Source organism: Vitis vinifera, chromosome 17, assembly GCF_030704535.1.
Source record: "Vitis vinifera cultivar Pinot Noir 40024 chromosome 17, ASM3070453v1".
In the NCBI taxonomy this organism is placed as follows: Eukaryota; Viridiplantae; Streptophyta; class Magnoliopsida; order Vitales; family Vitaceae; genus Vitis; species Vitis vinifera.
This window is the reverse complement of record NC_081821.1, coordinates 16870580-16942668: the sequence shown is the minus strand read 5'-3', so window position 1 is coordinate 16942668 and position 72089 is coordinate 16870580. Positions and strand designations below refer to the sequence as shown.

General features: G+C 42.6%; 8 non-coding genes and 4 pseudogenes across 8 annotated transcripts in view; all 12 read left to right on the top strand.

Annotated features, from left to right (window-relative positions):
* Positions 1-19, top strand: part of LOC132252986 (5S ribosomal RNA) — a 119-nt gene extending 100 nt beyond the window's left edge. The window contains exon 1 of the ribosomal RNA XR_009464797.1: positions 1-19. This exon is cut by the window's left edge and continues 100 nt beyond it. This is a non-coding gene — a ribosomal RNA (5S ribosomal RNA).
* Positions 20-680: 661 nt separating this feature from the next.
* On the top strand, positions 681-798 carry LOC132252988 (5S ribosomal RNA). The gene has a single exon (XR_009464799.1). It is a non-coding gene; the product is annotated as a 5S ribosomal RNA (ribosomal RNA).
* A 663-nt stretch (positions 799-1461) lies between these two features.
* Positions 1462-1580, top strand: LOC132252973 (5S ribosomal RNA). The gene has a single exon (XR_009464783.1). It is a non-coding gene; the product is annotated as a 5S ribosomal RNA (ribosomal RNA).
* A 660-nt stretch (positions 1581-2240) lies between these two features.
* On the top strand, positions 2241-2359 carry LOC132252947 (5S ribosomal RNA). Its single transcript, XR_009464757.1, has one exon. It is a non-coding gene; the product is annotated as a 5S ribosomal RNA (ribosomal RNA).
* Positions 2360-3015: 656 nt separating this feature from the next.
* LOC132252971 (5S ribosomal RNA) lies at positions 3016-3134 on the top strand. Its single transcript, XR_009464781.1, has one exon. It is a non-coding gene; the product is annotated as a 5S ribosomal RNA (ribosomal RNA).
* Positions 3135-3795: 661 nt separating this feature from the next.
* Positions 3796-3914, top strand: LOC132252954 (5S ribosomal RNA). The gene has a single exon (XR_009464764.1). It is a non-coding gene; the product is annotated as a 5S ribosomal RNA (ribosomal RNA).
* A 1347-nt stretch (positions 3915-5261) lies between these two features.
* Positions 5262-5379, top strand: LOC132252995 (5S ribosomal RNA; annotated as a pseudogene).
* Positions 5380-6041: 662 nt separating this feature from the next.
* On the top strand, positions 6042-6160 carry LOC132252979 (5S ribosomal RNA). Its single transcript, XR_009464789.1, has one exon. It is a non-coding gene; the product is annotated as a 5S ribosomal RNA (ribosomal RNA).
* A 1256-nt stretch (positions 6161-7416) lies between these two features.
* Positions 7417-7535, top strand: LOC132252982 (5S ribosomal RNA). The gene has a single exon (XR_009464792.1). It is a non-coding gene; the product is annotated as a 5S ribosomal RNA (ribosomal RNA).
* Positions 7536-8190: 655 nt separating this feature from the next.
* LOC132253000 (5S ribosomal RNA) lies at positions 8191-8309 on the top strand (annotated as a pseudogene).
* A 16943-nt stretch (positions 8310-25252) lies between these two features.
* On the top strand, positions 25253-25919 carry LOC100263982 (18S rRNA (guanine-N(7))-methyltransferase RID2-like; annotated as a pseudogene).
* Positions 25920-44690: 18771 nt separating this feature from the next.
* LOC100262191 (18S rRNA (guanine-N(7))-methyltransferase RID2-like) lies at positions 44691-45420 on the top strand (annotated as a pseudogene).
* Positions 45421-72089: the final 26669 nt, after the last annotated feature.

The window sequence follows — 72089 nt, the reverse complement described above, 5'->3', positions numbered from 1 at the left end:
AGTCCTCGTGTGGCACCCCTTTTCCCCTTTTGCGACGGGATTTCTATGATTTATGTCCGCACTTGTCGTGCGAATAGGTTCCGCCCTTCCCATTTCCATCCGGACCAGCCGATCGTCGATCGGATCCCTCGGTCGTGAGCTATCAGCCGTCGAAATCGACTGTCGCCGATTTTTCCCGTTTTCTCCCACGTGAAAGTTTCCCCTATTTTAAGACGATCCACGCAGACGCTAACCTTTTCCGAGCTCCGAGGCCCAAGTTATAGCGAAAAACGTCTTTCCTCCCTAGTCTCCCCATCCGTCAGTCGAAAGGATGATTCGAGCCCACCATTGCGATCCTCGCGTTGAGACTCGCGGTTTGAAAAAAAAAAAGGGTCCCCAAACTCTACCCGAAGGGCCCAAAAACCACCTGGCAAACTCTCGTTTCCAAACTTCCCCTATCCACCCTTTAAAGTGGCGATCAAACCCCAATTCGTGCACCAAAACGCGAATCCAACCGTACGGATCGAAAGAATGTGCAAATTTTAAGAGGGGCACACCGTCCGATCTGGACGAACATCCCCGGATACTCGCATAACAATACATCTGTCAAAAAGAGTTTTCCCCCTATTTCGTTCTATCCAACACACTAGAAGTTGCACCTCAATCATACCACATAAGGGGACTCGGTGCAATAGCATAGCGGGTGCGATCATACCAGCACTAATGCACCGGATCCCATCAGAACTCGCAATTAAGCGTGCTTGGGCGAGAATAGTACTAGGTTGGGTGACCTCCTCGGAAGTCCTAGTTTTGCACCCCTTTTCCCTTTTTACGACGGGATTTCTATGATTTATGTCCGGCACTTGTCGTGCCAATAGGTTCCGCCCTTCCCATTTCAATCTGGACCGGTCGATCGTCGATCGGATTCCCTGATCGTGAGCTATCAGCCATCGAAATCGATCGTCTCCGATTTTTCCCGTTTTCTCACACGTGAAAGTTTCCCCCATTTTAAGACGATCAGCGCAGACGCTAACTTTTTCCGAGCTCCGAGGCCCACGTTATAGCGAAAAACGCCTTTCCTCCCTAGTCTCCCCATCCGTCCGTCAAAAGGATGATCCGAGCCCACCATTGCGATCCTCGCGTTGAGACTCGCGGTTTCAAAAAAAAAAAAGGTCCCCAAACTCTACCCGAAGGGCCCAAAAAACACCTCGCAAACTCTCGTTTCCACACTTCCCCCATCCACCCTTTAAAGTGGCGATCAAACCTCGATTCGTGCACCACAACGGGAATCCAACCATACGGATCGAAAGAATGTGCAAATTTTAAGAGGGGCACACCGTCCGATCTGGACGAACATCCCCGGATACTCGCATAACAATACATCTGTCAAAACGAGTTTTCCCCCTATTTCCTTCTATCAGACACACTAGAAGTTGCACCTCAATCATACCATATAAGGAGACTTGGTGGCAATAACATAGCGGGTGCGATCATACCAGCTCTAATGCATCGGATCCCATCAGCACTCCCCAGCTAAGCGTGCTTGGGCGAGAGTAGTACTAGGATGGGTGACCTCCTGGGAAGTCCTCGTGTTGCACCCCTTTTTCCCTTTTTACAACGGGATTTCTATGATTTATGTCCGCACTTGTCGTGCCAATAGGTTGCGCCCCTCCCATTTCCATCCGGATCGGCCGATCGTCGATCGGATCCCTCGATCATGAGCTATCAGCCGTCGAAATTGATTGTCGCCGATATTTCTTGTTTTCTCACACGTGAAAGTTTCCCTCATTTTAAGACGATCGGCGTAGGTTAGCCTTTTCCCAACTCTGAGGCCCAAGTTATAGCCAAAAAAGCCTTTCCTCCCTAGTCTCCCCATTCGTCCGTCGAAAGGATGATCTGAGCCCACCATTGCGATCCTCGCGTCGAGACTCGCGGTTTGAAAAAAAAAAGGGCCCCCAAACTCTACCTGAAGGGCCAAAAAACCACCTGGCAAACTCTCGTTTCCACACTTCCCCCATCCACCCTTTAAAGTGGCGATCAAACCCCGATTCGTGCACCACAACGGGAATCCAACCATACGGATTGGAAGAATGTGCAAATTTTAAGAGGGGCACACCGTCCGATCTGGACGAACATCCCCGGATACTCGCATAACAATACATCTGTCAAAATGAGTTTTCCCCCTATTTCCTTTTATCCAACACACTAGAAGTTGCACGTCAATCATACCACATAAGGGGACTTGGTGGCAATAACATAGCGGGTGCGATCATACCAACACTAATGCACCGGATCCCATCAGAACTCCGCAGTAAAGCGTGGTTGGGCGAGAGTAGTACTAGGATGGGTGACCTCCTGGGAAGTCCTCGTGTTGCACCCCTTTTCCCTATTTACGACGGGCTTTCTATGATTTATGTCCGCACTTGTCGTGCCAATTGGTTCCGCCCTTCCCATTTCCATCCGGATTGGCCGATTGTTGATCGGATCCGCCGATCATGAGCTATCAGCCGTCGAAATCTATCGTTGCCGATTTTCCCCGTTTTGTAACACGTGAAAGTTTCCCCCATTTTAAGACGATCGGCGCAGACACTAACCTTTTCCGAGCTCCGAGGCCCAAGTTATAGCCAAAAACGCCTTTCCTCCCTAGTTTCGAGTCCGTCGAAAGGATTATCTGAGCCCACCATTGCGATCCTCGCGTCGAGACTCACGGTTTGAAGAAAAAAAGGGTCCCCAAACTCTACCCGAAGGGCCCAAAAACCACCTGGCAAACTCTCGTTTCCACACTTTCCCCATCTACCCTTTATAGTGGCGATGAAACCCCAATCCGTGCACCAAAACACGAATCCAACCGTACGGATCGAAAGAATGTGCAAATTTTAAGAGGGGCACACCGTCCGATCTGGACGAACATCCCCGGATACTCGCATAACAATACATCTGTCAAAACGAGTTTTCCCCCTATTTCCTTCTATCCAACACACTAGAAGTTGCACCTCAATCATACCACATAAGGGGACTCGGTGCCAATAACATAGTGGGTGCGATTATACCAGCACTAATGCACCGGATCCGATCAGAACTCCATAGTTAAGCGTGCCTGGGCGAGAGTTGTACTAGGATGGGTGACCTCTTGGGAAGTCCTTGTGTTGCACCCTTTTTCCCTTTTTACGACGGGATTTCTATGATTTATGTCCGCACTTGTCGTACAGATAGGTTCCGCCCTTCCCATTTCCATCCGGATCGGCCGATCGTCGATCGGATCCCCCGATCGTGAGCTATCAGCCGTCAAAATCGATCGTCGCCGATTTTTCCCGTTTTCTCACACGTGAAAGTTTCCCCCATTTTAAGACGATCGGCGCAGACGCTAACCTTTTCTGAGCTTCGAGGCCCAAGTTATAGCCAAAAACGCCTTTCCTCCCTAGTCTCCCCATTCGTCCGTCGAAAGGATGATCCGAGCCCACCATTGTGCTGCTCGCGTCGAGACTCGCGGTTTGAAAAAAGAAAGCGTCCCCAAACTCTACCCGAAGGGCCCAAAAACCACCTAGCAAACTCTCGTTTCCACACTTCCCCCATCCACCCTTTAAAGTGGCGATCAAATCCCAATCCGTGCACCAAAACGCGAATCCAACCGTACGGATCGAAAGAATGTGCAAATTTTAAGAGGGGCACACTGTCCAATCTGGACGAACATCCCCGGACACTCGCATAACAATACATCTATCAAAACGAGTTTTCCCCCTATTTCCTTCTATCCAACACACTAGAAGTTGCACCTCAATCATACCACGTAAGGGGACTCGGTGGCAATAACATAGCGGGTGCGATCATACCAGCACTAATGCACCGGATCCCATCAGAACTCCGCAGTAAAGCGTGGTTGGGCGAGAGTAGTACTAGGATGGGTGACCTCCTGGGAAGTCCTCGTGTTGCACCCCTTTTCCCTTTTTACGACGGGATTTCTAACATTTATGTCCGGTACTTGTCGTGCCAATAGGTTCCGCCCTTCCCATTTCCATCCGGACGGGCCGATCGTCGATCGGATCCCCCCGATCGTGAGCTATCAGCCGTCGAAATCGATCGTTGTCGATTTTTCCCGTTTTCTCACACGTGAAAGTTTCCCCCATTTTAAGACGATCGGCGCAGAAGCTAACCTTTTCTGAGCTTCGAGGCCCAAGTTATAGCCAAAAACGCCTTTCCTCCCTAGTCTCCCCATTCGTCCGTCGAAAGGATGATCCGAGCCCACCATTGCGATGCTCGCGTCGAGACTTGCGGTTTGAAAAAAGAAAGCGTCCCTAAACTCTACCCGAAGGGCCCAAAAACCACCTAGAAAACTCTCGTTTCCACACTTCCCCCATCCACCCTTTAAAGTGGCGATCAAATCCCAATCCGTGCACCAAACGCGAATCCAACCGTACGGATCGAAAGAATTTGCAAATTTTAAGAGGGGCACACCGTCCGATCTGGACGAACATCCCCGGATACTCGCATTACAATACATATGTCAAAACGAGTTTTCCCCTGATTTCCTTCTATCCAACACACTAGAAGTTGCACCTCAATCATACCACGTAAGGGGACTCGGTGGCAATAACATAGCGGGTGCGATCATACCAGCACTAATACACCGGATCCCATCTGAACTCTGCAGTTAAGCGTGCTTTACTTGTCGTGCCAATAGGTTCCGCCCTTCCCATTTCCATCCGGACCGGCCGATCGTCGATCGGATCCCCCCGATCGTGAGCTATCAGCCGTCGAAATCGATCGTCGTCGATTTTTCCCGTTTTCTCACACGTGAAAGTTTCCCCCATTTTAAGACGATCGGCGCAGACGCTAACCCTTTCTGAGCTTCGAGGCCCAAGTTATAGCCAAAAACGCCTTTCCTCCCTAGTCTCCCCATTCGTCCGTCGAAAGGATGATCCGAGCCCACCATTGCGATGCTCGCGTCGAGACTTGCGGTTTGAAAAAAGAAAGCGTCCCCAAACTCTACCCGAAGGGCCCAAAAACCACCTAGCAAACTCTCGTTTCCACACTTCCCCCATCCACCCTTTAAAGTGGCGATCAAATCCCAATCCGTGCACCAAAATGCGAATCCAACCGTACGGATCGAAAGAATGTGCAAATTTTAAGAGGGGCACACCGTCCGATCTGGACGAACATCCCTGGATACTCACATTACAATACATATGTCAAAACGAGTTTTCCCTTGATTTCCTTCTATCCAACACACTAGAAGATGCTCCTCAATCATACCACATAAGGGGACTAGATGCCAAAAACATAGCGGGTGCGATCATACCAGCACTAATGTTCGGATCCCATCAGAACTCTGTAGTTAAGTGTGCTTGGGCGAGAGTATTACTAGGACGGGTGACTTCCTGGGAAGTCCTCGTGTCCCACCTCTTTTTCCTTTTTACGACGGGATATCTATGATTTATGTCCGCTACTTGTCGTGCCAATAGGTTCCGCCCTTCCCATTTCCATCTGGACCGGCCGATCGTCGATCGGATCCCTCGATCGTGAGCTATCAGCCATCGAAATCGATCGTCGCCGATTTTTCCTGTTTTCTCACACGTGAGAGTTTCCCCTATTTTAAGACGATTGGCGCAGACGCTAACCTTTTCTGAGCTTCGAGGCCCAAGTTATAGCCAAAAACACCTTTCCTCCCTAGTCTCCCCATCCGTCCGTCGAAAGGATGATCCGAGCCCACCATTGCGATCCTCGCGTCGAGACTCGCAGTTTGAAAAAAAAAAGGGTCCCCAAACTCTACCCGAAGGGCCCAAAAACCACCTGGCAAACTCTCGTTTCCACACTTCCCCCATCCACCCTTTAAAGTGGCGATCAAACCCCAATCCATGCACCAAAACGTGAATCCAACCGTATGGATCGAAAGAATGTGCAAATTTTAAGAGGGGCACACTGTCCAATCTGGACGAACATCCCCGGACACTCGCATAACAATACATCTATCAAAACGAGTTTTCCCCCTATTTCCTTCTATCCAACACACTAGAAGTTGCACCTCAATCATACCACGTAAGGGGACTCGATGGCAATAACATAGCGGGTGCGATCATACCAGCACTAATGCACTGGATCCCATCAGAACTCCGCAGTTAAGCGTGCATGGGCGCAAGTAGTACTAGGATGGGTGACCTCCTAGGAAGTCCTCCTGTTGCACACCTTTTCCCTTTTTACGACGTGATTTCTAGCATTTATCTCCGCACTTGTCGTGCCAACAGGTTGCGCGCTTCCCATTTCCATCCGGACCGGCCGATCGTCGATCAGATCCCCCGATCGTGACCTATAAGCCGTCTAAATTGATCATCGCCGATTTTTCCCGTTTTCTCACACGTGAAAGTTTCCCCCATTTTAAGACGATCGGCGCAGACGCTAACCTTTTCCGAGCTCCGAGGCCCAAGTTATAGCCAAAAACGCCTTTCCTCCCTAGTCTCCCCATCCGTCCGTCGAAAGGATGATCCGAGCCCACCATTGCGATCCTCGCGTCGAGACTCACGGTTTGAAAAAAAAAAGGGTCCCCAAACTCTACTCGAAGGGCCTAAAAACCACCTGGCAAACTCTCGTTTCCACACTTTCCCCATCCACCCTTTAAAGTGGCGATCAAACCCCAATCCATGCACCAAAACGCGAATCCAACCGTACGGATCGTAAGATTGTGCAAATTTTAAGAGGGGCACACCGTCCGATCTAGACGAACATCCCCGGATACTCGCATAACAATACATCTGTCAGAACGAGTTTTCCCCCTATTTCCTTCTATCCAACACACTAGAAGCTGCACCTCAATCATACCACATAAGGGGACTCGGTGGCAATAACATAGCGGGTGCGATCATACCAGCACTAATGCATCGGATCCCATCAGAACTCCGCAGTTAAGCGCGCTTGGGCGATAATAGTATTAGGATTTTTCCCGTTTTCTCACATGTGAAACTTTCCCCCATTTTTGGATGATCGGTGCAGATGCTAACCTTTTCCGAGCTCCGAGGCCCAAGTTATGGCCTAAAACACCTTTCCTCCCTAGTCTTCTCATTCGTCCATCGAAAGGATGATCCGAGCCCACCATTGTGATCCTCGCGTTGAGACTTGCGATTGGAGAAAAAAAAAGGGTCCTTAGACTCTATCTGAAGGGCCTAAAAACCACCTGGCAAACTCTCGCTTCCACATTTCCCCATCCACCCTTTAAAGTGACGATCAAACCCCAATCCATGCACCAAAACGCGAATCCAACTTTGTGGATCGAAAGAATGTGCAAATTTTAAGAGGGGCACACCGTCCGATCTGGACGAACATCCCTAGATACTCGCATAATAATACATCTATCAAAACAAACTTTTCCCCCTATTTCCTTCTATCGAACACACTAGAAGTTTCACCTCAATCATACCACATAAGGGCATTCGGTGGCAATAACATAGCGGTTGCGATCATACCAGCACTAATGCACTTGATCTCATTAGAACTCTGCAGTGAAGCGTGCTTAGGCGAGAGTAGTACTAGGAAGGGTGACCTCCTGGGAAGTCCTCGTGTTGCGCCCCTTCTCCCTTTTTACGACGAAATTTCTATGATTTATGTCCGCACTTGTCGTGCCAATAGGTTCTGCCCTTCCCATTTCCATCCGGACTGGCCGATCGTCAATCGGATCCCCTGATCGTCAGCTATTAACCGTTGAAATCGATTGTCGACGATTTTCCCCGTTTTCTCACATGTGAAAGTTCCCCCAATTTTAGGACGATCAACGCAGACGCTAACCTTTTTCGAGCTCCAAGGCCCAAGTTATGGCCGAAAAAGCCTTTCCTCCTTAGTCTCTCCATCCGTTCGTCAAAAAGATGATCCGAGCCCATCATTGCGATCCTCGTGTCAATACTCGCGGTTTGAAAAAAAAAAAAAGTGTCCCCAAACTCTACCTAAAGGGCCCAAACACCACATGGCAAACTCTCGCTTCCACATTTCCCCCATCCACCCTTTAAAGTGATGATCAAACCCCAATCCATGCACCAAAACGTGAAACCCTTTAAAGAATGTGCAAATTTTAAGAGGTGCACACCGTCCGATCTGGACGAACATCCCCAGATACTCGCATAATAATATATCTGTCAAAATAAACTTTTCCCCCTATTTCTTTATATCCAACACACTAGAAGTTGCACCTCCATCATACCACATAAGGGGATGCGGTGGCCATAACATAGCGGGTGCGATCATACGAGCACTAATGCACCGGATCCCATCAGAACTCCACAATTAAGCGTGGTTGAGTGAGAGTAGTACTAGGATGGGTCACCTCTTGGGATGTCCTCGTGTTGCACCCCTCTCCCTTTTTATGACTAAATTTCTATGATTTATGTCTGCACTTGTCCTGCCAATAGGTTTCGCCCTGCCCATTTCCATCCGGACCGACCAATCGTCGATCAAATGTTTCGAAAAGTCTGGATTTATTTTTTTTAGTGTCAATTTCCAAAAATTTCCAAAAGTTTTAAAAATTCTGGATTTATTTTTTAGTGTCAATTTCCAATAATTTATAAAAGTTTCAAAAATTCTGGGTTTAGTTTTTTAGCATCAATTTCCAAATGTTTCGAAAATTCTGGATTTAGTTTTAGCGTCAATTTCCAAAAATTTCCAAAAGTTTCAAAAAGTTCGAGTTTATTTTTTTAGTGTCAATTTCCAATAATTCCCAAAAGTTTCAAAAAGTCTGGATTTATTTTTTTAGTGTCAATTTTAAAAAATTTCCAAAAGTTTCAAAAATTCCGGATTTATTGTTTTAGTGTCAATTTCCAAAAATTTCCAAAACTTTCGAAAATTCTGGATTTTTTTTAGTGCCAGTATGGACCCCGTATTTCGGCTCATGTGCTTCCGCTCGATGGCGAGCTCAATTTTTTTATTTGAAAATGATTTTATTTATTAAAAGAATGACTTGGAGTCGCCACTTATTTTTGTTTTATTTTTAAAGGGTAAAAAAAATAAGAAAGAAAACCCTAAGTGTGACTCCTTATTTTGGAAAAGGTGGTCTGCGAAAAACCGGATCGGGTTCGGGGGTCAGGTTACTTATCAGGAAGGTACGGTAAAAATCATAGCACCCTTCTAAGTCCCTAAAAACGGGTCTCTACTAACAAAATGGAGCAATCATGGCAATTAATTAATCGAGCATGGATACTGAATGAATATCACTCAAAACAAAATAATTGAATGAATAGGAGAGACAAATAATGTACCTGAGTGATGAACTGGTTTAGTTCAATGAAAACAAATGTTAGCAATTAAATACAAAATAATCGTGTGTGTATCATAGAATAGTGTAAATCAATCACATATCGCAATCAAATCAATCAATCCACCAATCGATCATAAAATCACGCGTGTGGGGCCCCCACCAAAGCCCAATCTATCTTGCACGAATTAATCCCACAAATTCCATTAATCTAGAATTATGAAAATTACATTCATGCTTATCTAAAATCAAGAGAAATAGAAGATTATTTGAAACCCAAAGGGAATTAAAACTGTTGGAAAGAAAACTAGATTTTCTTGAAATTTATTTGAAAATTGGAGTCTTGGGAATTGAATTTAAGAATTGGAATTTTGGAAATTAAATTTGAAAGAAATTAGTAAATTGTTTGAGAATTGGAGTTTTGAAAATTAAATTTAGGAATTGGAATTTTGGGAATTAAATTTGAAAGCAATTAGTAAATTATTTAAGGATTGGAGTTTTGAAAATTTAAATTTAAGAATTGAGATTTTAGGGATTAGATTCAAAAGAGAGCATAATTTTGAAAATTATTTAGGAAGTAGAAACTATGAAAGTTAAATTATAAAAAAATTGAAATATTGGAAATTATTTGAATGTGGAATGTTTAAAAATAAATAGATAAAATGATAATAATAATAATAAATAAATAAATAAATAAATAAGTGGAATAATAATAATAATAATAATAATAATAATAATAATAATAATAATAATAATAATGAAAACAATAATTAAATAGATGAATGTAAATAGTGGAATTTTTGAAATTGGAAATTAAATTTGGAAATCGGAATTTTTAAAGGATTATTTAAAGATGAAAATTTGTAAGATTGAATTATTTGGGTGTTAGATTTCCATAAATCAACTTTTAAAATTTGAGGGCTTTGGAAATGGGCCAAGGGTGATGGCCATGCAAATTGGAGCATTTAGGAATGGGCCAAGGTGGAAAGAAATTTTGAAAGGATGCTCATGGGCCAAGGGTTTTGGATTTTCATAAATCAATTTTTAAAGTTTGTGGGCTTTGGAAATGGACCAAGGGTGACGACCATGCAAATGGGAGCATTTAGGAATGGGCCAAGGTGGAGAGAAAATTTAAAATCATGCTCATGGGCCTGGGCTTCAAAATGCACTTTGAGATGACCCTAAAATGGAGAAAGGCCTTCAAAATGCACTCACGGGCCTTGGGCTTCTCCAATCCATTGTGCAAGAAAATAAGTTTAGTGGGCTTCGGAAATGGGCTAAGAAATGTGGCCATGCAAAGGTGGAGGAAATAGGGTTGATGGGTATTTGGAAAATGGGTATATGGTGGGCTTTGGAAGTGGACCAAGAAAGGTGGCCATGCAAAGGTGGGTTGATGGGTATTTGGAAAATGGGTATGTGGTGTAGAGAGATAACCGGGTAGGGAGTAGAAAGTGAGTGAGTTAGTGAGAAAATGAGGGTTTGGTGGTAGTGGTGGTGTAGAGAGAGAAAATAGTGCATGAAGGGTATGTGGTGTAGAGAGAGAAAGGTGGTAAGAAGAAGAAAAATGGGTAAGTGGAGGATAGTTATGCATGAAAGGGTGGTGATATACATGAGGGCATGGAGGATACGGGTATGGAGGTTAGCATAGGGAGAAATAGGCATAACGTGGCCATGCGTGGCCATGCAAGAGTGGGAAAAAAATGGGTTTGGCGGGAATGAATAATGGGAATGCATGAGGGGGGTATGGAGAGTGGAATGGGTACGTGATGGGTGTGAGGAAATGGGCAGTGGGCATTGAGGATGTAGAGAGAGAAAACGGGCATGAAAGGTGATCATGCATGCGTGAGGATAGATGGGTATAAAAGATGAGTATGCGGGGCTTGAAAATGACATGAGGTGAAGGTGGCCATGCACATAGGGTTCCATGTATGTGGATAGGAAGAGATAAACAGGTTTGATGGATATTTGAGGAGTGTTGTAAAGGGGATGTGGTGTGGTGTGGTGTAGAGGGAGAAAAGGTGGTGATGGGTATGTGAAGGTTTAGAGAGAGAAACGGGTTTGGTATTATGGTTAAATGGGTGTACACATGGGTATGGTAGAACATGGTTATGAGTAGCATGAAGGATGGATATGGGTTGCACGGATATGGAGGCTTGGGTGAGTGGTTTTAATGGGTATGTGAAGGAGTGAAGGATAGCATGCACCCGTGAGACTCCATGTAAGTGAGGGAGTGGGATGGAGAATGAATGAGAGGAAAATAGGTGTGGTGGAGGATGCTTGATTCCTGCAAGCTTAAGTGAGGAAATGGGTATGGCTGACGCGAACAGTGAAGAAGGCGTAGGCATGTGGTAACCGTGTTATTCATCATGAGAACATGAAGCCTTTGCTTGGACAAGTTAAACTTTTCTCCATGCATAGGGGCCATTCACAAGGGAAAAAAAACGAGAGCATCAAAGAGGACCAAAACAGAGCATATATGGGCAGATAATCACATTCCACCAAAACCATCTTGTGGCCCTTGATGTCCACAACAAACCAACAAATAAAACCCAAAAACTATTAAGAAATAGGATAGAACTCTTGAGAATGTACAAGATAGTGCGGAAATCATACCTGGATTGAACTAACAAGCTCTTTCCCTGCTCTCCGCGACTCCGCTTGGGCCTCCTCTCTACTAGTCTAGCTTCCTCCCTTTTCGATCAAAACCACCCCCGCAAGTCATGGACCTACTCCTTTCCTCCTTACTCAGCTGGTCGCCATCTCAACTAACACCATGGCTACAATCAGCTGCTCTGCCTCGTGTTTCATGTAGCTCGCTTGAAGAAGTCGGCCCCCCTCTCCTCCTCTACAAGAAGCTGTCATCTATCCCGGGTGCAGCATGAGGGGTCTACAGCCAGTTTCCAAAAATTTCCAGAATTTTAGAAAATTCCGGATTTATTTTTTTTAACATCAACTTCCAAAAATTTCCAAAAGTTTCAAAAAGTCCGGATTTATATTTTTTAGTGTCAATTTCTAATAATTTCCAAAAGTTTCGAAAATTCTAGATTTAGTTTTAGCATCAATTTCCAAAAATTTCCAAAAGTTTCAAAGATTTCAGATCTAAATTTTTTTTTAGTGTCAATTTCCAAAAAGTTCCAAAAGTTTCGAAAATTCCAGATTTATTTTTTTAGCGTCAATTTCCAATAATTTCCAATAGTTTCAAAAGGTTTGGATTTTTTTTTTAGTGTCATTTTCAAAAATTTCCAAAGTTTTAAAAAATCCGATTATTAGGGGATGAAGTTCAAACGGGAAAGATGTTAGTCCTCAACTGAAAATTAGTGGAATGGGAGTAACTAAATTTTAGCCATGTAGTGTAGAGTCACGGCTACGCTGGGCGGCTATTGGGTAGAGCCTAGAGATTACATATATATGGTTTGGTCAAGGTTGGAACTTTTAGTCAATTTGGAATTTGCATATATTGTGTGCTTGTTCTTATTGACTAACCCTTTCTCGTAGCGCACGACTAGGGACCTCAGGTACGCAACTTTTTACTGGTTATTAATTTCCTGTGTGTGCCAAATACCAACTAGGATTGTATGAGTCTTGTCGTTTATGTGACCCAGGGGAATCGATTGATCTTTGAACCATATGCTCTGATGCACCTAATCCACCAGTAGAGACCGAATCTCGGGCTTAGAGGGGTGCTACCTCGCATGAGGTACCTTCCTAATAGGTAACCTGATCCTTGGACCTAGAAATCTAGTTTCATGGACCGTTTTTTTCTAACTGGAGTCATTGAGGGGTTTTTGTTCTTACTTAATTTTCCCCGTTTCAAAAATAAAAATAAAAATTAAGTGGCGACTCCAAGTGAAAACCGTCCCTCGTTGGGATGGATTTTCCAAAACTCGAAAACCACTTTTTCTCCACATTCACATCATTTGTTTTAATTCGTGAGTCGCATCGATTAGTGGATCAAGGGAGGACCCACAAATTGGCGACTTCGCTGGGGATCGAACCCAAAATATTTGGTTTCATAAGAGGATCATCCACTATTGGTAGTGCTCGATCTTGTGATCCATGATAAGCATAGATGATTAGTTTGTGTAGATTTTGTGATAGGCCAGCTCTTTGCGCACGACTATTTGTTGCATGACTCACTATCTCTTGCATGATTGCCTACTGCTTGTCTTTGTGGGGCGCACATGTATCCCCTTATATCCGGGTTCCTAGTCTTAGTCGACTGTTCCTCATTGGTTTCTTGAGTTGTATGGGAACCATTCCCAATTGTTTGCCTTCGACTAAGATAGGGGCTTTGAGTAGGGTCTAGAGTAAGGGTTATATCGATGTTTAGGAGCATTATAGAGATGACAGATATCCAAGCAATGAAGACCTGTATAGCCTTGAGCTAGATTTCTTCGATGCATGTATGGCCATTGTGTCACTTTGTTCGTTAGTTATGATCCTATGTTGCGTACCCCTTGTGGGTACGGTCGTCTGGTCCTTGGGTCATGTTTTCATCTATCATTAGTTATAAAGTTACTTTACCCCTAGGGTATTACCATGTCAGAATTCCATCTTCGCACATAAGGTCATGTATTAGTTAGCTGTTGGCACCACATGACAATTCATTCCCTCGGAGAATTTAGTTGTGGGATTACATTAGCGGTTTGATTTTAAGTTTGATAGTCACAGGAGCTGATACCCTCCCTTTCATCATAGGATTGTTGATTAAGAGTACGACCTGGGTTCTGGAGCTTGGATCAAGGTTGGAGGGAGACTTGTGAGAGGCTCAGATCAGTATAGTCAGATAGGACAACCATCAGTTCGTAGAGATATGGACCCCTAGTATGCTACTGTTGACTAGCTAGCCGAGATCAGAGATACCATGGCATCTCTCAGGGACGTTATTTTAGGATTGGGACAGAGGATTGATAGGCACCAGGCCCAGCCAGTACCGCTTCAGGGGAGCACCCCACATGAATTTGCTATACCACCACTGCCACCATCTAGCCATACCATACACCAGGACCACGTGGTTCCTTAGCCTCCACCACCACTAGTTTAGCCAGCTCCAAAGGTTGGGGCATTCGTTTTGCATGGGTAGACTGAGACTACACCACATTCTGTTATGGCATTGATGCAGGTTACAGATGATACTCAGGCTAGCATCGATAGGATTGAGCAGAGGATGAGGTTGTTGCATGTTTCAAATGGAGTTATGAGTTGGGATGGGTATGATGATTTTCCAGTTGCAGCATTGCCTACTGAGTTTCGCATGCCGGATGTTGAGAGATACACTAGAATTGGGTGCCCCCATTCCACCTGTAGTTATACAACACTGTTATGCGCGGACACAGACTAGATGAGGCACATATGATTATGTTGTTTCCCCTATCACTGAGTGGGGCAGCACAACGTTGGTTTGCTTTACTAGACCCCTCACGGCACAGGACCTGGAGTGATTTAGCACAAGAGTTCCTCAGACAATATTCTTTTGACACAGTAATGGACGTATCCCGGAGAGGGTTGGAGGCCCTTAGACAGAGGCCAGATGAGTCAGTTACCTCATTCATATCCCATTGGAGAGAGAAGGTATCACAGATTATTGATAGACCTTTGGAGCGAGATCAGATTAGTATGATTATGTGCGACCTTCAACCCCGATTTTCCAGACATCTCATGGGTTTTCCTCAGATTGATTTTGGCTCATTGGTATAGGCTCTCTATGGCATCGAGGACGGTATAGCCAGGGGATTATGGGCAGACTCTTCCCCTTCTGACTCAAAGGGGAAGAAACCCGGGTTAGGCTCTAGACCATCAGATGTTGGCACTATTGGCATGATGAGCCATAGATCTTCACGATGCCCTCAGACTCCGAGGTAGTTTTTAGATACTCCTTACCCGATAGTACAACATGATTAGTACAGACTAGTTGTCCCTAGTAGGCCAGCAGGGCTTGCTTATCTGCACCCACTGCCGCAACCAGTATACACCACTCAGGCGGCTCAGAGGCCACCTATGCAGTTCCATCATCAGTATAGAGCATCGCCTCCATCGAGGTCCATTAGACAGTTCTCACAGCTCGGGATGCCCTTGAGTCGAGCCTTTCAGAAGTTGGTTGAAGGGGGACTGATTGCTCCATTACCACTTAGACCACCGCTGCAGTAGACCCCACCAGGATATCGAGTAGATCTTCATTGTTCTTACCACCAGAGGGCAGGTCATGACACAGACAGTTATGCAGTGTTGAGACATGCTATTCAAGATCTGATTGACCAGGGCTTAGTTGACTTGGGAGGGCCTGGTGTGACCACATACCCACTCCCCACTTATGATACTGGAGTCGTACCTCCACCCTCAGGAGGGGTACATTTGATTGAGTTTGTAGAGGATGAGACATTTATGATGGGATGGGATGGAGAAACACCTCAACTTATTAGTTTGTATGTGGATTTAGACTTCATTGGATATACTTCTGACCAACAGATCCCCAGTCCATTCAGATTGACCTGAGATAGGACTCCAAGACGACCTCCAATACCACCAAGGTATTTGCAGCACACGCCACCCATGACGCCTTTCCTTTTGTTCCCTGAGGGGTACAGGCCCGATCGTAGGGATGTTCAGATAGTTACACAGAGTGGAAGAGTGGCCCAGCCTCCACCCATTGACATGCCATTTGCTGGTGCAGCCACCAGAGAGGAGCTTTAGAGAGAGGACAATGAGATTTTACGCCAGTTGCACACTATGCAGGCTCGCATATCCATTTGAAGCCTTTTGGCCTCATTTAGTACGCACAGAGATGCATTAGTAAGAGCACTCAACCAGATCAGGATCTATACCTCTACTACCCCAAAGAGGCTCATACACATTTTGATAACTGACAGAGCCACATGTATTGTGTTCTTTGATGACGATTTTCCCCCGGAGGGATTAGGTCACATTTGCCCTTTGTATATTAGTGTTGCATGTTCAGGTCATCGAGTGCTGATAGTCCTGCTGGACAATGGCTCTACCTTGAATGTTTATCCTTTGGCTACAACCATTGCTCTTGGCTTTTCTCCATCTAATTTTGGACCTTCTACACAGACTGTTAGAGCTTATGATGGGACTCAGAGGACTGTTATGGGTATAATTACTACACACGTTATGATTGGGCCAGTTAGATACTCAGTGTTATTCCAAGTTTTGAAGATCCAGTCATCCTTCAACTTGCTTCTCGGTTGCCCTTGGATACATGAGGCTGACGCCATACCATCTTCCCTTCACCAAAAGGTGAAGTTCATACATGAGGGACGAGTCATCTCGATACAATTTGACAGAGACATCATCGTTTCTATTGAGCCTGTGTTGCAGAGTAGCCACAGTGATGATGACTTGCATTTGACCAGGTTCACATTTGATGAGGTCCAGGTAGTTAGCTTAGAGGATGATAGTAGAGACGCGGTGCGCCTATGTCGTTTGATCGTTATAGTAGTACCTTAGTACTCAGCATGATGAAAGACATGTCCTATTTACCTAGCTTGGGATTGGGTCGTCGCTAGTAGGGGTCACATGAGTTTGCATTCATAATTAGTCATGACGCACCCTACGGTTTGGGTTACACTCCTATAGAGGAGGATGCATGCCACATGGCGTGATTGCGCCTGGACAGGGTGAGGGCTCATTTTTCTGGCATTCCATTTGATTATCCTCTTCACCCGTATACCTTCCGCTTGGCTGACTACTTTATCAGAGATTCAGAGCATGTACCCCGCGTGGAGGGGATTGACCATATTTCGGAGACAAGGGAGATTCAGGATATTCAGCAGGCACTGGGACATATGCATTTGAGTTCTAGGATCATCGAGGGGTCCGATGCTGTGATAGTTGCACCCTCATCCCCGAGTCGGGCCAACATGTTCTCTATGTGTTTCTTGGATGAGGACTTTGATTTTGGATTGCTCGTCGAGTTTGGGGACGGAGCTGACGGAGTGACCTTTGATGATGCCTACACTGATGAGATGGACATGATAGGCATAGGCCGTATTCTTGACACTACTCCACACAAGTCTTATTCTGCTTTTGGTGTTTCTATGCTTGAGATGGATGGAGATGACTCGATTACTGATGTTGCTATCCTTAGTTTCATTTCTATTGAGGGAGCGTCCAATCTTGTGGACCCACCTCTTTCTTTTGACTTTATGTTCGAGTTTGTCACCCACTATGATGTTATGTTTGATGGAAATAATAATGATATGAGCCTTTTCGAGTACTTACCTGTGTCACAACATTTCCCTTTGATAGCACCTCAAACACCCACAACATCGATACATGATATTGATGATGTGGGAGACCCAGATGATCCACTGAGTGGTTAATCAAATTGTGATCCAGACTCAGAAGAAAGCAAAGTTACACCTGTCTCCAGTAGCACCAAGTTAGTGGATTTTGGGACTTCTGATTAGCCCAGGGAACTTAAGATTGACTCTTCCTTATTCCTTGACGAGAGAAGCAGATTGATTGACCTGCTTAGGTCATAACTGGAGGTATTTGCATGGTCATATGAGGACATGCCAGGCCTTGACCCCTCTATAGTTCAGCATCATTTGCCCATTCTGCCACATGCTAGACCAATTAAGCAAAAATTGAGAAGACTGCACCCTCGGTGGAGTTTATAGGTTAAGGAGGAGATTCAAAAACAACTTAGTGTTGATTTCTTATCTGTGGTCAAGTACCCTGAGTGGCTGGTTAATGTCGTTCCGGTTCCTAAAAAAGATAGCAAGGTTAGGGTCTGTGTCGATTTCATGAATCTTAACAAGGCTAGTCCTAAGGATGATTTTCCTTTTCCACACATCGATATGTTGGTTGATAGCATTGCAGGGCATTCTATGTTATCATTTATGGATGGGTTTTCTAGGTATAATCAGATTTTGATGGCTCCAAAAGATATGGAGCAGACATCTTTCATCAGTAAGTGGGCCACTTATTGCTACAGGGTCATGCTGTTTGGGTTGAAGAACGCAGGAGCCACTTATCAGAGAGCCGCTACTCGGGAATCATTCAGGAGGACGATCTCTGGCACATAGAGCCCATTCGCAAGGATATTATTGGCCAACAATGAAGAAGGATGCGGCAGCCTATGTCAAAAAATGTGATAAATGTCAAAGGTATGCTCCCATTCCACATATGCCGTCAGCAACATTAAAATCAATCTCAGGCCCATGGCCCTTCGCGCAATGGGGCATGGACATAATGGGACCCCTCCCAACAGCACCTGCCCAGAAGAAGTTCCTCCTTGTCGCCACAGATTACTTCAGTAAATGGGTGGAAGCTGAAGCATATGCTAGCATCAAAGACAAGGATGTCACCAAGTTCATGTGGAAAAACATCGTCTGCCGTTTTGGAATTCCACAAACTATCATAGCTGACAATGGTCCTCAATTTGACAGCATCGCATTCAGGAATTTCTGTTCGGAGCTGAATATCCGGAATTCATACTCCACACCGCGTTATCCTCAAAGTAACGGGCAAGCAGAAGCCACAAACAAAACTCTGATCACTGCCTTAAAGAAAAGGCTCGAACAAGCCAAAGGGAAATGGGTGGAGGAGCTACCCGGCGTCCTATGGGCCTATCGAACCACACCCGGACGACCAACAGGAAATACTCCTTTCGCCCTCGCATACGGAATGGACGCAGTCATTCCTACTGAAATAGGTCTACCTACCATCCGGACTGACCCGGCAAAGCAGAACGATGCAAACACAGAGTTGGGAAGAAACTTGGATTGGGCAGACGAAGTGAGGGAAAGCGCAGCCATCCGGATGGCAAACTATCAACAAAGAGCATCCGCCCATTACAATCGCAAAGTAAGGCCCAAAAGCTTCAAAAATGGTACGCTAGTCCTTAGAAAAGTTTTTGAAAATACTGCTGAAGTGGGCGCAGGGAAATTCCAAGCTAACTGGGAAGGACCTTATATAGTGTCTAAGGCAAGTGAAAGTGGAGCCTATCATTTACAAAAGTTATACGGAACTCCATTACTTAGACCATGGAATGTGTCTAATTTAAAACAGTACTATCAATGAAAAAGCAAGACAAATACAAATAAAAAAGAAGTGTTTTATTGATATATGTAAATGTATGTACAAAGAGGTCTCCGAACCACAAAAATACAGAAAGAGGATTACAACAAAAAATAGCAAAAAGAGAAAAGCTATCAGGGAGCAGGCTTGTCTAAAAGTTTCTTCTCTTCACCTGGAGGGATTGAAGGGACATCCCGCTTGATGCCGTTCTTCTTCATACAGCAGCGATAACCGAAGAAGAACATATCATCCACTTGCTTTCGGTAGTCCGCTTCAAGAGCCTTCCTGTCTGCAGCAAACTCTCCCTCTAACTCCTCTTTTTGCGCTACCAGGCGCAGCTGCAGGTCCTCATTCTGCTTCTTCTCAATCGAAGCCTCCGTCCGGAGTTGCCTCACGTCCCCCCTCAGCCGGGCCATCTCATCTTCTGCCTCATGCAGGCGGGCCTCCATCGATTCCTCCCGGCTCTTTGCCTCAGCCAAATCCGCACGGAGGGCCTCGTTCTCCCCCCGAGCGGTGGATAAACTGGCTTCGGCCTCCGCCACTCTCAAGCGCAACTGATCTTCACTATTTTTGTGCCGAGACGCGAAGGCCTTCATATAATCAGTGGTTCGCAGCAAGTCAGTGAATAAATCGTGTTGTTGAGTCATGCCGCGAAGACCACTTACCAGCTGCATTCAAGCACACAAGCAAGAAAAGCAAAGTTATAAACCATACCAACATCAGAGAAACAAGAAGCAAAAGACAGTATACCGTTTCCACCATCTCAAACATCTTGGCTGAAGGCATGGCGGTAGCCGAGCCGGGCGGAATCTGTTTCAGCTTCTCTTCCAACTCCGCATAGCTAAAAGGGCTAGCGGAGGGACAAGCCGCATCATTAACAAAATCCCCCCCTAATGAGGCATCAAAAAGTAGCTTCTCCTCCGGATTCGGGGCGCCCTCCTTCTCAACCGGATAGGTCTTTCCGGGCGTACCCTCATCCGGAACCACCGCCGGGATAGCTGCAATCTCAGAAACCATCTCTGTCTCGCCCTCCTCTGGATTGTCATCCTGGGCGGACGAGCAACTAACTTCAATAGTCTCCTGAAATCGATCTTGCAACCGCCCGATGATGTCGGACTTTAGATTCCGCGCCGAACTCAACCTCTTCGAAACTGGCCTCTTCATCGGCACAAGGGCAAGAGGCCCTGGCTCGCAGGAGGGCAGACTCTGGCTGTCTGCTCCCATTTCCTCCATTGGGGTCGCTGTCACTGGGATCGCCATAATAGGCGATCCTTCCGCACAGACGGACTCGGCTGCGACCGCATCCGGATGGGGAGATCCGGGTTGGTTTATTGATGCAGCCTCTTCGGCTAAAACAGCCAAGCAGGCAGCCGCTGACAAGGAGGGCCCCGAATGGTTCAAACCCGCAACATGCCCGAGGCCACTCGAAATAGAGACCAGAAGAGGATTCTCCGGCTCCTTTATTGTCACCTCCTTCTCATATGTAACAGGAGGGATAACGAACTCCTTTGGAGGAGTGGGGATTTTCACTGCTTTCCCCTTATTTTGCAGAACCAGCTTCTTCTTCTTTTTTGCCGGAGCTGCACCCGACTCGGAGGTTGCGCTGCGTTTCTTGCCAGGGGCCTTCAGCAAGGTTCCCTCCTTTTTCCTCTTCTCCCGATCATCAAGGAGTGCGCGGTACTTCTCATCATCCGCCTTTTGCACCTCCTTGTAGAAAGGGAGGTCCTTCAAAATATAATGTTCCCCGGGCACTACCTGTTTTGGTAGCTTCCGAGGGAGAATGTTGATAACATATTCCTGGGACTCCCAGGTGACGGCTGATAGGTTCCGCGCAGTAAGCAACGTCTCGTACTGCCTCTCAGTGGCAGAGACCTCAAATAGCTTGTTTAGCCGAAGGAATGACGCTTTCTCCACCCACTCAACTACGCGACCCCTTTTGTCCGGACCTACATTATCAGCAAAACCAAATTGTTAGTCTAACTGGTAAACCTCTCAATCAATACAACAACATGATTGCCGAACAAAACTTGCAAACTGACTTACCCGGGAGATCCAGAGAATGGTTTAGGGAAAACGGCCTATCCGGATGCCCCCGCAGGCCCGCCCAGACACCCCGGACCACCATATGGCCCTTGGCTCCTCCCTTCGTTGAATCCGGCAACTCAGTCACTAGTTGAAGAGAGGGCAGGTGAGCAGCCATGCTGAATATATCATTCTTTCCCTTCTTGAGGGAATAGACAAACAGAACCTCTAGCAGTGAGAGGTCCAAGTTGTAAAGCAGGCTGAGGACGCTGCATCCCATCAGCACCTGGACAATATTAGGATGAATGAAGGCCGGTGGGATCTGTGTGAAGTGAAGGAACTCCTTGAAAAGTGATGGGAGAGGGAACCGGAGCCCAGCGTTGAATTGCTCCTTGGCAAAACTGATAGCAATGCCTTCAGCCTTCTCGGTAGACACGGCTTCTCCATCCAAAAATTCCACGAGCACACCATTTGGAATACAGAAACGTTCGCGGAACTCCTTCACACTCAATTTGTCAATAGATTTCTCAGCACGGGCACCTTCCGATGAGCCAGACGAAGTCGCTTCTTAGGTCGTAGACATTTTTTCACCCTCACGAATAAAAATCTGCGTGAAGGAAGTACCACCAGTCAAAAACACAACAAACCAACTCCACAAACCCTAAACGATAACAACTCTCAGAAAACCTCGCACCACCAATATACCCATTCCAAAATCCTCGACTCTACCCCAACAAGAAACCCCCAACCCACAAAAAAACACACAGGGGGGCAACAGAAACCCTTAAAACACAGTCAAAACCCTCGCACAACAACTGACAAAACACCCAGTCACAAACAACACTCGCCCAAACAAACCAACAACACCAAAACACAGAAAAGAAAAGAACAAGGCACAAGGAATACGTACCAAATGTAAGAGAAAGGCAAGGGTTGCAAATCGCAAGGTAAACACCGTCAAAACGCAACAAATCACCGTCAGGAAATTCTAGGGTTTCACTCAGAAGAAGCGAAGGTACGCACAAGGTTGAAGAAGAAAGCAATCTCAGAAAAAACGCAATAGGAAAAAAGCAACAGTGGGCACAGTATGCTATTTATAGGGGGACAGCCCCTCGGAAAGCCAAACGCCCAACAACGCCATCATTGAAACGACATGCTGCCTGGGAATACCCAGAGTCGGCGGCTCATCATAAAAGCCTTTTTGGCTCCCGCACCCCCACTCGCCACGTGGCCCAACCAGACAAAAAGTCGACTTCGGTTTCAAAAAACCAATTATTTTTTAACCCGCCCATTTTTGCTCAGGCAAAATAGGCAAGTTAAAAAGGGGGGCATTGTAGGGACCCCTCCCTCCGGGAACACGTGGCACGCATCTTACAGTGACACATGACACGCATTGTCATCTGAGTCACCCTCATCCGGATCTTCCTATAAAGCACACATGGCACGCTTTTCCGGACTACCTCAAGGAAGATCAAACGACACTTATAAACATATCATCCGGACGGCTTACACAATACATCTGGATGATCAACATATGCCATCCGGATACAATGGCCCGGATCATTGACTGAAGTAAGCAAGTCTCACACGTTACCACAACAGCCTGTCATGGCCCACGTTCCGCCGCCTGCAGGGTGAGAGGACAAGATGAAGTGACAACAAGTCACTTCCTATGATCATTCCACATGGTCACTTCCCACGATCTCTGACAGCCGCATCACCTACCACGATCTCTGTCAGCCACCCGTAGGGTGGTGATAGCCCTGCCACCACCTAATGTCATCATAACAACACAAAATATCTCCCTGCCATTAAAGAGGGAATCAAAGCTTCTGATACTATATATATCAACCTTCACACAAAGAGGAGGGTAAGCTTGCTATACCTAGTAAAAATCCAACTGATTTATCTCTCTCCCAAACCATGGCTAACAAAACCATCGGAGGGTGCATCCGGACACCCTGTCCGGATGTCTTTTTTGCAGGTATAACGACTGAATCAAGAACCTATTTTGGTTGAGGTCGCGCATCCATCCATTTGGCAACTACGTGGAACATCAGGAGCGCGAGGTATCAACACTGTCTGTTGATTGGGAATAGACATCAAGTGCTACAGGTATGTTTTGGCTGACCTTTAGGTCGGTTTTATGGCGTTATAGCACGTTCATGTTCCTCATTTATTTGGTTTTTGGTGAATATTAACTTGGCCTTGTTTAAGCTTTCTCATGAAAATACATGCAATCATGTTTTGTTTTCCACCCGATGCTCGTTTGATTTCACTCACCCTCATCAAGGCTCGTTGATAAAAATGTGAAGCATGGCTTGTTTGATTTCCTTCTTTGTTTCTACCCTTTGTGCTCTGTTTTGGCTATTTTCCCCTATTTCTGGTATTTGTCCTTGGTGTGCATCCGTTTTCTCACCTCTGCCCGTAAGAGCAAGAGATAGCCAAAGATATATTTTCAGGCTATGGGTATGAAAGGCCACTACATCTTCTTCCATGGGATGTGCATGAGATGGGTGGGATGGAAGTTGCCCCCATGGTTGTGTTGAAGCTGGTATCCTTAAACCCGAAATGGTTGTCGCTTTGGACCGAGTAGACTCATTACTAGAGTCAAGCCAGTGATGACGAATTGAGGTCTAAATTATGAGCTCTGTTAGCGTCCTCTCAATAGCAAAGATTGATGGGTTTTGGAGAATTGTGAATGAGCAATACACGAATAATATTCTGAATATGCTTCCGCACAATTGTGTTGAACGATTGGTCATTAGATGCATTTACTGGTGGCTTGTCTCACCTTCACCCTCATGACCTTGCTTCTGTTAGTGTGGGGGTTTCCAAATGGCAACTAAAAGAGAAAATAAACAAGCACCATGCTCACCACCTTCCTTCATACCTACTGCCCTTTTCCATACCCATACATACCACCACCTATATCCTCATTTTCCAATACCCCTTAAACCCGTTCCCCTCACCACCTTCCATTACCGGTTTCGCCATGCATTCCCCCACCCATTCGTTTTCTGTTCTCCATGAACTTGAGCCACCATGTAAACGCCTTGCCGCTCATCTCTCTGTCCCTTGCTCTCATTACCCACGATTCATCTCACACGAACTCATTACCATATTCATCTCTCTATCTTTCTTACCAACCATGCCCATCTAATCTCACCACCTTCCCTCTCTCTACATCCTCATATCCATTTCCCAACCATCCCACTAACCCATTCCTTATACTATGTCCCTACCATCCATGCCACCCATGAACAAGGTCATTAACCCATTTTTCTCACTTTCCCTCACTACCCAACTTACCCATATCATCATACTTACCATACCCGTTTCCTCACCACTCTTCCATCCCATGCCCGTATTCTCCTATGCCATCCACCCTCACCACCCATCAAAGCCACCTCTTCTCATTTCTATTATTTCTTTCACGTGCATGGAGCCCCATGCACACGGCCACTCCAATCACCCTCCATGCTTGCTTAACCTACTCCTCATGTCGTTCATCCCCCACCCGCTCATTTTCATCATTTCCACGTGCATGAAGCCCCATGCATGTGGCCACCTCCATTCCATACCCATTTATCCTTCATGCATGCAAGCCGTCATACCCATTTCCTCCTCATACCTGTCTTTGATAGCCGATATCATCACCATGCACACAACTCCATTTCTTTTTTCCACCGCTTCCCCCGTTCCATTCCATCACTCGCGACCCGCAGTCTCCACACCCATCACTATTCGCACCCGTGTTCTACAGGATCAGTAATAAAGGTGGTGTCTTGCCTCAGCATCAATAATGTAGCCTCTATAATGTCTAGTTTTCCTTTTTAGCCCACTGCTCACGCACACGAGCGAAGACGTTGCGTTTCAGAACTGGAAGACGGATTGTTAATTGATACGAGCGTGCTTCTTGTGTCTGAGAAAGAAACTGATCCGTTTTCTCATACCATAACCGATTGGAACAGAAGTAGAGGGATGTCGTCGCGGTCGGAACTTCAGGTGCGACCTGAGATATTCTACAGTGACACCGAAGCTCGCAGGCATGTTTCCTTTTCTTGGATCATCGAAATTCAAGCCAAGCTCTCAGAAAGAGCATAGGAGCTGCTTGCTTTGCCCGATAATGGAGTTTCCAGATTATTCATTGGCATCGATTGTGGACCTGGACTTTATAGGGACGCGCTGTTTGAGAAAAGACACCAGTGGATTGGTTTAGATATCTCAGAGTCAGGGCATACTGTTGCATCAATGTGTGACGTTGATCCATCGCTTGGAGACGTGGGTCAAGGTTTAGGACTTCGACCAGGAGTCGTTGAAGGGGCTAACAACATCTCAACCGTTCAGTGGGTATGCAATGTTGACAAGTCCTTGCACGAGTTGCGATAGAGATTGAAGGTTTACTTTGTATCATCATGTAGATATTCAGCAGAGGGAGCGAGAGCAGTGCTCCAAATATATCTTGAAAATGTTGCCTAATGTGAGTTCAGTCTTGGGTTTGCATGCTGGATTTTCTGGTGGTGTGGTTGTCAATTATCCGCATAGAACTAAGAGTAGAAAGGAGTACTTTGTCTTCATTGGTGGCCCACCCTCACTGAGCACAGCTGTCCTAGAAACGAAAGTTCAGGAAGCAGCAAAAACGCCATAATGTGGAATTAGAATTGAGTGTCTGCATTGGGCAGTGCACCTCCCAACTGGAGATCACTTTCCCTAGTGACAGTCTATCTCAACCCGGTGCCTATGTGCATGCCAGTTTCCAGTCTTCATGGCCAATAAATAATAATAATAATAATAATAATAATAAGTAATGATTTTATAAACTCCATTTTGCATATGATATTCTAAATTCTAATTTTCCAAGTAATTCCAACTCTTCCGTTTTCCATTCATAGCATTTTTTTTAGGTTCATTAATTGTGCATTAACCTCATTTTTTTATAGCGTATTATGGCCCGTTGCCAAGGTACGCACCCGCTCTCACTCTAGCCATTCTTTATAGGTGTTTTGATTCCCATATGTTCACGATCGTTTAGAGTATCCAATGATTTCCCTACCAATTTCCATGATTACTTCATTTTATTAGTAGAGACCCGCTTTTCCAAATAAGGAGTTACACTTAAGGTTTTTCTTTCTTATTTTGTTTTTCCTTTAAAAATAAAACAAAAATAAGTGGTGACTCTAAGTCTTTTAAAAAAAAAATCATATTTTTCAACAAATGAAAAAAAAACTGAGTTTCACCATTGAGTGGGAACTCATCGAGCGAAATATAGGGTCCACAAAATGGCAACTCCGTTGGGGATGATTTTGAGGGTCAAGATTGAACTTAAGATGAGGCAAATGTGGCATTTGATTAGTTAATCAGTGGGTACTTGTTTTTTTTATTGCACATTGAGAGCTTATGGATATTCTTGGATGCATACTTGGTTATTGTATTCATTTGAGATATTGATGTACTGATTGTGATGACTGATTATCTTGATTGAGGCTTTTTGATGTAATGATTCTTTCTGTGTTTTATCGCTATATTCGTTTGAGACATTGATATGCTGGTTGTATTGATCAATTATCTTGCATTGTTTGGCATAGTGACCCTGATTTTTGCCTTGATTGTTCTGATCACCTCACATGCATAGACTCTCTATTGTATATCATTTGACTTGATGTATTGATTCACTTGCCTATATATTATCTTGGTCATCTTTGAGTATGATGTCTGTATCACTATTCATCTTGATTGTAGTATTCTCGCTTATCCTGTGTGTGGACATGGTGATATATTTGAGCTTTGCGTGATTGTATGTTGCATGACTGCCCGCCTCTGCATGGTTGCATGTCACTTGTCCGTGTGGGCCGCACATCTATCCCCTTATCTTCAACCCTCTGATTTTGGTCATTTCCTTCGTTTCGGTTCTCACTTTTGCAAGTGTGAGGCCTTGGGTGTGCTTGTTCTCTAACCGAGCCAAAGGTTAGGAGTAGGGTCTAAGGATGGGCTATATTGATGTTTGGGAGCATTCTGGAGGTGACCGACACTTTGATGTCGATTGGAGTTCAATCATTGAAGACCTGTATAGCCCTGAGTTAGGTTTCATGGATATTTGTGTAGCCAGTGTGTTTCCTATTTCTATTTTAGCTTCATAGGGCTTTCGGATGCACCCACGCCGCTCATTGTGCACTCTAGTTGGTTGCTGAGAGTTGAGAGTGTCGAGATATTTCACCATAGGAAACCCCTTGAGATGTCGAGGCAGTGCATGTGTGGAGGTGATGATCACCTTACATAGAAGCGCCCCGTCTCTTCGGAGGTGTGCAGAGGGTTGCGTACAGCCGGAGGGTACGATCGCTTCTACTAGGGATCCTTTAAAGTCTACCCTTATCCTTTTAGAGCCACCTTGACCTTGTAAGGGTAGCCTTAGATCTTTTAATCAGGATTTTATTTCCTAACACATGGGTGCATCTGTGGGCCTTCAGAGCCGGTTCAGTAGTGATAGGTTTAGTTACCTTCATAGTAGTCTCTTACATATCTGCTCGGGATTGGATATCACTTTGATTGTTTTTGGGTTACCTTTCGACATATTTGGTAGACTTTCCTTGTGGAGCTTCCCTTACCCCATATCTTAACTAGTATTTCCACTATTGTAGGAGCATTGATACATTCGGTTTGGGTTCGACTTCTTGGATCCGAGTTGGGGGCAGATTGATCAGAGCATCATACCCGTCAAACCAAAGATCATATTAGAGAGATATGGACTCACAGATAGTTACCGTTGACCAGTTTGCTGCAGCCATGACTTTGATTTAGGAGGCTATAGCTAGCCTCGGCTGGAGGATAGGTGGGCAGCAGGCCCAGGAGGACCCTCCTCAGGATGGTGCCCGGTATGACCTTATGGTGCCACCACCCCTTCCACCTAGTCAGTCAGCACCGCGGGCTATACTTTTCACTTTGCATAGTCAGACTGAGGTTGCCCTGTCTCCTGTCATCGTGCCCACCCTGACCTCAGAGGACCCACATGCTCGCATGGATAGGCTTGAGTAGAGGTTGAGGCAGTTGAGGACTTCAGACAGAGTTGTTACTTGGGAAGATTTTGATGGAGCACTAGTGGCTAGTTTACCGGCTAAGTTTAGGATGCCCGAGATTGAGAGATACATGGGAATCGGCTATCCTCGCATCCATTTGAGGCTTTACAGTACAATCATGAGGGCCCATGGACTGAATGAGGCCCAAATGATTATGCTTTTCCCTATATCCTTGAGTGGTACAGCACAACGATGGTTTGCTTCATTGGATGTATCACGCCGTCGGACTTAGGATGATTTGGCCCAAGAGTTTTTGAGACAGTTCACATTTAATACTATCATTAACGTCTCGAGGAGAGAGTTAGAGGCATTGAGATAGAGGCCAGAGGAGTTAGTCACTTCATTTATCTCCCGCTGGAGGGAGAAGATTTCACAAGTCATTGACAGGCCATCTGAGAGGGATCAGATCAACATGATTATGAGGAGCTTGCAACCTCGATTTGGTCGGCACTTGATGAGATTTTCTCATACAGATTTTGGATCTTTGGTACAGGCCTTGTATGGTATAGAGGAGGGCATAACCAAAGGATTATGGTCTGAGTCTTCTTCTTTTGATTCGAAGCGGAAGAAGCCCTTAGGGGGATAGAGATCGGGAGATGTGGGTGTTATTGGTTCAGCAGGGTTGAGACCTCTTAGACGCTATCAAACAGTTGGGCAGACTTTTGGACTCTACTACCCACCATCGTCTCGTGTGCAGTATAGACCACGAGAACCTTCACGATCATATGATCAGACCTACATGCCTCCTACATTAGCACTGCCTCACCACACCGCACAGGACACAAAGAGACCTACTGTCTCATATTCTGCCGCAGTGCAGCCATGCTATGCAGCACAGTTTGCTGTGAGACCTACGACATCTTATCCCAGGCCTAGAGCTCAGCAGACCTCTGCTCCTTTTTCTTTGAGGACACAGAGACAATTTTCACAGTTAGGCATGCCGTTGAACCAGGCTCTTCAAAAGCTTATAGAGGTCGGATTGTTAACGGTTCTCACTCCTAGACCACCACCTCAGCTTGTTCCGCCTAAGTTCAGGATGGATCTATACTGTGCGTATCATCAAGTACCAAGACATGAGACAGATCGTTGTACCACTTTGAGACATGTCATCCAGGATCTGATTGATTAGGGTGTGGTCCACTTGGGTCAGTCGAGTGTAACCACGAACCCATTACCAGCTCACACTACACACGTGATTCCCCCTTCAATCAATAGCATGCACTCCATCGACTTCGTTGAGCTTGACGATCATATCCACATGCTGAGTTGGGATGAGTAAGAGACAGAGCCCATAGTATCAGATGAGATTTATGAGATAGGCAGAGTGATTTTGGACCCTCGGATGTCCACACCATTCAGACTGGTCCCTGAGGCGAAATCAGTACAGACGACCACTATCAAGCCATCGATCTTCCCATATTACAGTGTTCGGACTCTGTTTGTTTTGATTACAGATGTTGATGAGGTTCCGACTCCGTATGTTGATGTGTCTCATACTCCATATGTCAATGATGCTCACACTTTAGATGTGCAGTATGTTATCCACGGGGGTAGAATGGTACAACAGCAGCCCCCCGCAGCCGCTAGACCCTTGGAGGGGACGTCTTCCCAGGAGGGAGGGAAGATGATGAGATTTTGAGGTAATTATAGAGCACTCAAGCTCGTACTTCTATCTAGGGCTTGTTAACATCTTCCAGCACTCATCGAGATGCTTTGATTTGAGCCTTGAGCTAGATCAAAGTCAAGACTACCACCACTCCGAAGGGGTTGATCCATATGGTGAAGGCTAGCAGATTCACATGCATAGTGTTTTCGGATGATGACTTGCCATCAAAGGGTTTGGACAACACACGTCTCCTTTATATATCTGTCAGTTTTTCAAGTCATCGAGTCTCATCTGTCCTTCTAGACAATGGCTCAGCCCTGAACATCTGCCCTCTAGCCACTGCCATCGCCCTTGGCTACGGACCCTCTGATTTTCGTCCCTCGACTCAGACCGTTCGAGCATATGACAATAGTCGGAGGGAGGTCATGGGCACTTTAGAGATTGAGTTAATGATAGGTCCGACTACATTTGTCACTGTATTCCAGGTTTTGAGGATTCCCACATCCTTTAACCTGCAAAAGGGCCGACCTTGGATCCATAGAGCCGAGACCATTCATTCTTCCCTTCATCAGAAGGTGAAGTTCATTCACGATGGCCAGATCATCACAGTGTAGTCTGTGGGAGATATGTTTATTTCTTTTGAGCCAATACTTCAGATCAATCACAGTGATGACAACCTATTTCTGACTGGATTCACGTTCGATGAGGTGCAGACCCTAGAAATGGAGGATTTTTACCTAGACTATGTGGCTATGTCATTTGATCATTATGGTAGCACAGTGGTGCTCGAGATGATGAGGAGCATGTTTTATCTACCCGATATGGGGTTGGGGCGACGTCAGCACGGGCCCAGTGAGTTCATGTCTATCCTCGATCACGATGTACCATTCGGACTTGGGTTCATCCCCAATGAGGCTGATTATAAATATATGGTGCGATTGCGCAAGGAGTGGGTGAGGGCTCGACTGACTCATACGTTGTTCGATTATCCTGTTCGTCCATACACCATGAGTTTGGCGGACTACTTCGTGAGAGCATCAGAGCCATAGACCCATTCAAACGGGATCATTGGGGGACTCAGTACCACGCACGAGGTCGAGCTACAACGCCTCGTCCGTCAATTACAGTTGAGTGATGGAGCCCCTGGCACTTCGACATCTACATTGGCCGCCCCTTCATCTCTAGATCACATAAGCCTTATGACGCTCTATTTCCTGGATGAGATCAATGAGCACGAGACATTTGTTGAGATCGGAGACATAGTGGATGGAGTTATGCCACATGACAAGTTCACCGATGAGATGCTCGCGATCAGTTTGAGCCAGATCAAGGAGATATTTCAGCTTGAGCTCGCTTCACTATTTTATCTTTTCAGGGTGTCCGTCATCGAGATAGCTAAGGAGATCCTGACCGCCCCTACTCCGGAGTCTATTGAGGATGCTACAGCTGTTGATGATTTATTTGATGGCCTTGTTGGCCTAGTTGAGGGAGCGTCCGACTTTGTGGACCCACCTCTTTCATTTGATGTTTTATCGGGATTTTTCTCCCTTTCCGACGATGTTCATGACTCTTCATTTATGGATTTCAGCATTTTCGAGTATCTGCCTGTCTCTTGTGATGTCACTTTATTTGTACCCTCTTCACCCACATCACAGATATTTGATATAGATGATGAGATTGTATAGCACGATTAAGATGATGACTCATCTTCTACTTCTGATTCGAACCCCATTGATCAGAGAGTTTCACCTGCCACAGGAGACGCTGAGGTTGTTGATTTTGGTATAGTAGACCAGCCGAGGGAGCTGAGGATTGGATTAGATTTGTCTACAGATGAGAGGGATGGCCTCACCTAGTTGATCAGATCGTATTTGGATGTTTTTGCATGGTCCTATGAGGACATGTCAGGCCTTGATCCATCCATAGTCCAGCATCACTTGCCACTTCTGCCTCATGTCGAACTGGTTAAGCAAAAGTTGAGGCGATTGCACCCTCGTTGGAGTTTGCAGGTGAAAGAGGAGATCCAGAAGCAGCTTAGTGTAGGATTTCTATCTATGGTCGAGTATCCTAAGTGGATGGACAATGTCGTCCCTGTTCTCAAGAAGGACGGCAAGGTGAGAGTCTGTGTTGATTTCTAAGATCTCATCATGGCGAGTCCTAAGGATGATTTTCCTCTCCCACACATTGACATGTTAGTTGACAATACGACAGGTCATTCGATGTTGTCCTTTATGGACAGATTTTTTGGGTACAGTCAGATTTTGATGGCTTTAGAGGACATGGAGAAGACGTCCTTCATTACCGAGTGGGGTATTTATTGCTACTGAGTCATGCCATTCGGATTGAAGAACGTAGGAGCTACTTATCATAGAGCAACGACTACTCTATTCCATGACATGATGCATCAGGATGTTAAGGTTTATGTAAACGACATGATAGTGAAATCCTAAGATAGTGTATATCACCTAGCAGCCTTGAAGAGATTCTTTGAGAGGATCAAGTAGTTCAGATTGAGACTGAATCCTAAGAAGTGCACTTTTGGAGTGACTTCTAGGAAGCTCCTAGGACATGATCAGTAAGAGAGGCATAGAGGCAGATTCAGATAAGATCAAATCCATCCTTGACATGCCTGCACCGAGGATCGAGAGAGAGATCAGAGGCTTCTTGGGTCGACTTCAGTACATCAACAGATTCATTGTCAGATTGACAGACATCTATGAACCTATTTTTCGACTCTTGAGGAAGAGTCAGCCTACTGTTTGGGATGATCAGTGTTAGCGTGCATTTGAGAGGATCAGAGAGTACTTGTTGTCACTTCCAGTCTTGGTGCCTCCTACACCAGGTCGTTCTTTACTCTTATACCTGTCAGTTTCAAACGTAGCTTTGGGTTGCATGTTGGCTTAGCTCGATGATTCGGGTAAGGAGCGAGCTATTTATTATTTGAGTAAGAGGATACTTGATTATGAGATGAGATACGTTATGATTGAGCGCTACTGCTTGGCATTGGTTTGGGCTACTCAGAGACTGAGACATTACATGACCGAGTATTTAGTGCACTTGATATCCCGTCTAAATCCCTTGAGATATTTGTTTGATAGGCCTGCTTTGGTCGGTCGCCTCATGAGATGGTTGGTACTTCTGACTAAGTTTGACATTCATTATGTCACTCAAAAGTCTATCAGAGGGAGCATTATTGCAGATCACTTAGCCTCATTACCAGTTTCTAATGATAGAGCTATTGATGATGATTTCCTAGATGAGGATGTTGCTACTGTGACTAGTCTGTCGGGTTGGCACATGTACTTTGATGGTGCAGCCAACCATTCAGGATACGGGATAGGTGTCTTGTTGATAGCCCCTCATGGTGACCATATTCCTAGATCCACTCGTTTGGCATTCTCAGATCGACATCCTGCCACGAACAATATTGTTGAGTATGAGGCTTGTATCTTGGGATTGGAGACAACACGTGAGCTCGGGATTAGACAGATGGTGGTGTTTAGTAACTCCAATTCAGTATTGAGATAGATTTAGGGCCATTAGAAGACTAGAGATGTGAAGCTTAGGCTTTACCTTGCATATTTGGAGCTACTGGTTGGGAGATTTGATGATTTGAGATATACACATCTACCTAGAGCGCAGAACCAGTTCGCTAATGCCTTAGCTACTCTAGCTTCCATGATTGATATTCCCATTGGTACCGTTGTTCGCCCTTTACTGATTGAGTCGATATCAATTCTTGCTTATTGTTGCTTGATTGATGAAGCAAAGTTTGATGATGGCTTACCTTGGTACCATGACATATACTAGTTTATGAGACTTGGCACATATCCTAAGGTCGCCACGACCAAGGATAAGAGGGCATTGAGACAGTTGGCCACCCGATTTGTGATATACGGAGAGACATTGTATTGACGATCAGTTGATGGGATGTTGCTATTGTGCTTAGACCGCACCTCTGCTGATCGAGTGATGAGAGAGGTTTATGCGGGAGTCTACAGGCCACATATGGGAGGGCATATGCTAGCCCGTAAGATCATGAGGATTGGCTATTTCTAGTTGACCATGGAGACAGACTGTTGCCAGTTTGTTTAGAGATGTCCTGAGTGTCAAGTACATGGGGACCTCATTCACGTGCCCCCTTCAGAGTTACATGCATTGACTTCACCATGACCATTTTCAATATGGGGTATCGACATCATTGGGAGGATTTCGCCGAAGTCTTCTAGTGGTCATGAGTTCATCTTGGTTGTCATCGATTACTTCACCAAGTGGGTGGAGGCTGCTTCGTATGCGAGATTGACATCATCTAGGGTTGCTAGTTTCATCAGATCACACATTATTTGTCGCTATGGAGTCCCTCATGAGTTGATTTCCGATAGAGGAGTACATTTTAGAGCAGATGTTGACACTTTGTTACAAAAATATGGTATTCAACATCATAGATCGTTTGTGTACAAGTTGCAGACTAATAGAGCGGTAGAGGCCGCAAATAAGAATATAAAGAGGATCTTGCGGAGGATGGTTAAGACTTCCTAGGATTGGTCAGAGAAGCTCCCATTCGCATTGTGGGCTTATCAGACTTCTTTTCACACTTCTATAGGAGCCACACCCTACTCCTTAGTGTACAGTATGGAGGCAATGCTACCAGTTGAGATTGAGATGGGTTCATTGAGAGCAGCATTAGAGTAGCAGATTTCAGAGGCAGATTGAGCTCAAGCTCGATTAGACCAACTCAATCCCCTAGATGAGAGGAGATTGAGGGCAGTAGACCATGTCTGTACTTACCAGAGGAAGATGACTCGTGCTTTAAAGAAGCGGGTCAAGCCTAGACCATTACGAATAGGTGACTTGGTTCTGAAGATCATCAAGGGATTGATCAGAGATCCCAAAGGGAAGTTCAGACCCAATTGGAGCAGACCTTGTTTCATCAGGGATTTGACCCCAGAGGGTGCTGCATGGTTGATGGATCTAGATGGAAGTCGATTCTCAGAGCCGACCAATGTGGATCAGCTAAAGAGGTACTATGTTTGAGACCATGGTCATAGGATGGGTGGCCATCATTTCGGTTAGCCATATACCTTGTTATTCCCTTTTGATATATAAACCGTTGCTAGCTCATTGAGCCTCGCATATGCATTATAACCTTTATTTCTTACTCCCTTGCTCACTTTTTACACTAGGATAGGGGCTCTCTAGCATATGTATACATTGTTTAGGAGTCTCATGAGTCTTGGACCTATAGGTGCATCATTCTCTCATTATTTTCCTACCATCGCTCTATTGCATTTCATCACATCTCATTGGTCGTGTTCTTCATCCCTTATTCTTTGTTCTATCTACTACTTGTTTTGTTTCATATCCTCTCCACCCTGAGTGGTAATCCTCTTCAGTTCATTACATGGGAGATACTCATATCATTTCCATTATCTATCCCACGAACATTGGTTCAAAGATCTTTAGTTTGAGAAGCTCATCTGGTCAGAGATAGTTTTTGTTACCTTAGCACTTGAGAGCATATCTATCCATTATTGATATCATCTTTTGGATTTATTTTGTTCATGTTCAGGGTATGTGCATTTGTATATATGTAAGGAAAAAATAAAAAAAAAAATGAAAGGAAAAGAAAAATAAGCTCATGTGTGTATGTGCATAGCATTCTCCATCATTGAGCGTGTATATTGATATTTGAGGGTCATCTTATCGAGTATGTTTGTTGGTGAGAGTTCGTATGTGAGCTTTCTGAAATCCTCTTTTTCTTTGTATTCACTTTGTCGTGTATTTTGAGAGTGAGATGAGTGACCTTCTCTTAGTTGCTTAGGTCATTGTCCATTCCATCATTACATTCATCGCTGATGTGACTTCACTTCATGTTAGATTTGAGCGGTTCATCACTCCTCTTTGTGTTCTTCGCTTCATTTTGCTTTTGATTCATCATCCTCATCTCACCCCTTGTCCTTTTCTTACAGCAACCCTTATTCCCAGTTTGACACTTCTTATGCATCATCCTTACACATCTCGTTATCAGATCATTTTTCTTCATTGCCTCGTTATTGATATTATATTCACATTAGGCACATTCAGGTCCATGGCTCACGAGATTTTCTATACATGTTGCATTTTATACATAAAGGCATGGGTTTTTTATCATTGGGTATTTGGGCCTAGTTTCCCTTCATTTCTATTACCTTATCACCTTGGCGTATGTTACATCCCGTGTCTTAAGACCACCCTGAGGCCATGGGATCATATGTTGTCCTTGACAGCCCCTACTTGGACAGGTATTTGAGATTTGGTTGATATTTGGATATCATCATGCTTCTTCTTTTGGGAGACGCTTCATTGATGTTTAGGTTTGTTTCAGTAGTGGGTTTGGATGACCGGGATTGCATATTTGATGATTGATGATTTGGTATTGCCTAATTTTTCTAATCTACCACACATTCGATGTCATACGGCGGTATATTTCCATTTCGGATGAGATTCATGGATTTTCATAGACTTGTATGATCATCCCCAGTTACGAGATACACATCGAGACGAGGATGTGTTCGTTATCTTTTCACGATCCCCTAGTGGAGCCTCTCTTGAGCCACTCAGTCAGACCCACATTTTTTTGCATTCAGATGTCATCATGCTTTATTCTGGGAGACGCCTTTTGGACGCTTATATCCTATTCAGTCACGGATGTGGATGATAGGGATTGCACATTTTCTAATAGGTGATTTGACGTCATTTGATTTTTTTGGCCTATTGTACGTTCGATGCCATACTGGGGCATATTCCATTTTGGGTGAGATTTACAGATCTTCATGGAGTCGCACGATCATCCCCACTTACGAGATACACGCCGAGACGAGGACCCGTTCGTTATTTTATTATGATCCTCCAATGGAGCCCTCCTTGAGCCATTCAGTTAGGCCCGCATTTCTCGGCATTCGAATGTCATCATATTTCCCCTTCTAAGGTGTGTCTTTTTTATCCGTGGGTCTGATTCAGTTATGGATTTGAATGATGAGGATCGCGCTCCTGATGATAGATAACTTGAGGCCATTTGATTTTTTTGACCTATCACACATCTGATGCCATACTAGGGAATATTTCATTTTCGGTTGAGATTTGTAGATCTCCATTGATTTGCATGATCATCCCCAGTTACGAGATGCACGTCAGGCTGATGATTCACTTCCATTTCGCCTTGATTCTCATGTGGAGCCTTTCTTGAGACATTCGGTCGAGCTTGTATTTTCTGATGTTGTCATGATTCTTGGATGTAGTTATCTCAGATGTGTAGACTCTTGCATCATCATTTCACTGGGGTACAAGTCGGATCTCCTATACATCCCTATTGAGTCATTCTCAAGTTATCAGGACAGACCGGACGCCCTAGTTGCTATACTAGGGCATATTCCCCCCTTTCAGCTGTGGAGATCCCCTTTCTGCTATGGAGATGATTGTTTTCTCAGAGACTTGTTACAGTCCACATTACTTGGTCGAGGAATGTTTAGTCACATTGATGGCCACAATCTCGATGATGTTTGCCAAGATGAGCCTTCAGCAAAGCACGACCTCAGAGGTTTGACTGCCCTACCATCTATGACTCTTCAGTAGATTGAGATCGTAGTAGTTACCTTGACGGACTATTCTCTTGTGACTCCCTAGTGGATCATTCCTTTGATACGACGATGGATTCCCCCAGTAGAGCATTTTGAGTCAGAGGCATCCGAATCGTTATGACGCTTCACCAGGTCTCGTATTTTAGTCAGATGGGTTATGAGACTATGTTCATAGTTGATTTCACCATTCCGACTTGCTAGCAAAGCATCCTTTGAGACTCATGGAGTCTCTTTCAGACCATTTTTGTGGATTGAGAGTTGTAGCAGCATGCTACACTAGGGCATATCTCCCCCTCATTATCTCTTCGCATTTTCAGTTTGACGTTCTAAGTCGCATTCTCAGTTTCGACGTTCAGAGCCATCATCATTCCCAGTTTAGCGCTCAGAGTCATCATCGCTTCTCAGTTTCGACGTTCAGAGCCACCATCATCCTCAGTTTCGATGTTCAGAGTCATCATCGCTTCTCATTTTCGGCGTTTAGAGCCATCATCTCTTCTCAGTTCCGACGTTCAGAGCCACCATCCCTTCTAGTTCAAAGTTCAGAGCCACCATCATTCTCAGTTTCAACATTCAGAGCCATCATTATTCTCAGTTTTGGCATTCAGAGCCATCATCATTCTCAGTTTTGGCATTCAGAGCTATCATCGCTTCTCAGTTTTGGCATTTAGAGCCATCATCATCCTCAGTTTCGGCGTTCAGAGCCATCATCCCTTCCCCATTTCAGCATTCAGAGCCTTCATCCCTTCTTAGTCTCGGCATTCAATGCCATCATTCCTTCTTAGTTTCATCGTTCAGAGCCATCGTCATCCTCAGTTTTGGTGTTCAGAGCCATCATCGCTTCTCAGTTTCGGCGTTCAAAGCCTTCATCCCTTCTCAGTTTCAGCATTCAAAGCCTTCATTCTTCCCAGTCTAGGCATCCAGAGCCATCATCCCTTCTCAGTTTCAACGTTCAGAGCCATCATCATCCTTAGTTTCGGTGTTCAGAGCCATCATCGCTTCTCAGTTTCGGCGTTAAGAGCCATCATCTCTTCTTAGTTTCGGCATTCAGAGCCTTCATCCCTTCTCAGTCTCGGCATTCAGAGTCATCATCCCTTCTTAGTTTCGGTGTTTAGAGTCATCATCTATTCTAAGTTTTGGCATTCAAAGTCACCACATCTTTTCACTATTCTTGCTGTTCAGAGTCATCGTTCATAGTTTGGCGTTCAGAGCCGTCGTTCATAGTTTAACGTTCAGAGTCGCATCCTTAGTTTGGCGCTCAGAGCCATCATTTGTCCTTAGTTCGACATTCAGAGTCATCATATCTTCACCATTCCTAGCATTCAAAGCCATTGTTCGCAGTTTGATGTTCAGAGCCACATCCACAGTTTGGCATTTAGAGCCATCATCTTCTCCAGTTTGGCGTTTAGAGTTGTGTCTTCATTTTGGCGTTCAGAGCCATCGTCTAACTTAGCATTTGGTGCCACCATCTTCCTTTAGTTTTAGAGTTCAGAGCTATTGTGCATACTCATTCAGGCATTTAGAGTCATTATCTTTCATCCTTTTGGTGTTCAGAGTCATTTATCCTCAACCTTGTCATTTAGAGTCTCGGCTCCTAACATTCATATTCACTGGCATTACACATCTTATCTTCATGGTTCTATGTTCGTCCTCGGTCTTTCCTCGCCTTGTTATCTTGTGCTTATCGCTTATTCATCATTCTCTTCTAGACTTCCCCTTTCTCCCACACATGACATAATCCTTTGAGTTCATGACACATATTTTGATCATGTTGTTGGGCGCCCTACATATAGCATTCTCATGTAGTTCACATAGGGCAGTCCGCTTTGGACGCATTCTTTCCCATACTCCTAAGTGGTTCGACTATTACTCATCTTTGACATCAATTTTTCGAGTCACTTTTAGAGACATCTTAAAGCGAGTCTAGGTCCTTGGGGCGGTTTTAGAGGCGCCTTGAGAGATGTTTTCTTCTTAGGATCAAAGCCCTTTGTTCGGTTTGAGCGAGTTTATGTTTTACTTGTGTACCTTTTGGGGGTCTTTCTTTGTTCTTCAATAGAGTTCACTTCATTCCACTCATTTTTCACACTTTCTTTTCATTCCAATGTTCATATTCCTTACACTCATGAACTCTACCGAAGAGGGGCATATTTGTAGACACCCTCAAATGGGGGCATTTCTTTTTGTGGTTTTCTTTTCTCTTCATTTCTTTTTTAGTTTTCTTTTCTCTCCTTCTGGCTTCCCTCTTTGTTCGTCTGGCCACCCCGAGAATGAGCTGTTCTTGGGCAGCCAAAGATATGACTGAAAGTGAAATAAAGCGGCCGATAGGTGAGCCATTCTTGGGCAGCCAAAGAGGACTGGGAATGAGCTATTTTTGGGTGGCCAGATGGGATGGAAAGCAGGAAGAAAAGGCAGCTGATGAGGACTTGTTTCAGAAAGAGGGGACACAACTGTTTGAAAAGGAGGAAGACAACTGAGTGAAAAGGTGGCGGTTACAGAGAGTCTTGGCAGTTTTTAGGAAGCTAGGACAAATGATAGGTGATGATCATAGCTTGGGGGGGACAAATGAGTGGGTTCTGCAAGTTAGCTGGTGAGAGAGAGAGATTTTTTGGGCTGGTTATAGAGCAAAGAAAATGGGGAAAAGGTTTTTTTTGGACGGGGAGAGGACATGATTTGGGGAGGATACCAACTGTTGGAGAAAAACCAGGGAGAGTAGCTTGAAGGTGACGGTAGGATATTTAGCTTGGAGAGAGAAAACTAGAGAAAGAGGAGGTGCTGAGAGTGAAGAAAGAGAGAATCTAAAAAATGAAAGAGTTGCGGGTTGCTTGAGGGTTGTGATTTTGAGGTGACTTGAGGAAAAAGTAGCTAGAGGGAAGAAGAGGGAACCAGTGGAGCGGCAAGAAATTGGACACGGCTTCTTGGGGAGGATTATTTTCAAGTATGATTATTATGGGCTTTGAACTCATTCCAATCGGCATGCTTTTCTTTTCTTTTCTCTGCTAATTCTTGAGTGCTATCTATTGATTAGGAATATACATCAAGTACTATAGGTATGTTTTGGCTGACCTTTAGGTCGGTTTTGTGGCGCTATAACACGTTCATGTTCCTTATTTATTTGGTTTTTGCTAAATATTAACTTAGCCTTGTTTAAGCTTCCTCATGAAAATACATGCAATCATGTTTTGTTTTCCACCTGATACTCATTCGATTTCACTCAACCTCATCAAGGCCCGTTGATAAAAATGTGAAGCGTGGCTTGTATGATTTCCCTTTTTGTTTCTACCCTTTGTGCTCTATTTTGGCTACTTTCCCCTATTTCTGGTATTTGTCCTTGGTGTGCATCTGTTTTCTCACCTATGCCCGAAGGAGCAAGAGATAGCTAAAGATATATTTTTAGGCTATGGGTATGAAAGGCCATTACATCTTCTTCCATGGGATGTGCATGAGATGGGTGGGATGGAAGTTGCCCCCATGATTGTGTTGAAGCTGGTATCCTTAAACCTGAAATGGTTGTCGCTTTGGACCGAGTAGACTCATTACTAGAGTCAAGCCAGTGATGACGAATTAAGGTCTAGATTATGGGCTCTGTCAGCGTCCTCTCAACAACAATGATTGATGGGTATTGGAGAATTGTGAATGAGCAATACGCAAATAATATTCTAAATATGCTTCCGCACAATTATGTTGAACGATTGGTCATTAGATGCATATACGGGTGGCTTGTCTCACCAGCACCCTCATGACCCTACTTCTATTAGTGTGGGGGTTTCCAAATGGCAACTAAAAGAGAAAATGAACATGCACCATGCTCACCACCTTCCTTCATACCTACTGCCCTTTTCCATACCCATACATACCTCCACCTATATCCTCATTTTCTAATACCCCTTAAACCCATTCCCCTCACCACCTTCCATTACCGGTTCCGCCATGCATTCCCCCACCCATTCATTTTCCGTTCTCCATGAACTTGAGCCACCATGTAAACACCTTGCCGCTCATCTCTCCGTCCCTTGCTCTCATTACCCACAATTCATCTCACACGAACTCATCACTTTGTCGAACCCATTACCATATTCATCTCCCTATCTTTCTTACCAACCATCCCACTAACCCATTCCTCATATTATGTCCCTACCATCCATGCTACCCATGAACAAGGTCATTAACCTATTTTTCTCACTTTCCCTCACTACCCAACTTACCCATATCATCATACTTACCATACTCGTTTCCTACTCTTCCTGTCACGACCCAAATCCCGGGCGACCCAAAATTTGGCCCGTGACCCCAGGTCAAAGGTTTGACCCTAAGGGTTTCTCCTATTCCACGTTGGCAGTCAACTAAAACACTCTGAATTTTTTTTTTCCACATATAAGTCTCACTAGGTTCTCACCAACTAACAATATTTTAAACCTTACTCAAACACATCAAGATTTAATAAACATCATTGCATCCCAAAATTAAAATTTCATGAAATCCCCTTAATCAAATTAAGGTCTTATTACATTATCCATAATTCACTTATTACAAGGTCTCAATACCATAAACACAATAAAAAAATAAAGCCCTTCCACTAAACTGCTCCAGGGGCATCCTGAAGTCCTCCCTGTCCCATCCGTGGATCCTCAGGAGTGATATCTGCATCTAAAAATATATAAAAAGAAAGGGGTGAGCATTTCCACGTTGCTAAGTAGGGTGCCTAACACCCAAAGGGTTAATGGGGGATTACTAAATTTCAAGAACCCAACCGCAACAGATCACCAATATAAATCAAGTCACACAATTTAACAATATAATGTTATACTTAATTCCACAACATCCAATCATTAAATGAATGCATATGAACGTGTGACACACAGTCATACAATGCACTATCATTCTCGGGCTTTCACCGAAGGATACGCGTCCGCACCCAAATATACTCCCCATTTGGAGTCTTCCCGAGGTAAACTTTTGGGTCTTTCACCCTAGGGATCTCTCTCCCTTCTTAGTTTGCCTCACACGGGCTTTCGCTTTTCATCACTATTTATTTATTTTTTCCATTTCATACACTTTTCACAGAATTTTTTTTCTTCATACAACCATGATGCAATGAATGCCACAATTTCTAAAATTCCTCAATAATTCAACAATCTCAACATTCCCCAATAATCCAATAAAATAATTTCACACATTACAATTTCCGATAATATCCCAAATAAATATTCAAAAAATTGCATATAAAAAATCTTGAGATTTTACCACACTTACAAAATTTTTCAACCATTATAATAATTTCTACTATCCAAAATTAACTAACTATTTACCCTAAAATTTTCGAAAATATTCTAACCAATGCCTAAAAATTCACAAATCATTATATTTGAAATTTAACCCAAATTTTGGAATTTTCCAACCCATCTAATAATTTTTTTACATTTCAAAACAATTAATTATCAATCAAAATCAATTTCCCGAAATTCCAAAAATTCCAAACAAATTCCAAATATTCTAGAAAAATTCATACAACACCCATAATTCCTAATTAACTCATAATGACAGTATCTACAATTTTTTTTCAAGAGAAAAACATAAAAATTTAAGTTTTAGGGTTAGGGTCCCCTACCTCAGATCTGAAAATTTAGCCGTTAAAAACGAAATCAGCCACTGCAGGCTTGTTCCTCTAGTCAAATAGAGTACTTCCTCCGAATTTGGGCCGAAAGGAGATCGTTTGGCCGTCCAAACGGCCGGTCAAAAATCCGGCGAGTGCCCTAATTTATGCACAGTAGCCTCTCTCTTCTCCCCACGTGCGTGCTGCAGTTTTCCACTTCTCCTCTTTTTTTTTTTTTCCTTTTTTTTTTTTTTAACAGCCCACTTCACATGACAGCCACTTAAGCCCACATCCAAGCCCAACTCAATTCCTTTCTTTTTATTAACAGCCCACTAGGCTTTTAAAAGCCACCAAGCCACTTAAGCCCAACTCCATTAATTTTTTTTTTTTTTTTTTTTTACAACCCATTACCTTAACAACCAATATTCAAAGCCCATTGAATATATTTGTTTTATATGTTTTATTTTCTTTTTTTTGTTTATTCTAATTATTTTATTTGATTTCTAATTCATTTTTTTTTTCATTCTAACACACAATTTTATTTATTAACACCAATTAAAAACTAATTTTCTCAATATTATTATTCATCAATTTAATTAATTAATTAATTAATTTTTCTTAATTAATTCTAATTAATCTTAATTTATTTATTTTTCATTTTCGTTTTCGTTTTTCGTTCCCGGAAATTTCCAATTTCTAAAATCCTAAGAAATTTTCTATCCTAAGGCTGATATGACATAAAATTTTCAATTCGTTTAATTGAACGACACAATAAAACGAAATTTACCAATCCGAAATTGACACGTGTTCTCCAAACACTTTTCTTTTTGACTTTTCAACCATCACACAAAATAAGACTTTTCAAACTAAAATTGCTAACGTGGCATAAAATACCCGGTCATTACACTTCCACCCCATGCCCGTATTCTCCTATGCCATCCGCCCTCACCACCCATCAAAACCACCCTCCTCTCATTTCTATTATTTCTTTCATGTGCATGGAGCCTTATGCACATGGCCACTTCAATCACCCTCCATGCTTGCTTAACCTATCTCCTCATGTCGTTCATCCCCCACCCGCTCATTTTCATCATTTCCATGTGCATGAAGCCCCGTGCATGTGGCTACCTCAATTCCATACCCATTTATCCTTCATGCATGCACGCCCGCCATACCCATTTCCTCCTCATACCCATCATTGACAGTTGATATCATCACCATGCACACAACTCCATTTCTTTTTTCCACCGCTTCCCCCATTCCATTCCATCACTCGCGACCCGCAATCTCCACACCCATCACTATTAGCACCTGTGTTCTACAGGATCAGTAAAGAAGGTGGTGTCTTGCCTCAGCATCAATAATGCAGCCTCTATAGCGTCTAGTTTTCCTTTTTAGCCCACTGCTCACGCACATGGGCGAAGACGTTGCGTTTCGGAACTAGAAGACAGATTATTAATTGATACGAGCGTGCTTCTTGTGTCTGAGAAAGAAACTGATGTTTTCTCATACCATAACCGATTGGAATAGAAGTAGAGGGATGTCGTCGTGGTCGGAACTTCAGGTGCGGCTTGAGATATTCTACAGTGACACCGAAGCTCGCATGTATGTTTCCTCTTCTTAGATCATCGAAATTCAGGCCAAGCTCTCAGAAAGAGCATCGGAGCTGCTTGCTTTGCCCGATAATGGAGTTTCTAGATTATTCATTGACATCGATTGTGGACCTGGACTTTGTGGGGACGCGTTGTTTGAGAAAAGACACCAATGGATTGGTTTAGATATCTCAGAGTCAGGGTATATTGTTGCATCAATGTGTGACATTTCATCACTTGGAGACGTGGGTCAAGGTTTAGGACTTTGACCAGGAGCCGTTGAAGGTGCTAACAACATCTCAGCCGTTCAGTGGGTATGCAATGTTGACAAGTCTTTACATGAGTCGCGATAGAGATTGAAGGTTTACTTTGCATCATCATGTAGATATTCAGCAGAGGGAGCAGGAGCAGTGCTCCAAATATATCCTGAAAATGTTGCCTAATGTGAGTTCAATCTTGGGTTTGCATGTTGGATTTTCTGGTGGTGTGGTTGTCAATTATCCACATAGAACTAAGAGTAGAAAGGAGTACTTTGTCTTCATTGGTGGCCCACCCTCACTGACCACAGCTGTCCTAGAAACGAAAGTTGAGGAAGTAGCAAAAACGCCAAAATGTGGAATCAAAATTGAGTGTCTACATTGGGCAGTGCACCTCCCAGCTGGGGATCACTTTCCTTAGTGACAGTCTATTTCAACCCAGTGCCTATGCGTATGCCAGTTTCCAGTGTGCATGGCCACCTATGCATGGCCCCATTTTAGGCCACGTGTCGTCTCTCCTTATGGTTTCATTTTTTATCAATAATAATAATAATAATAATAATAATAATGATAAGTAATGATTTTCTAAACTCCGTTTTGCATATGATCTTCTAAAATCTAATTTTCCAAGTAATTCCAACTCTTCCGTTTTCCATCCATAGCATTTTTTTTTAGGTTCATTAATTGTGTACTTGGTGTCTCAATGTTATTTACATAGGATACTAGAGTTCAGTTGATTCTCTATAGTGGGATGTTGAATCAACTTTAGAATTGGATTTTGAGGAAGCCAATATTCTTATGGGTCCTAGTGGTCCTTGATCTGAGCTCATCTACCTTGTTGGCATGGGTTATGAGGGTCGGATTGGCTCTACATTCACTTTTGTGCATAAGGACGTTTTGGTAATTACGCAAGATTGCTTAGGGGTTAGTGAACAAGGTCTCTAGATTGGGCTAATTGATTAATTAGTAAACCCTATTGGGTTAATTAATAAATTAGAACCCATTTTAGGCTAGATTAAGTGACCCAAGCCCATGTGAGCTCAAGTCACTTAAGCCCACTTAGGAACCTTATAAATATCCCTAGGGGTTAAGGTTTCTATATCTTTTATCTTCCACCATCTAGAGAGATTGAGAGTCATAGCCTCCACCCTCTTTTCCTCCCCACCAGAAGTGTGCCAAGATCAAGGTTTGAGTCATCAGGCGGAAGACTTCAGGTTTACGAGACTTCTGCAATTTCGATCTTTATCTTCACCATATGGATTTGATTTGGCAACATCCAAATCTGAGGTATGGTTTTTGTTAGCACTTTCTAAATCCTTTTAAAGTATAAAAATATTATTTTTCCATTGTGCATAGGATTTAGAAAAAGCCTAGGATAGTTATGCATGTTCCTAACCTGATTTGGACTTGGAAAACGAAGAGATTCAAGTTTTTCCCATTAGTAGGGTGCATGCAAATCTATCCTAGGCTCTCAAAATCTCTCACAACAGATAAATAGGTATTAAAAAAAAATGTGGATACCATAGAAAACATAGATATTGAGAATAAATCCACATACTTTTGATATGGATGTTCTTGGATCAATTCCAATCGATGTAGATAACTCTAAATTCATAATGGATCTTGTAAACACCATGATCTTCCACCCGATGACTCTTCCTTGTGTCTAGGCACTGAGATGGTGAAGATCTCAAGGGTAGAGGGTAGGGTTCTCTCTCTAAATTGAAGGGGAGAATGGCAAGACTTGGAAACCCTAACCCGTAAAGGGGTATTTATAGGTTTCATACTCGGCTTATGTGACTTAAGCCCACCATGAGCTTAGGTCACTTAATCTAGCCTAAAAAGGTTACTAATTGATTAATTAACCATAAAAGACTTAATTAATCAAGTAATCAAGTCCAAAGATACCACTCACTTATCCCTATGCAACCTTATGGAATTACCAAAACACCCTTATGCACAAAAGTGAACTAAAAACCTATCAAACCCTCATAAGTCATGCCAACAAGGAATATGAGCTCAAAGTGAGAACCACTAGGACCCATAGGAGTACTGGATCCCTCAAAATCAAATTCTAAAATTGACTCAACATCCCACCACAAAGAGTCAACTGCACTCTAGTATCCTATGTATATTACAATAAGACACCAAGTGCTCAGGTATGTGACCTACTATCCACTCCATGTAGACTCCCCATGAACTAGCGTACGTGATCTAAGAAGGTAGTGTTATCACCTATCAAGATTACCTCTCAAATTCTTGAGTCACCGATCCCACTTATTATGTGATCAATTGACATACTCTAACTCCAAAAAGCATATGTCAAATTCTACTAAAAGAATTACTGTGGTCACAAATTTCATGATCGCATGCCCTTTGGATAGGGGACACGTTGTTTCAATCCCATGAGATATCATGGCGCCTCTATTGAGAATACCTATTGTCACCAACCTCCATCAATAATGACCCAATCTATAGCGATATATGACTACTTTAGGATCTCACCCATAGGTCAAAGCCTTCTATTGATTTTGGCATAGGCTCAATATCCTCTCAAGGATGAGAGTCCATGTAGTATAGTAGCTTGGTGAATCATGACAATTGATAGCCTTGCGTCATGATTCATCGTAGGTCTAGTCCAGTGTGCATCACATACACTAGTGCACTCATCATGGGAAACCCATCCTGATGACCAAGACAAGTTATCCCTCCAATTAGGAGATGGTGCACTATAGTCTCTATCGAATTGCCCAAATCCATGAACCAAATGTGGACAACTTATCTACTTACAAGGAACCTATTACTTGTATATTCTGTGCAACTCCTAATGCACCTAAGTCATGTACAATATAAAAGGCATGGGTCGAATACTCAAATCAATGTCAATACACTAAAGGGATAGCAAGGAGATAGCTAAGTCTAACTTTGTTACATCATGTCTTGCTTTTAGGGGCTCAATCCCAACTATACATACACACACACACACACACACACACACACACATACACACACAATTTCTCTTTCATTATATTTTCTATATAATTGCTTATAATTGTCACTTGTATTCTCTAAGTTTAAATTTTTAAAAAGTGACCATCACACTATTTACCTCTTCCTCCAAGGTGATTACCTTAGATCTGTATAACTAGAATTCTAACAACATGATAAATTTGTTCTAGAAAAAAGAAATTGGAAATTGAAATAAAAAAAGCATTAAAACATTATATTTAAAAAATATTGGGTTTAACACACTTTACCTCCTCAACCTATTACGTGTTTTGCACATTACCCTTCAGGTTTAAAATTAAACAAATTGCCCTCTAAGATTCTTAAAGACCAACACTTAACTTTTTTGTTGGACGATGCTAGTTTGATTGAATGGAAATATCATGTGTTGTGCACATGACTTAATAAGTGAGGTTAGATATGTAATTTGAATCATTAAAATAAACTTCTCCCTCTTTTTTCGTTCTTCCTATAAAACCTTAAATCCCCAAACACCCACAAATCTGAAGCCCTAGAATCCCGAAGCTCAAGCTTTGTGAAAAAAAAACACAATTGGAATATTAATGGATCCTCTTATTCATTGTTATTATGGTAATGAGGTTTGTATTATGACATCATAGACTAATCCAAATCCAGGGAGAAGGTTTCAAAGATTGGTGATTTTCAAACATATAAGACATAACTCATATTAGGTAAATTGATGCAAGGCTGATGAAAAGAAAAAAAAAAATGTCATAAGAAACTGGAGATAAACACGTATTAAAAGGAAATTTCTCAACCACGAAAAGGAAACCCAAAACACCGAAATTTATTCCCTTTCACAAATTTTCTCAACTACTAGAAGGAAATTGCAACCCTAAACACTTAAAATATATATTTCCTAAATTTTCTTAGTTATTAAAATGAAACCATGACCATAAAAACTTAAGCACTCAAAATTCATTCTCTTTGTCCACTTTTATTTAGCCATAAATGAAAAAACTGAAGCAAAACATTGCAAAGAAAAAAAATACTATTAAAATCCATATCTTTGAGCGAACTCTCAACCTTCAATGTCTACATTAAGTTTTTTGGGATTTTAGGGCTTGGAGGATTAGCGTTTTGGAGGAAATGAATGAAGTTAGAAGAGATTTTGGGCCTTTTAGGTGATTCAAATTACAAATCTACTTTCGCTTATTAAATCACGTACACAACACATGACATTTTCATCTAATTAAACTAATAGTGTCCAACAAAAAAGACACGATTCTAATCTTTGAGAAGCTTGGAAGGTAATTTGTTCGAATTTAAACATGAGGGGGCAATGTGCAGAACACACGATAGGTTGAAGGAGGTAAAATGTATTAAATTCAAAAATATTTGGTGCATAAAAAGGCAATTTTATTAGAGTTATGAAACTTGTAATTAATGATATTTTGGAAGATAAAAGTATGATAAGGAAATTTGGACACATGGTTGTTGAGACCTCATGTCCCAATGGTCCCTGTAGCTTCCACGTGGACGCACGCCCTCAACCAAGATAGATTTCTGGTTTAGTCGTTCCTGCAAAAGGTGTCCGGACACACCCTCCGATGGTTTTGTCAGCCATGTGCATAGAGAGATTCAGAAGATCAAACAGTTGGCCTTTTACTAGGTATAGCAAGCTTACCTTCTTCCTTGTGTGAAGGTTCCTTTATATAGTGTCAGAAGTTCGTCCTCCCTCTTTAATGAGGGGAGGACTTTTTAGCTTGTCATGATGACTCCAAGGTGGTGGCAAGGTCATCATCACCCTATGGGCGACTGTTAGAGATCTTAGGAGGTGACATGCCATCATTCCTGTCCTTTCACTCTGCAGGCGGCGGATCGTGGGAGGTGACCTGTCACCAACCCTGTCCTTTCGCTCTGCAGGCGGTGGATAGTGGGTTGTGGCAGGCTGTCGGACTGATGTAGTAAGACTTTCTTACTTTCAGTCAACGATCCAGACAAACATATCCGGATAGGATATGTCGGTCGTCCGGATGTGATGTTTGCGAACATCGTGTGCTTCTCCATAAGGGAGTCCGGATAGGGAAAGCGCGCCACGTGTCATTTTGGGGAAATCCGGATGGAGCTAATCCGGATAGAAATGCGTGCCACATGTCATTAGGGGGACCTGCCACGTGTCATTAGGGAGAGAGGTCCCTACAATGCCCCCCTTTTAACCTGCCAATTTTGCCCGGGCAAAATGGGCGGGTTAAAAATGATATTTTTTTGAAACTGAGGCTTACTTTTTCCGCTCATTAGGCCACGTGGTGCGCGGGGGCGAAGAGGAAGAAAAACATTTATGATGAGCCGCCGTCTCTGGGTATTCCCAAGTAGCGTGTCTTTTCAATAATGGCGCAGTTGAACGGTTAGAATACTGAGAGGCTGTCTCTCTTTTAAATAGTAGATCGAGCCTCTTACTCTTGCATTTGTTCTTCTGCATTTTCTGCTTGATAGTGCTTCTTCTTCAGCTTTCTGCGTATCTTCATCTGTGAGTGAGTTTCTAGGGTTTCTGCCAGCAATACCTGTGTCGTGACGGTGACTGCACTACGGACTGCATCTCCATTTTTCCATTTTTATACTCGGTACGTTTTCTATTTCTGCCTTCTCCTCATTGTGTTTGTTTTGTGATTTGCTTCTGGCGAGTTTGGGCAAGTTTCTTGCGAGTAGGGGTCGGTGTTGGTTTTTTGGGTTTTTTCGGGGGGTTTGATCGTGTTTTGGGTGTGTTTAGGGTTTCTGTTGACCCCTTGCATCTTTTGTGGGCTACCAATTTTTGTTTGTGGTAGAGCCAAGGGTTGGGATGGGGATGCTAGTGATGTTAGGTTTTCTAAGCGTTGTTTGCCGTTAGGGTTGTGGGGTCGGGTGCTTGTTTTTTACTGTTGGATTTCTGCCATGCAGGTTCCGTTTCAGCCCTAGTCTCAAGAATGTCTGCGAACAAAGAAGCTACTTCCTCTAGCTCGTCCGGACAGAGTGGCAAAGTTGCGTCTGGAGATGTTCACGCAGAGAAATCCGTGGATAAGCTGAATGTGAGGGAGTTTCGTGAACGCTTCTGCATCTCGAATGGAGTGTCCGTTCAACTTGTGGAAGGAGAGGCCATGTCGACTGAGAAATCTGAGGACAATGTCATCTTCTTCACCAAGGAGCAATTCAATGCTGGGCTCCGGTTCCCCCTCCCATCGCTGTTCAAGGAATTTCTTCACTTCACCCAGATTCCTCCGGCTTACATCCATCCCAACATGGTCTGGGTGCTGATGGGGTGCAGCATTCTGAGCATGCTGTTCAATCTGGACCTCTCACTGCTGGAGGTTCTCTTTATCTACTCCATTAAGAAGGTGAAAAATGACATCTGCAGCTTTGTCGCGAGCCTTCCATCCCTTTAGTTGGTGACCAGCCTGCCTGACTCGACCAAGGGGGCCACCAAAGGACATGTGCTGGTCAAGGGCCTATGGGCAGGTTTGTCGGTGCATCCGGACAGGCAGTTCGCACCCAACCATTCATTGAAGGTCCCAGGTATGAATAAGTTTGTTCCTTGTCCTCCTATGTTGCGAATTAGGTCAGCATTGTTAGGTGGCTGACATGCTTTGCTTTCTTGGGTGCAGGCAAGGATAAAAAGGGGAAGCTGGTAGAATGGGTGAAGAAAGCCTCGTTCGACCGATTGAATAGGCTTTTTGAGATTGCGGCGGCCGAGAGGAGTTGTGAAACGCTTCTGTCCGCGTAGAATCTTTGCTCGGTTATCCAAGAGCCCCAGCCGTATGTACTCAACATACTCCCGAGGCGGTTGCCCAAAAAGGTGGTGAGTGGAGAACATTTTTTTCTTAAAGATCTCCCATTTTACGCGGTGGTGCGAAAGGCAAACGCCCGGGCACGCAAAGTCCGTCTCAACGATCGGGAGGAGAAAAGACAAGGACTTTTGCGGAAGGCTCCTGGTGGTAAACGAGCCACATGCCCTCCACCTGCTGGTGCTCCAGCGAAAAAGAAGAAGAAGGTTCAAAATAAGGGGAAAGAAATAAAACTTCCAACTCCCCCAAAGGAAGTTGTAATACCACCTCCAACTTTCGTTCAGGGAATAACAATAAGAACGCCAGATCCCTCTGTCCTGCCCTCTATTTCAAGCGGCTCTGGACGTCTCGCGGGTCTAAACGAATCGAGGCCATCAGTGCCAGCTTTTGTACTGATGGCTCTTCTGGCTGAGGAAGCAACCTCAGTGTGCCAGTCCGGCTCTTCTCCTCCGGACGCGGATGTAGTCGGGGCCTCTTATGCTGAAACGCTGCCTCCTATGGCGCTTCCAATGGAAGAAACGGGGGCTGAAAGTCAGGGTTTGCCTCCTTGCGAGCCAAGCTCCCTTGCCCTTGTACCAGTGAAGGGGCCAGCTACAAGGAGGTCCCGTTCGACCCGTGACTTAAAGTTTGGCCTTAGCGGGCGGCTTTAGGATCTCTTTCTGGAAGTCAACTGCTCATTCGTCTAGGAGAATCATCCAGAGGAGAGTGAGGCGGAGATGCCGGAAGAGAACCCAACCACCCCGGTGCTAGGCCCGGATGAGGGTTCGCCCAAAGAGACCTAGCCAGCCGTGAATAATGGGGGCCCAGAGCCGGTGAAGGAGTTACATCCTAGTGCCTCGTCAAGGAGGAGTCCCGTTGATGATGCAGCTTGCACCTCTGCTAGCAGTCTCAGCTACGCGAAGTTGGAAGAGATGCTGAAACGGATTCCATCCGGATCAGATGTTGCTGCGCCTTCAGCGCAAATGTTTGAAGCAGCGGAGATGGTATGGCTTATTTTCCTTTGATTTTTTTGTCATACTGCTTTTTTCATGGGTTGCATTTTGAACTGTTTGTTGTGGATTTTTCTATAGATGGTTAGTGGTATTCGCGGCATGGTTCGACAACACGATCTTTTTACAGACCTGCTGCGAATCTCCGATCACATGAAGGCCTTTGTCTCTCAACACACGATCGTTGAAGGGGAATTGCGCTCGAGATTGGAGCAGACCGAAGCCAGCTTATCTGCTGCCCGGAGAGCCTCTGAAGAGAGTGCTGAAGCATTGAAGAAGTCCCATGATGACAACGAGGCTCTCCGGATGGAGCTATTGGAGGCGAAGAGCTAGAATGAGCCCTCCGGGTAGAGCTATCAGAGGCGAAGAGCCGGGAGGAAGCTACAGAAGCTCGCCTGCACGAGGCGGAGGATGAGATGGCACAGCTGAGGGGCAAGGTGAGGCAACTCCGGACCGAGGTGTCAATCGAGAAAAAATAGAGAGAGGATTTGCAGTTGCGCCTATCAGCACAAAAAGAAGAGTTGGAGGCTGAGTTTGTTGCAGAAATGGAGGAACTTGAGACGGACTACCAGAAGCAGGTATACGAGATGTTCCTATTTGGGTACCGTTGCTGCATGAAGAAGCATGGTATCAAATGGGACGTCCCTTCGATTCCCCCGGGCGAGGAAGAAAAGCTGCGTCGCAAACCCTCCTAATGAGAACTTTGCTTTTTGTAATCTCTACTACTATGTCTCTCTGTTGTAATAGTATGGAGAACCTCTTTGTACACAATTTTCCCAAGTATTAATAAAACATACTTATTCACATCGTTCTTGTACCTTTCTTTCATTGATAATACTGCTTTAGATTGGATATATTTCATGGTCGGAGCAATGGGGTTCCGTCTAGCTTCTGTAGATGATAGGCTTCATTTTCACTTGTCTTATATACTATATAAGGGCCTTCCCAGTTGGCTTGAAACTTTCCCGTTCCTATCTCAGTAGTATTTTCGAAAACTTTTCTAAGAACTAGTGTTCCAGTTTTGAAACTTCTAGGCCTTGCCTTGCGATTGTAGTGAGCAGCTGCTTTTTGCTGATAATCGGCCATCTGGGATGGATGCGGTCTCTCTTACTTCGTCCGCCCAATCCAAATTTCTCCCTATTTCCATGTCTGCATCCTCCTACGGTCCTGCCCCAGTCCGGATAGTGGGTAGCTCTATTTCTTTAGGTATGATTGCGTCCATACCATATGCGAGGGCGAAGGGAGTGTTTCCTGTCAGTCGTCCGGGTGTGGTTCGGTAAGCCCATAGGACGCCGGGTAGCTCCTCTACCCACCTCCCTTTGGCTTGCTCGAGCCTCTTTTTTAAGGCAGTTATGAGGGTCTTGTTTGTGGCTTCTGCTTATCCATTGCTTTGAGGATAACGCGGTGTGGAGTATGAATTCCGAATGTTCAGTTCCGAACAGAAATTCCTAAAAGCGATGCTATCAAACTGCGGACCGTTGTTGTCTATAATGGTTTGGGGGATTCCAAAGCGGCAGATGATGTTCTTCCATACGAACCTGGTGACATCTTTGTCTTTGATGTTGGCGTATGCTTCAGCTTCCACCCATTTACTGAAGTAATTCGTGGCGACGAGTAGGAATTTTTTCTAGGCGGGTGCGGCTAGTAGGGGTCCTACTATGTCCATGCCCCACCGTGTGAAGGGCCAGGGGCCTGAAATTGGTTTCAATGTCTCTAACAGCATATGTGGAATGGGAGCATGCTTTTGACATTTGTCACATTTTTTGACATAGGCTGCCGCATCTTTTTTCATCGTGGGCCAGTAATACCCTTGCGAATGTGCCCTATGCGCCAGAGATCAACCGCCGGAATGGTTTCCACATACCCCCTCATGCAACTCAGCTAATACACACCGGGCCTCTGAGTGGTTTAGGCATCTGAGATAGGGACCTGTAAAGGACCGTTTGTACAAGTGCCCCCCAATCAGGGTGAAACGGGCGGCTTGCACCCGGATTTTGTGTGCCTGCTTGGGCTCTTCAGGCAGAGTGCTTGTCCGGAGGTACTTTATAATGTCTCCCGTCCACTCTTGGCCTCCGGCTTGGTTTACCTCAATGGTATTGCAAGTGGAGGCTTCCGTGACGGAAGGGTTGGTTTGAACCTGTATAGGCAATAATATGGCTTCTTTGATGGGGAAGGAAGCAGTTATGCCTGCTAGGGCGTCGGCACGGCCATTTTCAGTTCGTTTGATTTTTTCGATCGTCTATTCGGTGAACCGCTGTAAGGTGTCCCTTACTTTAGCCAGGTATCGCGCCATGCATGTATCTTTAGCTTCGTATTCCTTTTGGACGTGCCTGACCACAAGTTGAGAATCGCTATAGACCCGGAGCTTGGAGACGGATAGAGCCAGAGTGAGGTCCAATCCGGATAGGATGACCTCATACTCTGCTTCATTGTTAGAGGCGGGGAACCCCAGTCGGATGGCTTGCTCCAAATGTTCTCCTGTTGGGGATTGCAACAGGAGCCCTACTCCGGATCCTGATGACTGGGAGGCTCCGTCAACCCGCAAAGTCCACCACTCTTTTTCACTTGATTCTTTGCGTTGGATAGGTCTTCGGGAGTATTCCAGCACGAAGTCATCCATCACTTGGCCTTTCATGGACAACCTGGGTTGGAACCCGATTCTATATTCGCTCAACTCTATGGCCCATTGAAGCATTCTTCCAGTTAAGTCTGGCTTGTGCAGGATGTTGTGAAGGGGCTGGTCAGTTAGCACGACCACCGGGTGGGCTTGAAAGTAAGGGCGAAGCTTATGGGCGGCACTTCGAAGAGCCAAGGCCATTAGCTCCATCTTTGAATATCTTGTTTCTGCGTCTACCAATGCTCTACTGACATAGAAAATAGGCCTCTGCTCCTTGGGCGAGGGGTAGCGGAATAAAACGGCGCTGATTGCCCACTCCGATACAGCCAGATACATATACAATTTCTCGCCAGAGAGGGGGCTGCTTAGAATGGGCGGTTGTAGGAGGTAGTGCTTGATTTTTTCGAAGGCACTCTGGTAGCTGTCCGTCCACCCGTTCGCGCCGATTTTGCGTATTACGAGGAAGAAAGGTCACAATTCATTAGTGAAGCGGGCTATAAAGCGTCCTAGTGCGGGGAGCTTGCCTGTAAGACGCTACAACTCCTTTTTGTTTCTGGGGGGTGGTGTCTCCATGACTGCCTTAACTTGATCCGGGCTAACCTCTATCCCCCTTTGACTGACCATAAATCCTAGGAATTTGCCAACACTCACACCAAAAGCGCACTTGGACGGATTCAATTTCATTTCGTAACTCCGTAAGAGTTGGAAGACTTCTTGCAGGTGGAGGACATGTTCCTCTCGGGTTTTGCTTTTCACCACGATATGGTCAATGTATACCTACACTGTGCGGCCAATCAGAGGCTTGAAGATCTTTGTCATCAGTCTCTGATAAGTGGCGCTAGCGTTTTTGAGTCCGAATGGCATGACTTTGTAGCAATAAAGACCGTGAGGCGTTATGAAGGCTGTTTTTTCCTCTTCAGATGGGGCCATGGGGATTTGGTGGTATCCAGAGAAGGCGTCCAAGAAGGAGAGCATACCCTGTCCGGCGGTGGAGTCTACAATTTGGTCTATCCGCGGCAGAGGGAAACTATCTTTTGGACATGCATTATTGAGGTTGGTGTAGTCGACACACATCCGCCACTTGCCTTCCTTTTTGGGTACTACCACCACATTTGCTAGCCAGTCCGGATATTCCACCTCTCTAATGAATCCCGCCTCCAGCAACTTGTCAATCTCATCCCTGATAACCTTTTTCCTGTCCGGGTGGAAACATCTAACCCGTTGTCGTACGGGTCTTGTTGTTGGCAAAATGTTAAGTTTATGAGATGCGATGGAGGGGTGAATTCCCTTCATATCAGAATGTGCCCACGCAAAAATGTCATGGCTTTGCTGGAGGACATCTTGGATGCTTTTGGCCTCTTGTGGTGTCAAGAGGGAACTGATATGAGTGAGGTGAGTACTTTCTTCTGAAATCTGGATCGCCTGCAAGGGATCCGCTGCTGGTGGATCTTTGTCCGCAGGGCTCAGTAATTGCTATTGTTCAAGCGCTGGAGGAGGCTCAGGAAGCGATCTATCTTCCTGGCTGGTTCCCGCTTCTCGCGCTATCTGATAGCAATGGCGAGCGGCTAACTGGCTACCATACAGGTCGATTTGACCATCCTTGGTAAGCAAGCTTACCACTTGATGATACGTGGAGGGGATGGCTTTCATGTAGTGCAGCCATGTGCGCCCCAGGATGACATTGAAAGGTGATAAATCTTGTACCACCGAAAATAACACATTGAGAGTGACTAGGCCAGCTTGGACCGGCAGTACTATATCTCCCAAGGAGGTAGTTGACGCTCTGTTGAATCCGGACAAAATTCGCCCAGAATTTTCGAGGCCTGTTAGATTATGTCCAATGTGGCTAATGACCGATGCTTGTACAAGATCGACCGAGCTCCCCGGGTCAATTAGGACGCGTCTCACGTCGAAGTCTCCTATCTCTAGGGATAGGATGAGGGTGTCGCGGTGCGGCTACAATATACGTGTGGGGTCTGCTGGTGGGAAAATGATTGTCCCATCTATGGGGCGAGGGCCCCCTCCAGCTATCCCAGGCCGTATGGAGTTGAAGAGCTCACGCACCGATGCTTCTGGCAACAACCTCTGTTTCTTTCGCTTGGAATCGTACTCCTCGTCCATTGGGCCTCCATTGATATAGCTTATAATGGCTTTGGGGGCGACTGGAACCCTGGGGGCTCCAGAGTTGGGATTACGGGAAGCGTCCGTACCTCTGGCATCCGAGCGGAGGTATTGCTTCAAATGTCCCGCCCTTATAAGCCTCTCGACTAAATAATGGAAGCTTCTGCACACCTCCGTTGTTTGACCATGCTCCTTATGATAGGCGCACTTTTGACTATGATCCCTTTTTGATGGGTCCGATTGGAGGGGTCTGGGCCACCTGAAATCGGACATGCCTTAGATCATGGGGAGAAGTTTCTCATATGATATGGAAAGGGGTGTGAGGGGTGGTTGTTCCGAGCAGCTCTGCTCTTCCTGCCTTCGACTGGAAGGTTGCGGCCGGTTAGGAATTTTGGCACTTCATTCCGCACCACTTCTCGAAGTCTGTCCGGCAACCAAGACTTGCTGAGTGGCTGCACGCACGTCGTCTTTGAGCATCGAGTATTTGCTCGCACGCCGGAACAATTCGTCCATCGTCATAGGAGGCTTTTTAGCCAGCGATTCGAAGAATGGGGTGCCTGGACAGATGCTTCGTTTGAAGATCTATAGGATAGCATCGATGTTGTAAGCCTCTACTTGTAAGACGGCCTGACCAAACTGCTTCACAAATTCCCTCAATTATTCATTCTCCTGCATCTTTATGTTTTGCAGGGTGCTGATATTCTGTTTTTGCCTAGCGGAGCATAAGTATTGCCCCACGAAAGCCTCTGATAGGTCTCTGAAATTATCAACAGAGTTGGGAGGTAGGCGGTGAAAGCATGAGAGGGCCTGCCCTTGTAGGCTGGCGGGGAATACCTTGCATAGCAACGCATCGTTTCCAATATTGAGAGCCATAAGCTATCGATAGTGCATGATATGGTCGAAGGGGTCGCTGGCCCCATCGTATGTGGAGAATTTTGGTACGAGAAATCCCCTTGAGGGCTCGTAATGAATGATATGAGAGCAAAAAAGCGTGGCGAGCATGTCGTCTAGCCTTTTGCTGATGGAGCCACTAGGTGGCTCGTTTGGGAGATTTTTCCCAGCTTGTCGTACCGCTTGGTACGAGGGAACGTTCTGCACCATAGGGGTAACCATAGGGTCACGGTGCGGAGGTACGTTCTGCATTAACGGGGTGACCATAGGGTCAGGGTGTGTTCCCCGGGTTGGAGCTACTAGCGGCCTTGGCCTTCTAGGCTCCTGTTTTTGTTCGGGCTGGGCCGCGGAGTATATTGTGGCTCTGTGCCAGTCAAGGGCATCATAGAGTGGTCTTCCAGGCTCCTGTGGGCCTAGCCTTGCGCGCATCGTGCCAAACAACTGGGGTCTTCTGTCACGTTGTCTCTTTAACGAGAGACGAGTAGAGCTAGAGCTTTCCTCCAGGGGAGTTTGGTGTATGGGCGCGTGTCGCTCTTGTGGCCTGACGTTGTATGTGTCAGGGATGGCTCCTGCTGTCTTAGGATATATCGACTCTGGCTCAGGCCTTGAGTTTGCTACCTGGCCTTTTGAGTGCTGACCACGAGGAGGCCCTGTCGATGAAGCCTGGATGCGCAGCATAACGTTTTCTTCTCTCAATCTCGTTGTCTCCTAGAGGAGGGCCTGCATTTGTCGCTCACTCGCCAACTGTCGTCTCTCGATGGTTTCGAGCCACTCGTGATAATCTTCGTTTCCCTTAACCGATGAACGACCTCTGGAAGGTGTGGACATCTTGCCGTCGACTGAATCAACGATTTTTTTCCCACAAACGGCGCCAATGTTGAGACCTCGCGTCCCAATGGTCCCTGTAGCTTCCACGTGGACGCACGCCCTCAACCAAGATAGATTTCTGGTTCAGTCGTTCTTGCAAAAGGTGTCCGGACGAGGTGTCCGGGCACACCCTCCGATGTTTTTGTCAGCCATGTGCATAGAGAGATTCAGAAGATCAGGCAGTTGGCCTTTTACTAGGTATAACAAGCTTACCTTCTTTCTTGTGTGAAGGTTCCTTTATATAGTGTCAGAAGTTCGTCCTCCCTCTTTAATGAGGGGAGGACTTTTTGGCTTGTCATGATGACTCCAAGGTGGTGGCAAGGCCATCGTCACCCTGTGGGCCGCTGTTAGAGATCTTGGGAAGTGACATGCCATCATTCCTGTCCTTTCGCTCTGCAGGCGGCGGATCGTGGGAGGTGACCTGCCACCAACCCTGTCATTTCGCTCTGCAGGCGGCGGATAGTGGGCTGTGGTAGGCTGTCGGACTGATGTAGTAAGACTTGCTTACTTTCAGTCAACGATCCGGACAAACATATCCGGATAGGATATGGCGGTCGTCCGTATGTGATGTTTACGAGTGTCGTGTGCTTCTCCCTGAGGGAGTCCGGATAGGGGAAGCACGCCACGTGTCCTTTTGGGGAAATCCGGATGGAGCTAATCCGGATAGAAATGCGTGCCACGTGTCATTAAGGGGAGAGGTCCCTACAATGGTAACTATTGGAGTAGCCACCACATGTCTTTCATGCAAAAAGATATTGGGTTAGCTTTCCACATGGGTTTAGGTGATAAGATCGAAGAAGATAAAAATGAGAAAAATGGAAGGTAGGAAAAAGAAAAAAAAATGGAAGAAAAAGTAAACGAGGAAGAAGAAAATGAAAGAGAAGAAATCCTACAAATAATTCAAAATGTGAGTTTTGAATAAAAATTTAAATTTTCGTTTCAAATATTAAATTCTAATATGAAATTCTTCTATGATTTGAGTTTATGAACTTTGATTATATCATAAGATATAAATTAATTTGGTATTTTATATCATTTGTGGGATTTATGATCATGTATTTATCTTTCCAAGAAGAAATTTTTTATTTAATGTGGTTGAATATATTAGTAGATCCCTACTAATTGACAACAAATTACTATGTATGTCAGATCATGATGTTTTACTAATCAATATATATATATATATATATATCTATATAAGCTTTGAAGTTATCTTTACTCATGATTTCATATATTTATTGATTCCATAATTGACAAGTTTATATTATCAAGTGGTTGGATGATACATTACTATAGATATTTACAAAAAAAATTCACAAGGTTACAACCCCAGAAAGAAAAGGTGCATTATGTCCTTAATGGTGAAAAACCACAAATTACCTTGAGAAAATTACATAAAATTTATAAAAGGGGATGCAAATGTACATCCTTCATCCATGAGTCCCTAAATCACATTTCATATTATTATACCTTTACTTGAAATTAAAGTTGTATATGTTGTTGTCCATTGTTGGGTAAAGTTATAGTGGTGGAAGTAATCATATGCCCTAGTATGGTTGTCAATGGATGATAGTATTAGATATTGATTGTGATGTCATGCTTACTATTAAGTTTAACTCCAATACGAACAAGAAAATATTTTCATATCTTATTTGTAATAATTTGATAATTTAATTTGCAAGTTATGTAGGAGAAAAAAACAAGATTAATATCAATCTTCATTAAAAAAAAATGGGAAAATTGTGTTTTGGGCCCAGTTGGGCCCAAAAATTAACATTTGGTCAGTATATCATGCATATTTAAGCCCAAGACCCAAACAAAGTATGAAAATTAAGATGAAAGATATTGTCTTTCATTAATCCCTAAAATACCCTTAACTCTTACATAGGCATAAGTGAGTGTAAATTTTAATTTTTTTGTATTTTTTTTCCCTTTTCTATTCCCTATTAAGTATTACTCATTTCTAACTTTTCTTTTTCTTTTTCTTCCGATCTATATTTCTATTTTATGTCAAATAAAAATCAATAATGTTTTTTTGTTTTTCATTTTTAAAGATATTGAATTTTTTGCTCTTATTATAAGCAATGATAAAATTTTTGGGATTTTTCATCCAAATATTTTTTATCTTTTAGTTTAATTTTAATTTTTTATTTTAAATTTATATTACCCTTTCATTTATATTTTTCTCTTATTTTTAATTATTTTTTATATTTTCTACATTAATCATATTTTAAAATTTTAAAAATTGACTATCACTTCACTTTATTATATATATATATATATATATATATATATATATATCCTTTTAGCTTTATAATTTTTAATGTTTTTATTTTAAAATTTTTAAAAAGATAAATTTATTGAAAAAAATAACTAAGATATGAAGTTTTAATATTAAATTAATAATTTTTATTATCTAGATAGACTAATACAAAGTATTTTGACTTACAACAAGAACAATTTTTTAGTTAAACTTTAGAAATTAAATTTCAAATAAAATATATTATATAAAATTTTATCTAAAAATTATTGAAAGTGGTATTTAATTTTTTTTATTGACTTTCAAACTTATCTAATTTTTTACTTGAAAGATAATAGAACATGTTTACAAAAAAAATAATTAGTTTTTCATTTTTTAAATAAATGAGTATAAATATGTTAAAAGAATTAAAGATAATCTTAATAAAAAATTTGATAAATATAATTATAATTTTAAATATGATTCTTTATTTCAAACTTATATTATTTCTCATATATATTAAATAATTTTTAAACACCTCATAAAATATTAGTATTATTTGTTTCTTCTAACTTGTAAATTAGGTATCATCAAATATTATAGTTTTTCAAATTTATAAAACATATAATAAATACTTTTTAAATACCTCGTAAAATATTATTATTATTTTTTTCTAACTTGCAAATTAGACACATGATGTTTATTATTTAAAAAATAATATAAACACTCACATGCATATATATATATATATATATATATATATATATATATATATAATATTAATTAAGAAGACAATATTTTTAATACTAATTTACCAACCTTTCAATAATTTTAAAAGTGTAAATAGGGTAATTGGCCGAATTAAAGTTTTCAAAATATTCAAAATTTCTCCATTCCAAAATTACCTAATTGCTCTCCATACTAATCCTAAATATTTTTTAATAAAGATTTAAATATTTAAAATCATTAAAATAAATATTTTCTTATTAAAACAATTTTTTCAAAGTAATAAGATAAAAATCATGAAATCTTCAAAACTACAATTACAACAAATATTTTTAATTTTAAAACTAATTTCATAATTTAAATTAATGATTTAAAAAAATAAAAATGTTATAAAAATAATTTTTGTTTATTTTTAATTCTATTTAAATATGATTTTTTTAATCTCTATTGATAACAATGAAATTATGTTTATAAAGGCAAAATAGTAAAAATATACATTTCTGATTGATTTTAATTTTATTTCCTATGTGTTAATTTTTGTAGGAAATGTCTTAATGACATAGTTTGGTAAAAAAAGGAAAAAAAAAAAACTATCAATAATCGTCTTAATGTCAAATTCAAGTTGTTTAAAAATTGTACAAAACCTATTAGGAGCCTTGTACACCCTTGTACACTTAGCACATTTCCCTTGTACAGTTAGTGTAATACCCTTGTACAATGACACAAATTTCATATTTCTCATAAGTTATATGTTCATATAGGTATATTAATCATATTTTCAATGATTTGGTTAAGAAAATGGTGGATGACTTCGGATCAATTTTTTTTTCCCAAATATCATTATTGGGGAAAATATTATAATTTCCATGTGAGAGTTAAATAAAATGCATAATATAGGTGTACAATCCTTGGGTGACAAGGAAAATAAAAAAAGTGATTTAGAATTGATTAAAATAATTCACAAAGGGTAATCTTGTACACCTTTGTACAATTAGTACATTTCCCTTGTACAATTAGTGTAATACCCTTGTACAATGGCACAAATTCATATCCCTCCTAAGTTATGTGTTCATGTTCACGTAGGAGTGTTTAACCATATTTCTAATGGTTTAGTTGAGAAAATGATGGATGACTTAATGTCAAAAAAAATTTCCCCAAATATAATTATTGGAGAAAGTATTGGAATTTCCATACTGGAATTAAATAAAGTGCATGATATATATACACAATTCGTAAGTAATAAAAAAAAATTAAAGGAATGACTCATAATTTGTTATAATCTTTCACAAATGGTAGCCTTGTACATCTTTGTACACTTAATACATTTTCCTTATACAGTTAGTGTAATACAATTGTACAGTGACACAATAAATGAATAAATAATTTTTTTTTTCATATAAAAATAATAGTACTAAACATGGTTCTCAATTTTCATTTTAAAAATAGTTTTCATTTTTTAATTAAACGTATTTTCAAAAAGAGACAAATATAGAAAATAAAAATTATTTTTAAAAATAAAAAAATAAAAAATAAAAACTAGAAAAATATATTAAAACCAAACTCAAATATAATCTATATAATTTTTAGTTACTTGTTTTCATCTAAAATAAGTAAATATACCTTTGAACCTTTTTATATAAGAAAAATTCAATATTTACTGTGTATTGATATAATCCACTTCTAAAATTAGGTCATATAAAAACATTTTAATTGAGTACTTAAAATAAAAACTTTTCATCCATCCTCTTTATTTCTTTTTCTTTTTCTTATTTTAATAAAATTTTAATTAATTCAAATCATTAAAAAAAAAATCCTTAATAAATAAATTTGTAACATTTCATATAACTTATTACTAAAAGTCATGTTCAAAAAGTTATTAAAATAAGGAAGGAAGAAGATTAAAAAAAAAAAATTAAACTTTTTATTTTATAATAGTGAAAAAAAACTTTAAAATACTTTTTAGTATAAAAAAATTAAAATAGTGAATATATTTATTTTAAATGGGTATTTTAATCATTAAATTATTTACTTCTAAAATGTAAAAGATAAAAATAAATGTAAAAGATAATTTTTATTTATTTAAATTAATATTTTTTTAGAAAGTATTTTCCAAAATAGTCTTTGAATCATTAATATAATTTTTGTTTATTTATAATTTAAAAATAAAAAATAATGTTAAATTTTCAATTATTTATAAAAGAGTTTAAAAAAATAATGAAAAATCCAAAAATAGTTAAATAAGAAAGAATAATGGCAAGTAGTAGGATAAAGACAAAAATGAGTCAAGTGGGTATTTTTGTCAATTACTATCTCATATCCTTATCATCAATTATGGGTGGTTGGAGGACCTTATCTTAATTATCAACCCTATATGGGTTGAAAACACAATTATCCCAAAAAAAATTCAGATAATTAAATGGTAATTCATTTTTTTTAATCAATATTTTTCATGTCTATCTCAAGTCTCAAAATCCTAAATTAAGTTTAGACTATTTGTTTGATTTGAAAATTTGAGTATATGGCATTTACTCTGTGTTTAAGCCATAAGGGTAGAACTAGAAATGACCTATCCTAAACCTGCCATGTTGAAAAACCTAGTGACACTTTATCCTTTGACATTTTTCATGTGATCTATCTAACTATAGGTTATGATATCTAATCATAACTAAGCATGGGTTAGAATATCTAATCATAGCCTAACCACGAGTATAAAACTCATGTTGAGGGAAGGGAAATCCAAGGTAACCATCACTAGCAGAAGAACCTGAATTTTGAGAGTTAAAGAACACCTTCCACAAACTAACTTGAGTATTACAGACTCTATACCCATGAAGTCACCATGTAATTTTCTTTTTCCAAATTATTTGTCTTCTTTTATCATTTGAAAAATCCAAATCATAACTCCATAGATCCTAGGGGAACTGATATGCAACAATTGGCATTTGTTTTTTTTTTCATGTATATATGATTGTAATTTGTATTTTCTTTTTGGCTAGCAAAGGCTTTATATTCAACCATATATGTCTATTTATTTTTCTCTATTCATTAGTAAATGTAATTCCTTTCATAAAGGCAATTTTTTTATTGTTAGGGAAAAGTGGGATCATGGAAAGGGCCTTTAAATATCTTGAATAATAATTCTCTTCTCTATGACACCTTCACTCAAAGGTATGAGCTTCTACATCTCTCTTTTCCTTCTCTTCCTTCCCTGTATGTGTATGGAGGATAATATTGCAATTATTTAATGGTTCTAATTTATTTAGAACCATTTAGATTTGTACTCGCAAATTTCTTCAAATTTTTTTTCCATGCTTACAATATATTGATAGCGACTAGGATTATCTATTTGTTGTTCAAGTGGAATTCCAAGAAACTCTTGGTTAATGGAGGTGGACTCTTACTTTAGTAATTGTTTTAACTCATATAACATTTTAATTAAATATATATGTTTTAGATGTGAAATGAATATTTTGATGATTTTATATAACTAGTAACATTGACATTTTAAAATCCTTTTTATGTTAAATGGTATTTCATGTTAACATATTTATTTTCCAAAATTCAGGTTTGCTTCATTTAGGCAAAAAGTTCGATGGCATGAGTAGAGTAGGAAAATGGTATGCATATCTATTTAGTTCTTTTAATTGAAAATTATAATGCTTGTTTCATAGCAAATAATCATTCAAATAATGTATATCATTTCTTGTTATGAAAATTAACCTTATATTCCTTGAATATTTTAAGAAGTGCATTTCACCTATCGAGGTTTTCGAAATAATCTTATAGAACCCCTTGTCAAAGAACATATCACTTCTCTAATCAGACTTTTTTTTCCTTCATCATTTTCCTTGATATGCAAACTTATTGTAGTAAAAGAAGAAAATTTGAGAAAATATGACATAAAATTCTCATTGATGATTGATGAATATTTATATACAAGTAACATTTGAGAGAATAAACTTCAACTAACTAAAGCAAGTTTATCTCTTACCATAATTCAATCTAATATTAAATAAAAGCTAATATTTAAATTAAGGATAAACATCAACTTTCACTAACACTTGTAACATGCATGAAGTGGTAATATGGAATGATTTTTTTTCTTGTTCTAGAGGACATTTTAAAGTTTTCTTTTGAATTAATCAATTTCTTAAAGTATTGAGAAATCTTATAGCCTTCATATCAATGTTTTGATTTTAATATGTTTCTAATTATGAATCCTTGGAATTGCATGTTATCATCCTCCTTTTTTTTCCCCCCCATTTTTCATTTCTTCTTAAGTAATTGATTAAGATTTAACCCTTAGCATTTTTCCATCCATACATGTATTATTTGTCTAAATAATAGAAAATGAAATGGAAACATTATTGTATCTCATTGTTTGATGTTTTTTAAAAAAAAAAAAAAAAAATCATGTTGATATGTTGTATTTAAAAAAATATAAAGCCTTTCTCATCTTTAGTATTATTTATAAATTTTTCCATAATTTATATTTTAATATATAATTTATTATTTATTATTAATAATATTTATAATTTAAAATATTTAAATTTTTATATTATGTTGTTAAATAATTAATGCACATTCTATTATATTGTATTGTATATCATATGATACATCTTAAATGAAGGATCATATACCATATAAAAAGATTTTGTATATGGTAAATATAGTATAAATGACTATGTCTACTATTTGGTTGAATAGTTTGGTTTATTCTAAATTTAGTTCAACGGTAGATTATGGGTTTTAACATGCATGATTTGGTTTAATGAAGACACATATAATTTATTAATAATATATTGGCAACATGTCATGTGAGATGATCACTACAAAAAACTAGGCTTTTAGCCATGAATAAAATTGTAGTTAATAGTTTAAACATGGTCTCTAAAAGATTTAATGACAATAGTTTGGTTGCCACAAGGTTGTCGCTATAAGTACTGTCACTAATAGCCATTTTTCTTGTAGTCGATGATTAAGAAGAATTATGAAAAACATTCATAGGGCATCAAATTACCCATTTTATCATAGAAAATCAAATAATAAATTTTTCTTTGGATTGAATTTTGAGAAAAGATAGTATCTTAAGCTCAGAAACTTATTAGGAGAACTTAATTACAATTCGATAAAGATCATGAAAGTTATGAAAATCTTACTTATTAAGTTTTATTTTAATTTATGTAAAGTATTATTTTCTTTTAATGAAAAAATTTAATATTAATATTATTTTTGTAAATTATAGTATTGGCTTTAATTCTATTTCCTAGTTAAATTAAAAAAAAGGGAAAAACAAATCTATTTTAAACGTCTTCTAATAAGCAATTATTGGCTCAGGAAATGCTCTCTCTTGGAGAGAGAGCATTGGAAGTGTGAGCATGAGGATGAGGCAAGGAAAGGATAGCTGCTTCATATTATAACATATGGCAGGTTATAATTAACGTTTTATCTTTTATTTAACATTTTCTTTATTTGAACAATATGTTTTTAATGTTGATCTCCTTTGAATCCTATGCAAGAGGATTATGTGGATGGTGATGATAATTGGATTGTGAGCATAAGCATTGAGTTGCTCACTTCAAGGAATTGGTGGTTTGAAAAGAACTCATACCCCATTTGCAAGTAGACTCCTTTGGCCTATTTTACTTTTTGCCCTAATTACAAACCCTTCATAAAATTATAGAAAATGATTAATCATTTTTATACTTTGGTTTGAACACTAGTTTGAAATTAGGTAAAACCAACTTTTAATTTATAGCCTTGAAGTGAAATTTCCTAATTGTCTTCAAAATAATAACTATAAGTTTTGATTTTTTATTTTAGAAAGATGTTCATATGACTATTCGTGATTTTCACATGCAGCTATGAAGTGTGGTGACCTCAAACTTGGATAATATATATTTTTCTTTACATTTAAATGTTTTTCTTTTCATTTTAGCATTGTTTCTTTATTTAACAAGTTGTTTATTGACTTTTTAATAAGTTTAGGAGGTAAAGTATTCCATTTTAACAAATTTGGGGAGCAAAGTATCGAGTTTTAAATATGAGGGGATAAAGTGTAAAACATGCCAAAGATTGGGAGGAACCTTAAAGATTTTACTACATATAATAAATGATGTAACAAATTTTTTTCCCACACAACACTCTTGAATTTTTCAAAGGTGGTGATCCTAGAAAGAGATAAAAGGAAGTGGGAAATGTTGAGGCCTTGCGTCCCGACGATCCACGTAGCTACCAAGTGGACTCATGCTTTCAACCAAGATAGATTTCTGGTTCAGTCGTCCCTGTAAAAGATGTCCGGACACATCCTCCGATGGTTTTGTCAGCCATGTCTAGAGAGATTAAGCAGTTGGCCTTTTACTAGGTATAGCAAGCTTACCTTCTTCCTTGTGTGAAGGTTCCTTTATATAGTGTCAGAAGCTCGTCCTTCCTCTTTAATGATGGGAAGACTTTTTGGCTTGTCATGATGCCTCTAAGTGGTGGCAGAGTCATCATGACCCTATAGACGGTTGTTTGAGATCGCGGGAGGTGACTTGCCATCATTCCTGTCCTTTTGCTCTGCAGGCGGCGGATCGTGGGAGGTGACCTGCCACCCTCCCTGTCCTTTTGCTCTGCAGGCGGCGGATCGTGGGCTGTGGCAGGCTGTCGGAATGATGTAGCAAGACTTGCTCACTTCAGTCAATGATCCGGATAGGATATGTTATCGTCCGGACGTGACATTCGTGAGTAACGTGTGCTTCTCCCTAAGGGAGTCCGGATAGGGGAGCGCGCCACATGTCCCTCTTTGGGGAGTCCGGATGGAGTTGATTCAGATAGCAATGCGTGCCACGTGTCATCAGGGGGAGGGGTCCCTACAATGCCCCCCTTTTAACTTGCCGATTTTGCCTGGGCAGAATGGGCGGGTTAAAAATGATTGTTTTTTGAAACTGTAGTTACTTTTTGCGCTCATTGGGCCACGTGGTGCGCGGAGGCGAAGAGGAACAAGAGCATTTATGATGAGCCGTTGTCTCTGGGATTTCCCAAGCAGCGTGTCTTTTCAATAGTGGCGCGGCTGAGCGGTTAGAATACCGAGGGATTGTCTTTCGTTTTAAATAGCTGACCGAGTCCTTCACTCTTGCATTTTTTCTTCTGCATTTTCTGCCGGTAGTGCTTTCTCTTTATCCTTCTGCGTATCTTCGTCTGTGAGTGAGGTTCGAGGGTTTTCTACTAGCAATACCCGTGTCGTGACGGTGACTGCACTGCGGACTTCATCTCCATTTTTCTAGTTTACACTCGGTACGTTTTCTATTCTTGCCTTCTCCTCGTTGTGTTTGCTTTGTGGTTGTTGCTGGCTTGTTGGGTAAGCTACTTGCGACTGGGAGTCGGTATTGGTTTCTAGGGCTTTTTAGGGGGGTTTTGATGGTGTTTTGGGTGCGTTAGGGTTTCTGTTGCCCCCCTGCGCCTTTTGTGGGCTACCGATTCTTCTTTATGGTAGAGCCAAGGGTTGGGATAGGGATGCTGGTGATGTTTAGGTTTTCTGGGCATTTTTTCTGTTAGGGTTGTGGGGCCGGGTCTTTGTTTTTTGACTGTTGGCATCCTGCCATGCAGGTTCCACTTCAGCCCTACTCCCAAAAATGTCTGCGAACAAGAACGCTGCTCGTCTAATGCGGCCGGGCAGAGCGGCAAAGGTGCGTCCGGAGAGGTTCCTACGGAAAATCTGTGGACAAGCTGAACGTGAGGGAGTTCTGTGAACACTTCTGCATCCTGAATGGCGTGTCCGTTCACCTTGTAGATGGAGAGGCTGTGTCGACTGAGAAATCTGTGGACAACGCTATCTACTTCACCACCAAGGAGCAGTTCAATGCTGGGCTCCGGTTCCCCCTCCCATTGTTGTTCAAAGAATTTCTCCACGTCACCCTGATCCGCCCGGCTTACATTCATCCCAACATGGTCCGGGTGTTGATGGGGTGCAGCATTCTGAGCATGCTGTTCAACCTGGACCTCTTACTACTGGAGGTTCTTTTTATCTACTCCATCAAGAAGGGGAAGAATGATATCTACAACTTTGTCGCCAGCCTTCCATTCCTTCAATTGGTGACCAAACTTCCTGACTCAACCAAGGGGGCCGCTAGAGGACACGTGCTGGTCAAGGGCGTATGGGCAGGTTTGACGGAGCATCCGGACAGGCAGTTTGCTCCCAACCAGTCATTGAAGGCCCAGGTATGAATAAGTTGCTTCCTGTCCTCCCGTGGTTGCGAGTTAGATCAGCATTATTAGGTGGCTGACATGCTTTGTTCTCTTGGGTGCAGGCAAGGATAGAAGGGGGAAGTTGGTAGAGTGGGTGGAAAAAGCTTCGTTCGACCGGTTGAACAGGCTATTTGAGATTGCGGTAGACGAGAGGAGCTGTGAAACGCTTCTCTCCGCGCAGAATCTCCACTTGGTTACCCAAGAGCCCCAGCCGTTCGTACTCAACATACTTCCAAGGCGGCTCCCCAAAAAGGTGGTGGCTGGGGAGCATTTCACTCCCAAAGATCTCCCATTCTACACGGCGGTGCAAAAGGCAGACGTCCAGGCACGCAAAGCACTTCTCAACGAACGGGAGGAGAGAAGGCAAGAGGGGACTTTGCGGAAGGCTCTTGGTGATAAACGCTCCGCGCCCTCTCCTCCTGCTGGCGCCCCAACGGGAAAGAAGAAGAAGGTTCCCACTAAGGGAAAAATAATAAAACCTCCAACTCCCACAAAGGGAGTAGTAATAAAATCGCCAGCTCCCACAAAGGGAATAGTAATAAGACCTACAGCTCCCTCCGGATTGCCCTCTGTTTCAAGCGGCTCCGGACATATCGCGTGTCTAAACGGATCGGGGCCTTCAATGCCAGCGGCTGAACGGATGGCTCTTCTGGCTGAGGAAGCAACCTCAGTGTATTAGCCGGGCTCTTCCCCTCCAGACGCGGACGTAGCCGGGGCCCCTTGTGCTGAAACGTTGCCTCCTATGGCGCCTCTAATGGAAGAAACGGGGGCTGAGTGGCAGGGTTTGCCCCCTTGCGAGTCGAGCTCCCTTGCCCTTGTACAGGTGAAGGGGCCATCTACGAGGAGGTCTCATCCGACCCGTGATTTAAAGTCCGATATCAGCTGGCGGCTTCAGGATCTTCTTTTGGAAGTTAGCTGCTCATCCGCCCAGGAGGATCATCTGGAGGAGAGTGAGACGGAGATGGCGAAAGAGAACCCAACCGACCCAGTGCTGGTCCCTGATGAGGGTTCGCCCGAAGAGATCCAGCCGGTCGTGAATGATAGGGGCCCGGAGCCGGGGAAGGAGTTACACCCTAGTGCCTCGTCAGGGGGGAGTCCCGTTGATGATGCAGCTTGCACCTCCGCTAGCCTTTTCAGCTATGTGGAGTTGGGAGAAATGTTGAAACGGATTTCATCCGGCTCAGATGTTGCTACGCCTTCAGCGAAAATGTTTGAAGTGGCGGAAATGGTATAACTTATCCTCTTTTGATTTTTCTTGGCATACTGATGTGCTTTTTACATGGCTTGCAATTTGAACTTCTTGTTTGCGGGTTTTTCTGCAGTTGGTGAGTGGTATTCGCGACATGGTTCAACAACACGATCTTTTTACAGACCTGTTGCGAATTTTCGATCACATGAAGGTCTTCGTCTCCCAGCGCATGAGCGGTGAAGACGAATTGCGCTCGAGATTGGAGCAGGCCGAAGTTAGCTTATCCGCTGCCCGGGAAGCCTCTAAAGAGAGTGCTGAAGCCTTGAAGAGGTCCCAAGATGACAACGAGGCTCTCCGGATAAATCTAGTAGAGGCGAAGAGCCGGGAGGAAGCTACAGATGGCCGCCTGCACGAGGCGGAAAACGAGACGGCCCAACTGA